General features: G+C 43.0%; 1 long non-coding RNA gene across 4 annotated transcripts; it reads left to right on the top strand.

Annotated features, from left to right (window-relative positions):
• The first annotated feature begins 29,602 nt into the window (after nucleotides 1-29,602).
• LOC142830607 (uncharacterized) lies at nucleotides 29,603-60,865 on the top strand. Of its 4 annotated transcripts, XR_016350279.1 has the most exons (7): nucleotides 29,603-30,299; nucleotides 33,157-36,865; nucleotides 37,581-37,711; nucleotides 37,902-37,992; nucleotides 39,802-40,061; nucleotides 47,474-47,641; nucleotides 57,047-60,865. It is a non-coding gene; the product is annotated as an uncharacterized LOC142830607 (long non-coding RNA). The 4 variants fall into 4 exon arrangements; XR_016350280.1 differs by having other exon boundaries at nucleotides 33,157-37,692; XR_016350277.1 differs by having other exon boundaries at nucleotides 33,157-37,711.
• The last annotated feature ends 11,224 nt before the right edge of the window (nucleotides 60,866-72,089 follow it).

Here is a 72,089-nt window from a genome sequence, read left to right as displayed (position 1 = left end):
ATATAAACACTGGATGATACAACCCATCTCCCCAGAGTCTCCCCAGAGCATTCAACTTTGAAAGGCAATTCTCTATTTTCAGTAAGATGTGGAAATGAAGAGGTGTTGCTCCATTCTATCGGGTTCCAAATTATAATGATATAATTTCACTAGTAATTGAGTTTTTCATTACACTAATTAAAAATTGAAATATAGATTAAATGAAAGGAATCAGATTCTTTAGGGACCTGTAAGTTTATTAAGTGTAACATATATAATCAAAATCATGTAAGTAGAGTCAATTAAAGTAACCAAGATGTGTATTTTTATATTTGGGCCCTCTCCCTGTTTGACTTTATATCTCAGAGGAAAAAAATGGTAATAATTATAGAGCCATTTCCAATACCAGACGCCCCAGAGGGAGTGAATAGAACAGGTAATCATCACGTGATCCCTTTCCTGTCATCCATTTACAGGCCCTGATAGACACAGTGTGGGGACACCATTCCAACCTACCCTGGCTAACAGCCATTGATGAACCTATCCTCCATAAATTAATCTAGTTCTTTTTTGAACCCTGATAAAGTCCCGGTCTTCACAACATCATGTGATTGTGCACTGTGTGAAGAAAAAACTTTCTTTCTTTCTTTCTTTCTTTCTTTCTTTCTTTTAAACCTGCTACCTATTAATTTCATTTGGCGACCTCTAGTTCTTATGTTATGGGAACAAGTAAATAACTTTTCCTTATTCACTTTTTCCACACCTGTCATGATTATTTATAGACTTCTATCTTACCCCCCTGAGGCTATGTCTATACTGCAGCCTTCTTCCACAAAAGCTTATGCAAATGAAGTGTGGAGTAGAATATCGCCACACTTCATTTGCATAATTAATTAACAGCTGTTTTTGCACAAGAGGCTTTTCCTCAAAAAGGAGCTGTGTAGACAGCTCCTTTTTGCACAAACCCCCCCTCTTGTACAAGAGCCGTTCTTCCTCATTTTTTCAGGAAGAATGGCTCTTGTGCAAGAGGGGGGTTTTTGCATTTGCATAAGTTTTTGCAGAAGAAGGCTGCAATATAGACGTAGCCTTAATCTTCTCTTTTCTAAGCTGGAAAATCCAAGTCTTTTTAATCTCTTATATGGAGCCCATTCAAATCCCTAAATGTTTTTGCAGGTATGTGGAAATATACCTATCTCATAGAACTGGAAGGGACTGTGAAAGGTTATCAAGTCCAGTCCCCCACCTTCACAGCAGGACCAAGTACCGTTTCTGACAGATTTGCCCCAGATCCCTAAATGACCCCCTAAAGGATTGAGTTCACAACTCTGGGTTTAGCAGGCTAATGCTCAAAGAACTGAACTATCCCTCCAATAACTATTTTTACTGCCCTTTTCAAAACCTTTGCCAATGACAATATATCTTTTTTTAGATGAGGTGACCACATCTGTATGCAGTATACAAGATGTGGGCATGTCATGGATTTATATAGAGGCAAAAAATGTTCTGTTTTATTTTCTATCCTTTTTTTAGTGATTCAAAACATTCTATTTGCTTTTTTTACTTCTGCTGCGCATTGAGTAGATGTTTTCAGAGAACTATCCACAATGACTTCATGGTCTCTCTCTTGAGTTAAATTAGTCCCCACCATTTCGTATGTATAGTTGGGATTATTTTTTCCAATGTGCATTACTTTGCATTTATCAAATCTAACTTTCATTTGCCATTATGTTGCCCAGTTACTTTGTTTTGTGATTTTTTTTATGCCTTTCACAGTCCACTTTGGTCTTAACAATCTTGAACAATTGAGTATCATCTGCAAATTTTGCCACCTCACTGTTTGCCCCTTTCTCCAGACCTTTTATGAATAGGTTGAATAGGATTGGTCACAGTGTGGACCTTTGGGGAAACAACTAGTTACCTCTCTCCATTCTGAAAACTTACTATGTATTCCTACCTTCTGTTTCCTGTATTTTAACCAGGTATCAATTCATCATGAGAAGACCTTCCCCTTACTTAAGAGCCTTTGGTGAGGGACCTGGTCAAAGACTTTATGGAAATCTAAGTACACTATATCCACTGCATCCTCCTTGTCCACATGCTCGTTGACCCCCTCAAAGAACTCTAGTAGATTAGTAAGAAACCATGTTGACTTTCCACCAAAAAATTATGTTCCTCTACATGCCTGACAATTTTATTCTTTACTATAGTTTCAACTATTTTGCCCAGTACTCAGATTAGATTTACATGTCTGTAATTACCAGGATCATCTCTACAGCCTTTTTTGGTTGTGTCTGCACAGCAAAATTATTTTGGAATAATGGCTGTTATTCTGAAATACCTATGCGAGCATCTACACTACAATTCTGTTATTTCAAAATAATTTTGAAATAACAGACAGTTTATTCTGACTTCTGTAAACCTCATTCTATGAAGAGTAACACCTATTCTGAAGTAGCTATTTCAAAATAAGGCATGTGTAGACACTCCGCTTCTGCTATTTCAAAATAGCCCCTCACCAGGGCCATTCTAAGTTATTTCTCCTGGGGCGCTAAATCGAGATAGCATGTTTACATTAGGGAAGCTTGCCTCGGACTATTTTTGAGGCTTCACTGAAGTTCTATTTTGAAATAAGCTATTTCAGAATAACTATTCCAAAATAGTTTATTCCAAAATAACTGTGAAGTGTAGATGTAGCTTTTAAATATTGGCAAAAGTTTAGCTATCTTCCAGTCATAGATAAGCTGAGTTTGGTGCCATCTCCATAGCAGGAAGTCAATGGGGGCAAATGCTCCCGTTGACTTCCCTTACTCCTCACAAACTGAGGAGTACCGGCATTGTCCAGGAGCACTCTTTGCATTTGATTTGATTGGTCTTTTCTAGACCCACTAATCAAACACCAGAAGATCTATCTCTCGCGTGGTAATAGTTAGAGAAGAAATAAGCAACTGAGAATCGGATGGGTTAAATAGACTACTTTATTGCTGATACATGTTTATCTCAGACCCCCAACACAATGTTCTAAGTGGCAATAATCTGGCACCAATTACACTCTTTTATCCATTTTAGTATGTTAATTTACACATCTATTACTACTTTCCCTAAATCCTTATTTAGTAAGGTTAACTCCTACACAATGAATATTAACAGGCAGGTAATGGATATTATTATACCCACTCCAATGGGCCTACCCTGCCCTTGCGTGATGGACCGGGCCGGGTCTGGGCATAGTTTTCTCAGAAAATCAGTAGTGTCACCAGTGCTGGTGGCGTAGGGTCTGAGTAGAGAGTCCACATATCCAGACAGTCCTTCAGTGAGAGTGCCAATGCCCGAGATGATGGGGCATCCAGGATTTCCAGGTTTGTGGATCTTGGGTAATAGATAGAACAACCCTGGTCGGGGCTCTAAGGGTGTGTTGATTTGTTCTTGTGCTTACAACCCATCCTGGACAATGTTCCCTCACTTTCACAGGCCTTCGGAGGAAGGCCAGTCCTCGCCCACAGACAACTCGCCAACCTGATGCATATTCTCACCAGCAACTATACAGCGCACCATAATAACTCTAACTCAGGAACCAATCCATGCAACAAACCTCGGTGCCAACTCTGCCCACATATATACACCATCACACCATCACAGGACCTAACCAGATCAGCCATACCGTCACTGGTTCATTCTCCTGCACATCTACTAACGTAATATATGCCATCATGTGCAAACAATGCCCCTCTGCTATACACATCGGCCAAACTGGACAGTCCCTACGTAAAAGAATAAATGGACACAAATCTGATATTAGGAATGGCAACATACAAAAACCTGTTGGGGAACACTTCAATCTTCTTGGACACACAATTGCTGGTAGCCATCCTGCAGCAAAAAACTTCAGGACCAGACTTCAAAGAGAAACTGCTGAGCTACAGTTCATCTTCAAGTTTGACACAATCAACTCAGGATTAAACAAAGACTGTGAATGGCTAACTACAAAAGAAGCTTCTCCTCTTTTGGTATTCACACCTCCAGATCAGCTACTAGAAGTGGGCCTCATCCTCCCTGATTGGATCCACCTCGTCATCTCTAGCCTGATTCTGGCCTGCATATTTACACCTGCCTCTGGAAATTTCCACTACATGCATCTGACGAAGTGGGTCTTTGCCCATTTAAGCATATGCTCCAATACATCTGTTAGTCTATAAGGTGCCACAGGAGTCCTCGCCACTTTTGCAAGTTCAGACTAACATGGCTACCCCTCTGATTTATGGGATCACAATTCCTGTTTCTTGAGGAGTGCATCGAGGCACTCCTCCAAATGGCAGAGCTGAGCTAGAGAGTCTTTACTATTGGATACAGTTTGTGCCAAATGGAACTCAGGGGTCATATTCTGCCTCGCATAGGTGGCAGCCCTTTCCATTACAGTGGGAAATTCATCAGAATGGAAAGATCCCACTTGGAACTCCAACCTGTTGCACAGTGAGGGACTCAGGCATAAAGCCAACTGTCTAGGAGGAACGTTTCTTGATTGTCTCCTGGGGGCATTAACAATTCATCAGCGAGGCCCCCAAACATATGAACCCATACCTGAATACAAAGAATAGCAGTGTGCAGGTGTTCCCCAGGTAACCAGACTAATTTAACCAAGTCTGCAGTTTGAGAATAGACCCCAAAAAGGACACAGGCTGTGTCCTGCATAATGTCATGGAAGAGTTTATCATGGACACTCACAGCTGTGGGCAAGGGGACCAGGTGTATCTCACAGGCCATATCTAAATCATTTCCAGTATACAGGCAGTCCCCGGGTTACGTACAAGATAGGGACTGTAGGTTTGTTCTTAAGTTGAATCTGTATGTAAGTCGGAACTGGCGTCAGCCGCTGCTGAAACTGATCAGTTTCAACCGTGGCTGAATCTGGATGCCAGTTCTGACTTACATACAGATTCAACTTAAGAAACCCAGATGTCCCCAAGTCAGCTGCTGCTGAAACTGATCAGCAGCTGATTCCAGGAAGCCTGGGGCAGAGCAACTCTGCCTCGGGCTTCCTGTAGTCAGCGCTGGTCAGTTTCAGCAGCGGCTGACTTGGGGACGCCTAGGCCAGAACAGCTAGGGTGCTGCTGGGTTGGTCCGGAGCGTCGCTGCAGGACCAACCTGGCAGCCCCCAGCTTCTCTACCCCAGGGGTAGACAAGAAAAGCCTGGTCTGCTGGGGGGGGGGTACTAGCTGTACCCCCCCCAGCAGACCAGGGAGACAGGGGTGGCAGGACCGCCCAAGTCCTCCACGGCTTTGCTCCGTCTCCCTGGTCTGCTGACCTGGGAGATGCAGAGCAAAGCCTCAGAGCACGCGGGCAGCGGGACAGCCCAGGCGCACCACGGCTGTCCCACTGCTGGTGTGCTCCGAGGCTTTGCTCCCCATCTCCCTGGTCTGCTGGTCAGACCAGGGAGACGGGGAGCAAAGCCTTGGAGCACGCCCACAGTGGGACAGCCCAAGTGCGCCTGGGCTGTCCCGCTGCGGGTGTGCTCCAAGGCTTTGCTCCCCGTCTCCCTGAAGAGCAGGGAGACGGAGAGCAAAGCCTTGGAGCACGCCCGCAGTGGGACAGCCCGGGCGCGCTTGATCTGTCCCCCTGCGGGCGTGCTCCAAGGGTTTGCTCCTGTTCCCCTGGTCTGCTGGGGGGGGGGGGTACAGCAAAGCTGCTGGACCCCCCCCCCCAGCAGACCAGGGGGACAGGAGCAAAGCCACCCAGGCGGCAGGGGTCCCGCCGCCTGGGTGGCTTTGCTCCCGGGCAAACGAGCAAAGTTTGCTCGGGTGTCCCTGGTCTGCAGGGGGGGTCCAGTGGCTTTGCTGGACACCCCCAGCAGACCAGGGAGACCGGGAGAAGCTTTTCTCACCCCAGAGGACACGGGTGGCAAGCCCCGTTCGTAAGTGCGGAAGTAAGTCAGGGACTGCCTGTATTGGTCCTGCCAACGCTGCACACTTTCCAGACACTGCATGAACGTGTTCTATGCCCGGGGTGGGGAGCCTAACTCACAATGCAAGCTCGCCCTATCCAAACCAGAGTCAGACAAAGATGTAATGGTGAACACCTGCTGAGGAGTAGGGTCCTACCCCTCAGGAGAAGTCTGAGGCACCTCAATCCAGATCAGAGCAACAGATCTACTGCCTGCTGCATAGCATTTTGATCCTCTTGTAACAGTCTAACCATGGTCCACATCATAACAGGATAGGAGGGCTGTACAGTGTGAATGTGGAACTCATAGTTGGGGGAGCAGAGGTCTGGGGAGGAACGGGTGGGTAAATAGGTGCAGGAAGAGTAGGAAGGGGGCAAGAAGCTTGCTTTAAGGCATCTACTTGACCCTTTAGGGCCAGGTTTTTAGCTTTAAGAACATTAAAATCGTCCATGTTGTTTTCAGCCATTCTGACTGCCAGCATACTCTGAAGATTAACAGGGTACTGCTCCTCAGCAATCTGCTGCAGAGTTTCTACTTTACTTCTAAGATTAGAAACTTCCTTCCACTAACCAAACAGACCCTCACACAGAGCTTGCATCTCCACAGTCTTTTTCTTATTATGCAAAATTCTGGATGCAAGAGAGGATTCTGCCCATCCCTGAATGACCAGCTAATCCTGACGTTCCCCCAAAGGACACTCAATAAGGTTCTCCCCTCCATTTTCCCACTAACTTGTTCATAAAATCCCTAACAGTTGTTGCAGTAAAGAGTCCATCAGACTTACCCATGCAATCCGTTGATCAGGCACGACTCTCCCCTGGAATCCTGTTTGTGATGGCAGATGTTAGACAAGAAACAGGTGACCCAGTAGTGGATGGGGTAAACGGACCACTTCATTGCTGACACACGTTTACCTCTGACCCCCAACACAACATTCCGAGTGGCAACAATTTGGCAGCAATTACATTCTTTTATCCATTTTAGTATGTTAATTTACACGCCTGTTACTACTTTCCCTAAATCCTTATTTAGTAAGGTTAACTCCTACACAGGAGGAGGCATTGGACACCAACGGGAATTGAGCCCAGGGTTGTTGTTGATGATGATAATGATCAGGGCTAGCTGAACCGTGGTGAGCCCTGCTCGCTAGTCGTGCTGTCTGGTGATCTGCGCATGTGCAGATCGCCTGAACCCGGCTCCTCCGGGTTGCAATCTACTCGCCACAGGCATTATTTGTCGAGCCCTGATGATGATAACGAATATTATTATACCCACCTCTAATGATTGTTTACAGAATTTCTAATTAAATCAACACTTTTGTAACTACAAACTTTCCTAATTAGCAGGTTACAAAGATTACAAGAAATGTGACCCTGAAAGTACTTTTTATAGAGCAAGTGAGAGTAAATAAAAGACACAACAAAGAAGAGCAGCTGTATGCTTACCTGTCTTTCTATGCTGCAAGAACAGTGGGAAAGAACATATTTACACATCAGAAAGGATAATACCTGCTTTGGCCCAATCCTAATCTATCTTTCCAGACTAAAACAGAGGAAGAAAAAGCATGCTCAAAGGGTTGTGGCTGAACCCCTTTACAACTGAGGTGTAGTCATTCTACACTCCTATTAATTTTTACATATAATTTTTACAGTAAGTATAGATGTGGTCTAAGGTCTGTACCTGCCTCCTTGGTCACTTGATTCTTAGCCAGATTCCTTGGCCTATTCTGTCTCATCCAGAGTTTCCACAACTATGCATCAGATTGGTTTAGTGTTTTCTCTGTGCTGTGACTGCTGTGTTGAAGATTGTAACTCACGTGGGTGCAAGAGTGCCCTCCTCAATATTTGGAGAACAATTTACAATGCTGTTGTATCATGCAAGCAAGGTACTAACAAACTTCAACAGAACTTTATTTACCAAAAGTAAATCTCTTTACAAAGCTGCTGCATCCCTCTCTAGCTCTCACTCAGCGCCGGCTAATCTCCTCCCCCCTTCTTCCTGTTTCCTGTGCTTCCAGTCTCCCAACAGCCAGTGCTCCCAGTTCTAATAATTACAAGCAGCATCTAAAATACCACAAATGCCTTGCCTCACATGATAGAAAGGTTCTCCTCTAGATATGGAAAACGGACATGCAGCTACCCTAGTTACATGTGAGAAGTAAGGTGATATCTATTTACATAAACACAAAACGTGCAAAAGAATCTGCATTTATATTTCACATGCAACTGACACAATCTACTCGACGTATGTACATACATAGTATTTTCATAAGTAATCTTTAAATATATTTCCAGCATATTCTCAAATACATTAGAAATAAAATTTTTAAAAAAATGATAGAAAACATTTTGAATTTTTTTCTTTATATTCCTCTAGCACTCATGAAAACGATTTCTGGTCCATTTTGATTGTTATCCATGTGTGTCTTCTGCAGAGAGCTGATAACTGGCAGAGATGACCTGCTAGCCTGCTAATGAGCTCTTTCCCCCTGTGGAACTTTATGTCCAATTTAGGAAAGTCATTGTGAAGCAAGTTTTAAATTAAGACTGGTAATAAATCCAGTTAAGGGCACTTGTTTGCATGATTGTGCACCTGGGGGTCAACAGCCAGGCTTCTATAGACAGTATTTTTATTCATACTTTCAACTGAAAGATTTAATTTTTTAAAAGTACGTCTTGGGGTAACAGAAGGCACTAAATTAAGGTCCTGGTGTGTGGGATGATATTTGGTGTTTTATAATGGCTCTGGTATGTGACAATGAAATCGATTGGGGGGAAGAACCATTTTTGGACTTCACTTTCAGATTCTTTTGTGTTCAGAAAGATGGACAGAATTGTGAAAGGAGGAAAGCGTTATAAAAATAAGAATACACTTTGGAACATCTATCTGTGATCAGAGTGTTGGTCAGAGAGGATTAATGGCTCAGCTGCTAGGTTGGTCTGTTGGCAGTAACAACTCCAGGGTTCTTATCTTTGTCAAAATGGAATATAAAAATCTGTCACAGGGAATAATTAGTCATTGCTAAATATGTGGTATTTTAAGTTAATGATCTCTTCTCTGTGTGGGCTATAACTGTTCCACTCATTCACTCAGAGAATGCGGGGGCTTCAGAAGCAAAGAAACAGAGCTTCCCTGCACACTCTGGGTTGGGCCTGCCAAACATAACTGATGATGCTGGAGAGGGATCACATCCCTATGCACAGGGCTGGTGTAAGTATTTTGAGGATAATTAGTCATATGATTCTTTGGGGAGTGCTATAAACTTAATGACTTATTTTATATTAAGTGTGGGGTTTAGAAGAGCCACCTCTGGCAATTGGTGTGTATTTTCAAGGTTATCCTCACAATGAAAAGGCTTTGTAATTTTATTTTCTTTAAAAGTAGCTTAGACTCTTCTTTGTAGAGTGGGCCACAGCAGCAAGTTCAGTTCAGCCCATCAGTCAGCTCTGCAACTACAGGCACCTAACAAATTCAGAATTAGCTCATTATTTATATTTCCAAGGTACATGCATGAAAGTCCAGTCAGTCAACTCCTGTTGCCATTGTTATTCGTATGATTCATTGATATTTATGACTAAATTACTATATGATGTTTCACTATGAAAGTTTATGGTACCAAAAGGTTTTCTATGGTGAATCTTTGTGGATTAAATCCCATTCTGGACTGTTGTACTCAAATTGCATTTGATTACAGCATTTTTCCCCTTTAAATGTTTTTTTTCCACTTACTGATTTCAAATTATTAAAAACTACTCTTCTATAATTCCTTAATGCTTTAGAATCCATATGGTTTTGGGACTTGAGACCAGCTTTTGACATTGCCCACAAACTGGAGACATATCTATCACTTAGGACTTCTTTACACAGTCATCAGTGCACATTATGGGGATGAGATTTTGAAGTATGTATTTATGAAACAGTACATTAAAGCACACTAAAGCATTTTTCATGCACACATGTAGGGTCTACACCAGGGCTGGCTCACGACATTTTGGCAACCTGAGGCGGGGAGCTCAAATGATGCCCCCATGCTCCCTTCCTTGGGCCAAACTTTGAAAGGTCTCAATTCTGCCTTCTTCCTGTTCTACTCCTCTCAAGGCACTCTACCATCTCTGTGCATCTAGAGCAGAGAGAATCCATATGTAACAGCAGCAGATACAATTTTCTACACTCTGGGTCCTAGTGGTGCCCCCCCACAGTCTGGCCGCCTCAGTTCACCTCATGGTAAGGCCAGCCCTGGTCTACACAGACCAATTAGCATTCAACACATTAGTTTTTGCTTTACAAATCATATCTCTGTGGTTCACTTTGCTGCTTCGTGTGGTCAAAAGTAGGTATTTGTAATACCTGATGGTTCCATTTTTAAATACATCATGCTCATGGAGCATTGACCAATGTAAGTGCTCTATATATTGGTATAAGTGCAAATTCCAGTTAGGAATTTCAATGTTATAGCAGCAAGACTGTTTAGAGGCGAGGTAGAGTTCAGTTAGTTAGAAAATTTCACTCTGCATACAATTTTATGTAGCTTATTTCTATGATTCCTTTTACATCTGCCATACTGTTATGAATACTGATTGGCCTACCCTTCTATTTCATGGCAAATGTCAGCTGCCAGTGAGTGTACAGCTTGGTTAGCGGTCATTATAAGTCAGAAAAATGGAAGATTTGATTAAGGTAAGAACCTTATGAGAGAGATTTAACACATCAAATGATTATTATGTGAGCCTGATTCTTCTTCCTCTTACACTAGTGTAAATCAGGATTAATCCTATACAAGTGAATGCATTTACACCAGTGGAAGTGAGAAGAGTATTTTTAAATGCTGCTTAAGGGTCTTAGTAAAGTGTAAAACATAAAATAGCTTAAAATAAAGCTAACTTGTTCTTTAAGTCCAAAAAAAAAAATGTTCCAATTCTAAGCAAAAGAGCAAGGTAGGTTCTAATGCATGGGTGGGCAAAAGAGTCTCCACGGGCTGGATCCGGCCTGCCAAGCGGGTGGATCCAGTCCTAGGAGGCCCTGCTGCTCTCCTGCCCCCAGGCCAATTAGTGCCCGAAGCCTCCTCCCGCACTACCAGGAGCACATGGTGCTTTGAAGAGCCATGCGCTGCTCACAGGGTGGGGGAAGGGGAGTGGAGGAGGCTTCACGCGCTCCCCAGCCCCCAGGCCAATCAGGGCCTAGGGGTGGGGGAGCTATGTGAAGCTTCCTTGCCCTACCCTGGCCCTGCAAAGAGACCATGGCACTTCAAAGTGCCATGTGCTCCTCGCAGGACAGAAAGAGGCTTCAGGCGCTCCCACACCCCAGGTCCTGATTGGCCTGGGGTGGGGTGCATGCCAACCCTCTTCCAGGGCATGGATGCCTAGTGGAAAGGGAGATGAAAGGGACTCCCCCACCCACAGACCATGGTCTCGGGGTGGGGTAGCACCACCCCTTCCCGTGTAGGCCCTGCCCCTTCCTGCTTAGGTCCACCCTTTCTGGGGTAGCCCGGAGCTACTTCACAAATTTGCCTCCGGGCAAAAATTATTGCCCACCCCTGTTCTTTAAGAGACATGTTGAAAGAACATATTTTACAGTTTCACATGCACCAATGGAGAAGTAGATCTTGTCTAAAAGGATCTATGGATAGGGCTGTCAGGTGTCCGGTATTGACCCAGACAGGCCAGTATTTTCCCCTCCTGTCTGGTAAAAAAAAATCGGAAAATACCAGATACCAAAAATGTCCAGTATCAGAGGGGTAGCTGTGTTAGTCTGAATCTGCAAAAGCGGTGAGGAGTCCTGTGGCACCTTATAGACTAACCGAAGTATTGGAGCATAAGCTTTCGTGGGCAAAGACCTATTTCGTCAGATGCATGTCTAAAATGTCCGGTATTTTCTGATTTTTTTCCCTGGCCAGGAGGCAAAAATACCGGACACCTGGCAACCCTAGTGCCCGGGCCCAGCCTCTGGCCTCCCCCTGGGCCCCGACACCCCCAGGCCTCTGCCCCCAGATTCCATGCTTTCCTGGTTCCACAGGGAAGCTAAATTCTGGCTTGAACAAGAACACAAAATGGCCACCAGCAAAAAGCCTAAAGACCAAGGGGAAACAATGCCTTCCCTGGGTCTCAGTGCTCAACCGCTCCCCAGTTCCTAGTCCTATTCTAACTCTGCACTAACTCTGAAAGGGGCCATGCTGTTTTAATGCTGATTTGCTTAATAAGTCTCAGCGTCCTTTTTTTTGCTCAACAACTTTGGTCTCCCCCCCTTTTTTTTCTTCAACAGAATATTTTCCCCAGTGTTTTTTTGGGGGGAGTGGGGTGTTTGGTATTTTTGGTTCAAGCATCTGGCAACCCTATCTATGGAAGCAGATTTCCTTATCTCAGATAAGCATGAGGGGAGAAAAATCTCTTTTTGGTGTCAGTAAGTGAACTGCATTTATTTAAGACAAGTATTGGGACACAGGTTGGAAAGTGGCAGGAAATCACTCTGAGGGTTGATTTCCCTTGTTCCTTCCAGAGATAAAATTCACAGTAAACAGTTTAATTGATTAAGTTAAAAAAATATCCTGGGGTAATTGCCTTTTTTTATTGATTAGTTTTTTGTAATTGTTTGAAACTTAATATTCTGTGTGAACATTTTACAAAGAAAAATTTAATTGCATGAATCTTTGTCAATGAACAACAACAAAGAGGCATAGATAGTTTTAGCATTTGCTCTCATGACTCTACATTCAATTTCTTGTTTGTTAAATTGTAAGAATTTTTTTTTAACATTTACCCAAATCTCATTTGTTTAGGACAAGACCAGCCATCGAGCCATTGATAACAAAATAGAATTAGAGACATGTGAGGAGTATTTTACTAATTTTGGGTATGTCTACACTACAATGTTAGTTCGAACTAACGGACGTTAGTTCGAACTAACATTCATAGCCGCTACACTAGCGCTCCGCTAGTTCGAATTTGAATCGAACTAGTGGAGCGCTTAGTTCGAACTAGGAAAACCTCATTTTACGAGGCTTAAGCCTAGTTCGAACTTACTAGTTCAAATTAAGGGGTGTGTAGCCCCTTAATTCAAACTAGTGGGACGCTAGCCCTCCCCAGGTTTCCCTGGTGGCCACTCTGGCCAACACCAGGGAAACTCTATGCCCCCCTCCCGGCCCCGGACCCCTTAAAGGGGCACGGGCTGTCTACGGTGCCCGTGCCAGGTGCAAGCCTGCCAGCACCCAGCCAGCAGACCCTGCACCTGGCACAGCACAGAGCCACCCACCCGATGTCCCCCAGCCCACCTCCTCTTCCCGGGACCAGGCTGGCGGCTCCCGGGAGCTTGCCCTGGACCGCAAGAGGTGGGCACCTTCCTGGGCTAGTGCGGACATTGTGGACCTCGTCCACAATCTCCACACTAGGCACCGGAAAGTGGCCGTCTAGGGCAGGAGAACTGCCAGCCTGGCCACCCAGGAGCAGGTGTGCATGAAAATCAAGGGGGTCCACTGAGACCCCCGACCCTGAGCCCTGAGCTTACAATGGCCGTCCTGGGTCAGACCAAAGGTCCATCTAGCCCAGTAGCTTGTCTGCCGACAGTGGCCAACCCTAGGGACCCTGGAGGGGATGGACCGAAGACAATGACCAAGCCATTTGTCTCGTGCCATCCCTCTCCAGCCTTCCACAAACCTTGGGCAGGGACACCACTCCTACCCCCTGGCTAAGATTACTCCATGGACCCAACCTCCATGACTTGATCTCACTTCCCTTTAAACTCTGTTCTAGTTGTAGCCTTCACAGCCTCCTGCAGCAAGGAGTTCCGCAGGTTAACTATTTGCTTTGTCAAGAACAACAACAACTTTCTCTTACTAGTTTCAAGCCTGCTACCCATTCCTTTTCTTTGGTGTCCTCTAGTCCTTCTTTATGGGAACTCAGGAAGAACTTTTCTGAATGCACCCTCTCCACCCAACCCCTGCTTTTAGAGACCTCTATCCTGTCCCCCCTCCGTCTCCTCTTTTCTAAGCTGAACAGTCCCAGTCTCTGTAGCCTTTCTTCATCTGGGACCTGTTCCCAACCCCTAATCATGTTAGTTGCCCTCCCCTCTCCCAGCCTTTCTCTTCCCCTCTCCCACCTCCTTTTCCCTGTCTCCCCCAGTTTTGTTCAATAAAGACAGAGTCAATGTTGGAAGAAACGTTATCTTTATTTTGTACATCAATAAGAAGGGGGGCTAGGGAAGGGTAAGTGGAAGGAGGTGAGGGAGGAATGGGGTACGAGCCCCCGATGGGGAGGACTGGGCTGGCTCTGTGGGCTTCTGGGGGTGGAAGCTCTCCTGCAGCCCCCCGATTGCCCCCTCTCCCCAGATGGCAGCCTGCGGCAAGTGCAGCCGGGCTGATGGCCGAGTGCTGTGATGTGCCCAGTGTGGGTACTCCAGGCACTCCAAGCCAGGACTGGTTTTCAAGCGGGGCACCCCTGAGAACTGTATGTCCGGGGTGGGGGTCGGGACCCTTTAAGCGCAGCCCTCGGCTAGCCTGAGACAGCATCTCCACGCTCTAAGTCCTCCTCTGATGCCCTGCCGGCACTGCTTCCGGCCATCCTTAAGCCCTGTTCAGAGTCCACTCAATGTGGACTTGCTAGTTCGAATTAGCAAAACGCTAATTCGAACTAGTTTTTAGTTCTAGATGCATTAGTTCGAATTAGCTTAGTTCGAATTAACTAATTTGAACTAAGTTAGTTCGAACTAGCGCTGTAGTGTAGACATACCCTTTGAGAATCTCTAAAGGAAGAGCACTAAGGATTAGCAAGGAACATATTCCATTAACACTTGTATGGACCATTAACTTCCTCAGGTGTGTTGTGAAGATTAATTAATTAATGTTTCTACTGTGTTTTGAAGTAATAAAGTACCATTTAATTACCAAGTGCTATAATATAATTGCTCAATTATTTTTTAAAATTGTGCTTGCCGAACATTTTTGGTAGGAAAACACAAATACAATTTAAAAAACGCCACAGATAGTAATGATCCTTCCCAAAGATTAACACATACAGAGCATTTTAAATGTTTATTTTTTTATTGTATATTGGGTGGGAGGAGTAACCTCTGAGAAATCAATGGAATAACTTTTTTGATAGCCTCAGTATGGAAGGATATACAGGGCTTGAAATGCTGAGGGGTTAAAAATTCCTAAAAAACTAATCATTTCAACCAGAAATATACATGTGGAGATAGAGACAGAGAAGAGAGAACACAAAACCAAAAGCAAAAAGAGCAAGATGTAAACCAAAAGGCAATGCCTTTCCACATCTCCAAAGAAAGAAATATTACCGGACCAATTTACATATATATTATCGTTTAATTACTGTCCAAGGCTCTGAAACTGTAAACTTGTCTGCACAAGTTGACTTCTGTGCTAGTACAAAGCCCAGTTCAAGTCAGCAGGATTTCAGAAAGATGTAGGTATGCATCCACAAGGAGCAGTTTGCAGGATCAGGGTCTCTGTATGATACTTTTGAAAGAGTATCATTTAGTATATGAATAAGTTCCTCAAGTATTTTGCTTGCTATCTAACAACCATAATTATTCTTCTGTCATTTTTTATTTGTTTAAATTTTGCTGGTAATCTATGGTAGCAATGCCATTTTTAAGGTATTTGTCTCACTTAGGTGTTTCTGGCAGGTTCATTAGTTGACATCAATATCTTTTTGCATGTTAAGATCTTTTCCCATTATTTGTTTTATTGCTTCACACTAGTTTTGGAAACATAGAATCTAACATTTTCAACGAAGTCACCTTTTTTGTGACACAGCCTGAAATGTTTAAAGTCACTTTTTTTAACTCATCATAAAAGGATTTCGGATCAAGGAGTATATATTTTTTAAAAGATTTAAAAACCAAAGTCAAAGGCAACATATTGAACAACTAATGTATTTGACACTACTTTCATGCCCCAAGATGCAGAGAATCCTCCAGCTGTGATCTGTGCCCCATGCTACAGAGGAAGGCGAAAAACCTCCACGGTCTCTGCCAATCTACCCTGGAGGAAAATTTCTTCCCGACCCCAAATATGGCGATCAGCTAAACCCTGAGCATGTGGGCAAGACTCACCAGCCAGACACCCAGAAAGTTCTCTATAGTAACTCCTATCATCCCTCCATTGACCTATTTCCCACTGATAATGAATGGTCAATTAGTAACCAAGATCATGTTATCAAACCATCCCCTTATCATACGATCATAGAACTGGAAGAGACATCAGAAGGTCATCAAGTCCAGCCCCCTGCTCTAGGCAGGACCAATCCCATCTAAATCAACCCTACCACAGCTTTGTCAAGCCGAGACTTAAACACCTCTAAGGATGGAGACTCCACTACTTCCCTAGGTAACCCATTCCAGTGCTTCACTACCCTCCTAGTGAAATAATTTTTCCTAATATCCAACCTGGACCTCTCCCACCATAACTTGAGACCATTGCTCCTTGTTCTGCCATCTGTCACTACTGAGAACAGCCTCTCTCCATCCTCTTTGGAACCTCCCTTCAGGAAGTTGAAGGCTGCTATCATATCCCCCCTCACTCTTCGCTTCTCCAGACTAAACAGATCCAACTCCCTCAGTCTCTCCTCATAGGTCATATGCTCCAGCCCCCTAATCATTTTGGTTGCCCTCCGCTGGACCCTCTCCAATGCGTCCACATCCTTTTTGTATTGGGGGGCCCAGAACTGGACACGATACTCCAGATGTGGCCTCACCAAAGCCAAATAAAGGGGAATAATGACATCTCTGGATCTGCTGGCAATGCTCCTCTTAATGCAACCTAATATGCCACTAGCCTTCTTGACTACAAGGGCACACTGTTGATTCATATCCAGCTTCTCATCCACTGTAACTCCCCGGTCCTTTTCTGCAGAACTACTACTTAGCTGGTTGGTCCCCATCTTGTAACTATGCTTGGGATTCTTCCATCCCAAGTACAGAACTCTACACCTGTCTTTGTTGAACCTCATCAGATTTCTTGTTGCCCAATCCTCCAATTTGTCTAAATCACTCTGGACCCTATCTCTGCCCTTGAGCGTATCTACCTCTCCCCCCAGCTTAGTGTCATCCGCAAACTTGCTGAGGGTGCAATCCATCCCCTCATCCAGATCATTAATAAAGATATTGAACAAAACCAGTCCTAGAACCAAACCTTGGGGCACTCCACTAGAAACTGACCGCCATCCTGACATCAAGCCATTGATCACTACCCGCTGGGCGCAGCCTTCTAGCCATCTTTCTATCCATCTTACCGTCCATTTATCCAATCCACATTCCCTTAACTCGCTGGCAAGAATATTATGGGAGACAGTATCAAAAGCCTTGCTAAAGTCAAGGTCCACTGACTTTCCCATGTCCACTGAGCCAGTTACCTCATCATAGAAGCTAATCAGATTGGTCAGGCACGACTTGCCCTTTGTGAATCCATGTTGACTATTCCTGATCACTTTCATCTCTTCCAAGTGCCTCAAAATAGATTCCTTAAGGATCCCTTCCATGATTTTCTCCAGGAACCGAGGTAAGACTGACCAGCCTATAGTTCCCTGGATCATCCTTCTTCCCTTTTTTGAAGATGGGCTCTACATTTGTCTTTTTCCAATCATCCGGGATTTCTCCCGATCTCCACGACTTTTCAAAGATAATAGCCAAAGGCTCCTCAATGACATTTGCCAACTCCCTCAGTACCCTGTCTATGTGTAAACATAGCCACTGCTTTTTTTCAAAATGAAATTTTTTGGAAAACCCCCCAGCAGTCTAGATGCGGATCTGTCGAAAAAAAAGCCTTTTTCAACAGTTACTGTATTCCTCAAAAAATGAGGTTTACAGGATCTGTCGAAAAACAATTTATTTTTGACAGATCTGCATCTAGACTGCTGCTTTTTTTTAAAAAAAAACTCTGTTAAAAAAAAGTGGCAGCCATGTTTATGCAAATGAGGAATGGGATATTTAAATCCTGGCTTCATTAGCAATTTCAATGTGCCTAATCTACATCTCTCTGTCAACAGACACACCCTGACTTCCCTTACTCCTTGTGAAATGATGGTTACAGTAGTCAGAATAGGAAGGCCTCCAGCTCAACATTATTTTGACGTTATGTCGAAATAACCGCTTGTAGTGTAGACACAGACTATGTTATTTTGAAATAATGCTGCTGTGTAGACGTACCATGTGACTGCAAAGGAAGGAGGGGACAGAATTTTATATGCAGATTTCCTACAGAGATTCCTCTTATGTCCTTTAATTAGAGTGGAAGATAATTATCTTTGGATATTAATTAAACAAACAACCAGAAAAGTAGCCAGTAGCTCACAGTGTCAAAGTATAAAGCAAAAAATGTACTAGGAAAATGTCCCAGCTCACATTCTTCAGGCACATGTATTATCCATGTTCTTCATCGCTGCACCCAAATAAGTACCAAGATGTGCACTGCTAGAGCTAATCATGTCTAAATCTCAGAGTCTGACAACATCTGTAACTTTGAAATACATCTGGTGAAGGGAAACTATTGGAAATTGATAATATACATTTTATAAGAGAAGATAAAACAGTGTGTCTGAGACTGGAGAATGCTTCCTTCTAAAGGGGAAACTGTTGAACCACCAGAATGCGAAAAATAGGCCAAAATGCACTGTGTGACTAGCTGCCGAAAAAGCCACATCTGGTTTAATAACCCAGTTGTTCCACAATGTAATGTTAGAGGATCTGATACACTTTAGGTATGCACACAGAATTTGCATAAGGAGACAAAGAAATATGGAGTGCACTGTATATATCACCTTTTCTTACTTTTGATATCAGGACAACCTGCTGAATACTAAGGGCATGTCTACACAACAGGGCTAAAGCAAAAATAAGCTACACAACTTCAGCTACATCAATTGCATAGCCTAAGTCAAAATAAGGATATGTCTACACTACCCCGCTAGTTCGAACTAGCGGGGTAATGTAGGCATACCGCACTTACAAATGAAGCGCGGGATTTGAATTTCCCGGGCTTCCTTTGCATAAGTGGGGAGCCGCCATTTTTAAAACCCCGCTGGTTCGAACCCCATGCAGCACGGCTACACGGGGCACGAACTAGGCTTCCTAGGTCGAACTACTGTTACTCCTCGTGAAATGAGGAGTAACGGTAGTTCGAACTAGGAAGCCTAGTTCGAACTACCTAGTTTGTGCCCCGTGTAGCAGTGCTGCACGGGGTTCGAACCAGCGGGGTTTTAAAAATGGTGGCTGCCCGCTTATGCAAATGAAGCCCGGGAAATTCAAATCCCGGGCTTCATTTGCAAGTGCAGTATGCCTACATTACCCTCCTAGTTCGAACTAGGAGGGTAGTGTAGACATACCCTAACTTATTTCAGCTTTTGGCACTGTCTACTATACAGCAGGAAGTCCGAGGTTCAGCACTCTTCCTCCAGCTTCCCTTATTCTTAACCCTTATGAGGGTTACAGGAGCTGGAGGAAGAAGTCCTACAGCTCACCATTATTCAACATTATCTCAAAATAACAGTTTGTAGTGTATATGGGTACGTCTACACTACAGCGCTAGTTCGAACTAACTTAGTTCGAATTAGTTAATTCGAACTAAGCTAGTTCGAACTAACGCATCTAGAACTAAAAACTAGTTCGAACTAGCGTTTTGCTAGTTCGAACTAGCAAGTCCACATTGAGTGGACTCTGAACAGGGCTTAAGGATGGCCGGAAGCAGTGCCGGCAGGGCATAAAAGGAGGACTTAGAGCATGGAGATGCTGTCTCAGGCTAGCCGAGGGCTGCGCTTAAAGGGTCCCGACCCCCACCCCGGACAGACAGTTCTAAGGGGTGCCCCGCTTGCAAAGAAGTTCTGGCTTGGATTGCCCGGAGTGCCCACACTCAGCACATCACAGCACTCGGCCATCAGCCCGGCTGCACTTGCCGCAGGCTGCCATCTGGGGAGAGGGGGCAATCGGGGGGCTGCAGGAGAGCTTCCACCCCCAGAAGCCCGCAGAGACAGCCCAGTCCTCCCCATCGGGGGCTCGTACCCCATTCCTCCCTCACCTCCTTCCACTTACCCTTCCCTAGCCCCCCTTCTTATTGATGTACAAAATAAAGATAACGTTTCTTCCAACATTGACTCTGTCTTTATTGAACAAAACTGGGGGAGACTGGGAAAAGGAGGTGGGAGAGGGGAAGAGAAAGACTGGGAGAGGGGAGGGCAACTAACATGATCAGGGGTTGGGAACAGGTCCCAGATGAAGAGAGGTTACAGAGACTGGGACTGTCCAGCTTAGAAAAGAGGAGACGGAGCGGGGACAGGATAGAGGTCTCTAAAAGCAGGGGTTGGGTGGAGAGGGTGCATTCAGAAAAGTTCTTCCTGAGTTCCCATAAAGAAGGACTAGAGGACACCAAAGGAAAGGAATGGGTAGCAGGCTTGAAACTAGTAAGAGAAAGTTGTTGTTGTTCTTGACAAAGCAAATAGTTAACCTGCGGAACTCCTTGCTGCAGGAGGCTGTGAAGGCTACAACTAGAACAGAGTTGAAAGGGAAGTGAGATCAAGTCATGGAGGTTGGGTCCATGGAGTGGTATTAGCCAGGGGGTAGGAGTGGTGTCCCTGCCCAAAGTTTGTGGAAGGCTGGAGAGGGATGGCACGAGACAAATGGCTTGGTCACTGTCTTCGGTCCATCCCCTCCAGGGTCCCTAGGGTTGGCCGCTGTCGGCAGACAGGCTACTGGGCTAGATGGACCTTTGGTCTGACCCAGGACGGCCATTGTAAGCTCAGGGCTCAGGGTCGAGGGTCTCAGTGGACCCCCTTGATTTTCATGCACACCTGGTCCTGGGTGGCCAGGCTGGCAGCTCTCCTGCCCTAGACGGTCACTTTCCTGTGCCTAGTGCGGAGATCGTGGACGAGGTCCACGATGTCCGCACTAGCCCAGGAAGGTGCCCGCCTCTTGCGGTCCAGGGCAAGCTCCCGGGAGCCGCCAGCCTGGTCCCGGCAAGAGGGGGTGGGCTGGGGGGCATCGGGTGGGTGGCTCTGTGCCGTGCCAGGTGCAGGGTCTGCTGGCTGGGTGCTGGCAGGCTTGCACCTGGCACGGGCACCGTAGCCAGCCCGTGCCCCTTTAAGGGGTCCGGGGCCGGGAGGGGGGCATAGAGTTTCCCTGGTGTTGGCCAGAGTGGCCACCAGGGAAACCTGGGGAGGGCTAGCCTCCCACTAGTTCGAACTAAAGGGCTACACAGCCCTTAGTTCGAACTAGCTAGTTCGAACTAGGCGTTAGTCCTCGTAAAATGAGGTTTACCTAGTTCGAACTAAGCGCTCCGCTAGTTCGATTCAAATTCGAACTAGCGGAGCGCTAGTGTAGCACCTATTAAAGTTAGTTCGAACTAACGTCCGTTAGTTCGAACTAACTTTGTAGTGTAGACATACCCTATGTTATTCCAGAATAACACTGCTGTGTAGATATACCCACAGGCTATGTCTACACTGTCGGTTTCTTGCACAAGAACATCTTGTGCATGGGTTCTTGTGCAAGAACTCTTGCGCAAGAACACATCCACACTGCCATGTGCTTTTGCGCAAGAGCATCCATGGCAGTGTGGATGCTCTCTTGTGCAAGAAAGCTCTGATGGCCATTTTAGCCATAAGGCTTTCTTGCATAAGAAACCCCTGCTGCACATCCACACTGCCCTCTTGCGCACAAGCTCTTGTGCAAGAGAGCTTACACTTGTTAGAAAAGAGCATAGCTCTTGCGCAAGAATCCCTCTTACCTCGCTTTACTGTAAATCTTCTTGCGCAAGAGCTGGCAGACAGTGTGGACTCTCTATGGAAGAACGGCCACTCTTGTGCAAGAACCCGCCAGTTCATACATAGCCTTAGTGTCCCTCTTTATCAAAGACAACCTGTCTGCTGGACATATTCTTGAGCCAAACTCAAAAGCTAATTTATAGGGGTATGTCAACACTTGCACCCTAGTTCAAAGTAGGGATTCAAATGCAGCCATTCGAAATAGCCAATGAAGTGGGGATTTAAATATCCAATGCTTCATTAGCATGATCTTGCCGGCACATTACTCCAATCAACAGCTGTTAAATGAGGAGTAACGTTAGTCCAAACCAAGGGGTTTGGTTCAAACTAACGCATCACGGTGCACACTTTCACTTTCAAAACAGCTGGCATTTGGAGTAACGCGCCGGTGAGATCATGCTAATGAAGCACGGGATATTTAAATCCCCGCTTCACAGACTATTTCGAATGCCTGCATTTGAATCCCTACTTCGAACTAGGGTGCAAGTGTAGATACACCCTAAGAGAGTTGAACCTTCAGTTATGTTTTCAGCCAAGTTTAAGGTCACTCAAGACAAAGGGGAAACACTCCACCTTTTTTTGGATTGCTTACTAATTGTATGCTAACTAAAATCCAATAGAAGAGCTGGAAGAAAATAATAGGAAGTGAGAATAAAGAAAATAAAATCATTTCTGTTCATCTCTAGTTCACTGGAGAAGCCTGTTGTCCTCAATTATATGTATTTTGAAGACTTTTAGCTGTGAATCATTGACTTTGTGAACTCAGAATGACTTCAGCCCCTATGAACTGCCTTAACAAGAATGCTCCAGAGCTGGGTTAGAGATGTTCTTGAAATCAGGGAGATTTTACATTTCTCATTCAGGTTGGCAAATTGCCTCTACGAATAAAGTGGTTATGGATCCCAAGAGGCCCCTGAAGCTTCTGCAGTCTGACAGTTGCTGAAGCAGTTTCATACTGAATTCAACTCTGCTGTGTGTTATTAATTTACTACATAATTACATTATAAAAGCAAATTACCCTGCTATTTCATTGCAGTTATTGTTTTTGGTTTATGAATTCATTACTTGTCTTTTCTCATTGCTGTTAATTATACAAATGCAGTTTGCTTGCCAACAAATGTGCTTATGCCTCTGACTAACTCTGACTAACTCATGGTGTCTGTTCCAAATTCTGTGATGCAGCAGAAAGCGGTGGTATTCCTGGAAATTCATCACTAGAATTCCAGTGTTTCATAGATGACACAGCACTGCATTTTTCCTAATACAGCAGATGAAAGTCCATGATGAAATGGATAAATAATGAACATCTAGTTTGTGCTACTCTAATTAACTTGATGAACAATTATGCAAGTAAGCCCATGGAAGTTAGTCAGCCCATCTATCCAGATGAGTATGCGTGAGGAGTAACAGTATAATCATACAGTCAAATGTTTGGCCTCATGTCATCACATTTGAAAGTACTACCGAAATTTTCTTCAGTTACCACATAGCAATTCAGCAATTTATTTTCCAGGAATGTGTGTATGTAATATAATCCAGTCTTATGATCCACTACTATGATTACTGTTGTATTTATCAAATTCCAGTTTAGCCTCAATATCACTGTACCTATAGTAGACATGTTCCACATCTTCCTGAAAATATTAAAAGTGAAAATGAATTTCTCTTAGAGTATGTCTACACAGCAAAGTTATTTTGAAATAACAGCAGTTATTTCAAAATAACTTTTCTAGCATCTACACAGCCAAACTGCTATTTCAAAATTAAATCAAAATAGCAGAGGGCTTATTTTGAAATTGGTAAACCTCATTCCACGAGGAATAGCACCAATTTCAAAATTGCTATTTTGAAATAAGCGCTGTGTAGATGCTTATTTCGATGTAGGGGGCCTCCAGCCCTTCCCAGGGTATCCTGCTGGCCACTCTGAGTATAATCAGGAAAACTCCTCTCCCTCTGCTCCTCACCCGAGCCCTTAAAGGAGCAGACTCTGGCCACAGTGCCTGTGCCAGCTCCAAGCCTGCCAGCCGAGAGCCAGCAGTCACTGCCCCTGACCCAGTGGCCCCAAAACATGAGCCAGCAAGCCACTGGCAGCCAGCCCTCCACTTCTCCCCAGGAGCAGTCTGCCAGCTCCCAGAAGCCTGACAGGGCCCTCCGGATGCCTTCCTGGTTCAGGGTGGAGATCATGGACCTTATACAGGTTTGGGGGGGATGCCCCCAACATCCATGATCTCCACACTAGATGGAGGATCGTGAACATCTATGGCAGGATAGCTCCCAGCCTGGACACCAAAGGTCACATGCGAACCCAGGAACAGGTTTGCATGAAAATCAAGTTGGTCCGGTGAGACCCCCAAACCTGAGCCTCAGGGTGGAAGGTCTCCCGCAGGGCATCCTGGATCCTGACAGCCCCCTCATGGACCTCCTACATGGCAGCCTGCAGAAAGTGCAGCCAGGCTCGCAGCATTGCATCCAAGAGAAGCACCAGAGTGCCCGGGGACAGCTCTGGCTCCGTATTGCAGAGTGCTGTGGTGTCTCAAGTGAGGACAACCAGAGCATACAGAGACAAAATGCTTTCCTGTCCCTCATCGAGGTAGGCAAGCAAGCAGGGAAACCTGACAACCGGCTGTCCAGGGGGGGTTCCTTTAATCACAGGCCTCAGGTAGCGACCACACAAATTAACTCCTGACTTGATGTTCTGCTGGAACTGATTCCAACCAGCCTTAAATGTGATTCAATGTCTACTCAGTGTGGATGCGCTATTTCTAAATAGCAAAACACTATTTTGAAATGCATTTTGTGTGTAGACGCGTTATTTTGAAATAAGCTATTTTGAAATAACTATTAGATAATAATTAGATATTTTGAAATAATGCTGTAGTGTAGATATACCGGCTACGTCTACACTGGCATCCCTTCTGGAAAAGGGATGCTAATGTAGCATGTTGGAATAGGCAAATCCGTGGAGGATTTAAATATCCCCCGCGGCATTTGCATTAACATGGCTGCCGAAAGTAGGAATAAGAAATCCTCCGGAAAAGGCTTTATTTTCCGGAGAATAACGTCTAGACTGGCGCTTTTCTCCGGCTTTTCCCCAAGCCAGAAAAAAGTGAAAGCCACGTTAATGCAAATGCCGCGGGGGATATTTAAATCCCCCGTGGATTTGCCTATTCCAAAGTCTACATTAGCATCCCTTTTCTGGAAAGGGGTGCCAATGTAGACACAGCCCCCCTGAGTGAATACATTATAATTGTATACTTTGAAATAACATCTCAAAACAGAGGGCTATGACTTGTATTCACATGTTCATAATTTTCTCAAAACAAATAAACTTTGGACAGAAATTTTCCAGGCTTAGTGCAAGGTCAAGGTTGATTTGATTTTGAGAGTTTGATAAGTCTCTAGACATTCAGGAGGTATGAATGAGTGAAGCTTTAAACAAATGTGATGCAGACATGGCTGGACAAATTTGACAAGTGACCAACTTAAACAATTGTAGGAAGTGTCCCTTCCCTAATTAGGGAGTATATATAGGCAACTGAAAAGCCATTTCTGAACATGCTTAGTAGATATATGCCAAACTTTACTTGAAGTTTAGTAAACAGGGCTACATGAAATTCAAAAGTGTTTTGCTTTATGGAATTTTACATGAAAACTTTTGCTCTTGTGTTTCATACAATTTTTACACTGCATGCAAATTAGAAGGATTCTGTGAACCACCTTTTTTTCTATATCTCTATTCCTTTTTAATGCTTTGGACATGCAAATGATTAAAAAAGAATGAGTTTTTTTTCCAGTGTACAGTGGATCCCTAATTTAGCTCCTATTGGAGTCAGTAAAAGTTTTAAAATTAACATTAATATGAAAATGTAGATCAACACTGGTCATTTAGAAAAATTCTAAATTCTGAAGTTTAAATTTAAACTTTTAAATAACTTTTGTTCATAATTTTCCATTACAATCTTTGGAATAACATTTTTACCTCACTTTTATCATTCTTCATGGCACATTTCTCCTGTGGATAGTTTGGCTCTTCCTTCTTTTTCTATACTACCTCTGAGATTGGTTTTGTTAATAGTCTCGTTATAATTATCAGTGTTGTCTACTCTTCAATTAGCTCAGATTATTTCTCACATCTTAAATTGTCAGAAGAAGGGCGGGAGGTCTGGTGAAATGTTCATGATAGCTGGAGAACGCAAGTTAAAAACTATGGAGTTTATTTTTCTGGATATGGAGATTCCATATATATTATATTGAGTTTTCATTTGAATCCTTAGGAAATTGGATTGGAAATCAACCTTTGGTTTTCTATTTTATTCATCATTTACACAGATTTTAGGTAGTGACAAGTATTGCACTACAACCATAGTTTAAATATATTTTGAACAGCATTAAACAGCATATTTGCCATTATTTTATTCAGTAAACAGCTTTTATAGTTGAGCAAAAATCAAATGCTAAGATTCTTTTTTAACCCAGATAGTTATTCCAAAATCCCCAAAAGTCAGGCTTTTACAAGAAAAGGCATTGGGTAATCATGTATCTGTAAGTAAATAATGGCTTTAGATTACTTGACCCTGCTACTTAGCAGATATTTGAAACACTGTACCTGGTGTTCTGTAGTTTATCACAGATTACAAAGTATAATAGTTTTTCAAAACTAAAATCTAGGACATAGCAAGATTAAAATATATAATGCCTTGCTCCACACTCTAAAAATTTATTCTTAGGTTCATGTCCGCTCTTGAATATTTATTGGAAATGAACAGATTGGGGAAGTGCTCCAACATATTCTCTGGGAATCTGAAGAGGTGTCATTGCTAGAAGTATTGCCTCATAAAAGTCACACTCCTAGGAATTATATCCTAGACTGAGATAATTATATTAAATCTCATTTTTTATCTCGTCAAAGTACATAGGAAATTTAAGTTCTACCAATCAGTAGGGAGTTTGCACAACAAGTACAGCTGAATAATGTGGTCAGAATCTGCCCTCCAAAACTCATGTTTGACTGCTGTGGGTGTCAGTGCAAGTTGTGGACTGGTGTTTGTGGAACAGAGGATTGAATCATAGAAATTATCTTTTGTTTTGTAAATGTAATACTTCTGAAAAATGCTAAATTAACAGTTTTAGAAATTGTTTACCTAAAGACGGGAATATAAAATGAGCAGCAATACTTCACATTTCCCTGTACCTAACCTAACCCCTGTACATCAAACCTGGGGTAGAGGGGACTCATTCTAGGAGTAAGAACAGTTATGCTGCTATAACACTTAGCATCAAAGAAGTCCACAAGAATGGAAGGGTTCCCCCCTTCCCCCATCTACAGAACACCATCTCTAACAACAATGGCAGCAAGCTCAGTGGAAGCTGCATCTATGCTGGTGATTAAGTCAGCATAGCTATCATGCTCCAAGTTAGGAGAACCTTCACTAGGATTTCTTTTTGTACCCATGCAAAATAGCCCATGTTCCAAATCACTTCCAGACTTTGGGGGTTCAGAATCAAGATCCCAGGTGTGGGAGTCAGGCCCATCAGCATATGCTCACATGAAATCCGAAGCATAGTTCTTCTCTGCTTTCTACTTCATAACCTTTGGCTGTGTCTACACTGGCAAGTTATTCTGGAAAATCAGCCGCTTTTCCAGAAAAACTTGCCAGTTGTCTACACTGGCCGCTTGAATTTCTGGAAAAGCACTGACGATCTAATGTAAAATCATCAGTGCTTTTCCGGAAAAACTATGCTGCTCCTGTTCGGGCAAAAGTCTTTTTCCAGAAAACTGTTCCGGAAAAGGGTCAGTGTAGACAGCACAGTAGTGTTTTCCGTAAAAAAGCCCTGATCGCGAAAATGACTATCGGGGCTTAATTGCGGAAAAGCGCATCTAGATTGGCCACAGACGCTTTTCCGGAAAAAGTGCTTTTCCGGAAAAGCGTCCCGCCAATCTAGACGCGCTTTTCCGAGAATGCTTTTAACGGAAAACTTTTCCGTTAAAAGCATTTCCGGAAAATCATGCCAGTGTAGATGTAGCCTTTGTGAATAGTCCCATATGCAAACTGGGAATCATGTGTCAAATATTTTGTTGAGCAGAAATGTAGTGGAGCTCTTTCTATTGTTCTAATCACTGATTCAGTTGATAATAGAAAAATAATGAATGCGTTGTAACTACACACTCTTCCTCTTCCTTTAAGATGTGGATGCATGTATCCCAGCAAAAGAGAGAAAATACTATTGATCAAAATTTCAGCTGGATAAAGTGCACGTTGATGGAAAATTGTAAAGAAAAGCACAAATTTCATTAGTTTAGAATCAGAAAAAAAGATACAGTCCCACTTATAATGAATCTTATTTAGTAGGCAAATAACGCATTTCTATAGTGAACTGACATGGTGTGAGAATGGGCTGCACTAATGAATCTTGAAACATTTTCCTATTTTATTGGATAGTTTACCTACAAGAAGAAGGCAAGACTTGAGAAGAGTCAACATATTTTACCCTGATTTTATGTAGTGTTATGGATAGTGATGAAGAAATAAGTGGATTACACAGAGAAGATGCCTTGCTATGAGAATTATGCTAAGGATGATATAATCAAGCTTTCAGTTACAAAATCCTCCTATTTCCTTTTCCTTCAGGTTTAGTCAACACTTTACCCAAGGGTGAAACTTGGCAGATGTAGACTCTATTTAAAGGACATTTTTACAGAATCTGGTAGAAATTACTGTAGAGCTCAGCAAAATGAATGTAACCTTTAGATTATATATATATATTTAGCACCTCGATATCATTCAACGAACATTTATTTTAGAACAAATGTTACAGACTTGATAAAATAGTCATCCTTGCTTGCTGTGACTTATGGGGATAGCCGTACCATCTCATGATAGATGGAATGCCAGTAAGGACCATAACCTGTGGATTATATGAAGGTACCTCTTATCCATAGTCCTGCAAGGATGATGTATTGTATTTACTGAGATGTGACCACAAAAATTCAGGCTTTTTTTTGCAGAATGGAGGAGACCTGTTCACACAGACATTCCTTGCTGTGCTCAGCCTGAGGGAGAGGATATGTGATGGGGTTTACTCATGCCATACAAAAATGAAAGGAGTGGAAGAATAGTATTGGGCCGAGAAGCTCCCACACTTCATCAGATGCCTAGAAGACTCCCTAAAAAAGACCTGCAGAAAAGGGAACTCGGACAAACCAGCAGTGGAGATCATGAAGGAGAGATAACTATTGTTGGGCGGCCAGGATCTCTATACTCCAGCACCCATATTGGACCTTTTAATGGCTCCTAGTGGAGCAATTTACTGCCCTCCCAGTGAAAAAGTCCAGATAAGAATTAATTACAAGCCTTTATGGACATTTATTAGGAAGGCATTATACAAGTGATAAGGAGTTATATTAAGCACATAAATTCTATGTTAGACAAAGCAACAAATTAGTGAGCCTCTGTTTCACATACATATACAAAGTAAGCTCAGATAAACTCAGCAACTCAGGTAAGTGTGTGGCCGTGTTGTGAGCTAGGGTGGTGAGTGTCCAAGTGCCTGCCTGTCTGTGGCCATTTGTTTGAATGGTGCTAGCTGCAAGTGTAACTAGTCAGACATGATCCCCTCCACCCTTCTGTTCACTGACATCTAGCTGGCTGACCATAGCCCTCTGCTTTCCCCTTTTCTTTGACCCCAGGCATAATTTATGTTAAGTCCTTTATCATTCCCTTGGTATTTTAACCCATATTATTTACATTAGGTCCATTTAGTATGTCAAGTAATCCAATTTATGGCAGCTTTCTGGTTACTCAAGGCCATGAGGCTGAATTTTACCCAGAAACCATATTGTTTAATGTAAGCTTATGAATATGTATGTGACCTGTGGAATGTGTGTGAAGTGTGAATGAGAAATACCCAGTCATAGGCAGTTTAGGATCAGTGACTTTGAAGGGTAGACAAAGACCCTGGAAAGCAGATAAATTAACTGACAATCAGCAAGGAAGATCATCTCCTTTTGGAAGAGATGTAAAAACATATGAAACCTGGGACTGAATGAGAGGCAGTAACCATCTGCGGATCAAAGGGACTCCAAGGATTTGTGGAGGCAGGAAGAGGGAATAAGGGAATTTGTGTGCAGCCATCTTGGTTTTGTTAACAAGAGAGCAAGAGTCAGGCTAAGTCTGTGGCCTGACAACACGAGATCTGTAATTAGATGCTGCCTTTGCCTCTTGCCTCCATACAGAGATAAGGATAGAATGCTGACTCTGGCAGGGACCTTGAGATAAGGAGCATCTGGGTAGAACTAAATAACTGTTAACCACTGGTGTTTGTAATGGGAAGGAGATTAATTGTTATTGTTATTATATCTAATAGTCAGTATATAAACTGCTTCATAATTGCTTGTATTCGAAGATCTGCCTCGGAGGGGAGCTCTCCCCTTCTGTCCAAACTAGTTTTTCTCTTGTTGCAGCTCATAATAAAACTGCCTCTGGCTACTTGTTGCTTAAACACAACGCAGAGTGAAGGCTTGTTTTCTTCCACAATTTGGTGCCGTGACTCGGATGGCAATGCCCGATTGAGGACAGTGACAGCAGCTGCAGACCGTCTCCCTTCATCCCCAGAGTGCCAAATGAGAGGTAAGAGACCTTTTACAATCTCTACTGAGGTGTGGAGGAGGACTGCCTGTAGGGTCGTCTGCTTCTTGTGGGCTCACGCCATCCGAACTTCTTGAATCTGCAACAAGGTCAGACGCAAAGTGGTTCCGGGGAGGTTGTTTTGTTACCCCCGAGTAGGCCTAAGTTTATGCAGTGCTGGGAACTGCTGTGGTTTTGGTGGTGCCGCCCCGGGTACGGGAAGAAAATTGTATTGTGTCCGGACATAAGGCACCTAGGTTTATGCAGTGCTGGGAACTGCTGTGGTTCTGGGGGGAAACTTGTTATTTGCTGCCCCAAATATGGACGAGGTCCATAAAGAGAGATGCATCTAAAAGTGGGAAAATTTCTGTGTGAAAAGCATGCTGAGTGTGAATGTAATGAGTGGAGTGTGAATGCTGCTGCCCAGGTTTCTGAAAAGTAAGCTGATTCCAACTGCACCAGGGCTCTCCCACGAGGGAGTTCTGAACGCAAGGGGGGTCAGCCGAACCTCGAGACTGAGCAGATATGTGAGGGAGTGACGACTCCCCTTATTTCATGAGCTGCTGATAAGGTCTGACACTCTAGACCCAGTAGACCCCTTCTTTGGAGTGTGTAGATTTAGTTTCCTATAAGCCACTGAACAGATGGGGAGTGGACAGGATACTCCCCTGAATGACTAAAATGGATGGGGATCAGTCTAAGCATACCCCCCACCGCCAAAAGGCACCCCTGTGTACTACATGTACGTGCATCATGGTCCAAGGACCTGTAAGCATTTGACAGATTGACAGAGAAAGTAATTAAAGCCCTGAGGGATGAGATTGAAGCTCAGAAAAGCAAAAATCCGCCCTGCAGTGAGAAATGTAACTTACACGCAATTGCACTGCCTCTCCCAAGCTTAGGGGGGAATTTGGCCCAACATTACCCCCTCTACTCCTCTCTATGCCCAGCCATATATGGGCCCTTACCACACATCAGTGAAGATAGAGAGAAGGCACAGAAGATAATTTAAAGGTATCAGATCTTCCCTTTGGAAGAATGGGCTCTAGTTACAAATCTGTCTGATCCAAAGCAAAACACTGAGTTTTGGAATAGACTTAACAGCTTGTGGGAAGTATTCCTCCAAATTCTCAAGGAAGGAATGCCTGCCGACCATCAAGCCTATTGGCCCTAGGCATTTTGGTTGGAAACATATAGGCTACGTCTACACTGGCCCCATAAAACGGAATAGGCATGCAAAGCAGGTAAGTCAGAATAGGGAAATCCGTGGGGGATTTAAATATCCCCCGCAGATTTAAATAAACATGTCCGCCGCTTTTTTTCCGGCTTGGGGAAAAAAGTAGGAATAAGAGATCCTCCAGAAAAGGGCTTTATTCCGGAGGATCGCGCCAGTCTAGATGCTTTTTTCCGGCTTTTCCCCAAGCCGGAAAAAAAGCGGTGGACATGTTTATTTAAATCCGTGGGGAATATTTAAATCCCCCACAGATTTCCCTATTCTGACTTACCTGCTTTGCATGGCTATTCCGTTTTATGGGGCCAGTGTAGACGTAGCCATACACAGAACACAATGTAGGAGTAGGAAAGGGCTGCCAAGCAACTTTAGGAGATTCTCAATCCCTTGTTAGCAAATAGATAACTACAGCCTCTCTGACTGGAATCGCAGGCAACCCAAGGATGTTTCACAACGCACAAGTGGGGGCCGTCCAGAAAAAAAAAAAAACAGTTAAAACCTTTCCCCTCGCACACTGTTATAATTGGCTTGAGGGCGTGAGAGGACGTAACCTAAAAGCCACCCTAAAAGCCAACTAGTGGGAATTGAATTTGAAGATGTAATCACTAGAAGCTAAATCTGTCCTAACAAGGAGACACATTCTACAACATAAATCTCCTTACAGAGCATGGTCGAGTGATCCACCCCAGAGTCAGCAGCATAGATCAACTGCTCCAGCATGGATGTTATGAAAACCCTATACTGAGAAGTTTAAAATTAGTAATAGCTGACTGCAATAATACACATTTGGATTTACCTATTGAAAAGAATTAGGAGGTGTGGGGGCTAATGGGAAAGCCCACCCTCCTTACCAAATTAATACTGGACAAACCTGTGTAATTGAAAAAAGGTCATTTAGCAGGAATCAGGATTGACCATAAGAAGGAAAAAGCATGTGAAAGTGGAAGGCAAAAGGTTTGGAGCCCTATGGGCATAGTGGAAGGAATAAGGAAAGTAGGAATACAGTCATTGGAAAGTTAAATTAATAGGAATGAGAAACGTTTTCTTTGGAAGGACGAAGCAAGTGATTTGAGGGTATGTGAAGGTGAAAAATGGACTCTGTGGGAGTGTAGAAGGAATTAAGTGATTGTTGTAATATATGAAGGGAAACCTGCTTTAAAAAGTGACTCCTTGTTTCTTGCAGCCTCTTTCAATAATCCAGGCAAAGAAACAATCAAATTTAACATTTGGCTACAGACACTTTTGTTAAATCTGCAAAAGGAAAATAAGGAATTCTATTGACACTTAACTGGTTAACTGTATAAAAGAATGAAATCTATACATTCAATCCTTAAGGTTAAATTTACTCTTTAAGAAAACAAATCATTGTTTTAAGAATCCAAGCCTTGAAACTTCACTGTGTCTCTGTTCAAGACTGAGTTGATAACACTTTTGGCTTGCTTTCAAATCCAACATTATATGTGAATACAAGCTGCCTGGCTATTTCAAAGGAATATAAAACACCTGTCCCCTCAAGTAAATTGTCCAAATACAAACAAAATATTTATAAGCACCCATTTAACAAAATTTAATGTCAATATTATTATTACTATAGTCTTAATAAGTAACACTGTATATGATTCTTTTCAGGAAAAGAAAAGCTTTTTGCTTGCTGGAACAATAACTGACCAACACCTTGTGTTAAGGAAAAGCATTATAGCTTCACACATTAAGCCTGATCTGTAGTACAAGAGGGAAACTGAGACATGCCACTGTTGGGGAGGGCTAACAACTCTAGAGGTAATTCGAGGGAGTGGAAGTTCACGAGTACCGATGAAGCGCCCTTATTCTCGTAAAGTTGTAGCTCACTCGCCCACGGAAGTGGTAAGGAACTAGCTGTAACCGGTTCCCCTAAAAGATTTTAGGCAGTATTTTAAGTTATAATGGACCACCCCGATGGGGGTAGAAATGTTTTCTTGTCTTTCAGATCATCAGAAAGCGCTGGTACCAGCTGAAGAAAAACAACAACAACAACAAAAAACCATGGTTCTGTGTCATGACAAAATAAGTTTGTGTTCCATCCAAGTTTGTCTTGTGTGTCTTAATTGTAATATGTATTGCAAATATTGTTGTGTGTAGGATATTGTTTTATTGAAAGGAGCATGAATTTAAACCAACAAAATTAATAATTGGACCCAATCAATTGACTCTAAACTTAGTCAACTGGCAACTTTAAAATTCAGTGAAAGGATAATAGTTTGGTAATTGTTTAGGCTAGGAGAATGTTAACAATGTCTCCACAGGTGAACAAAAAAGGAACTGGAAGGAAGCAAGAAGTGCATCACGTGAACAGAAGGACTGGGAGTGGGGTACCAGCTTTAATGGCCACACAAATGAAATATTTAGCTTCTGCAAATTTGCACACCAACCATAAAAGTGGTTTGGCCAGAGATAATAAGAAATCTATAAGAAACAACACGGGCAAGTGGGACAGCAGCATATTTAAGTAAAGATGCCCACAACAATGAGGAAACTAGTAACCTTACCATTGCAATAACAGCTACTTGCCCTGCTACTCATTGATGCCTGATGCCTTACAAAGCCTCAAGAAATATGGAATTGCATGGGTTCCTATTAACAATTAAACATCTGTGAACCATGATTGGTCCTATAAGAGAAACAGTGACTCTAGTCAATGTAACCTCCTTCAAGTCACATACATAGAACAAATACACACTAATAGCAACGGGGAATACACGGCCTTGGGCCGCCCCTCATTCACACAGAATTATTTTGCTTATTGTAACAACATGAACACTATGAGGACAAAGAATACACAGTACTCTGAGTTAAAGTTTGTATGGAATATTGTGGGAAAGAAGCTAAACACTAACATCAGGCCACTGAAGTTGGACCTACTGACTCCCACTGGGGCTTACCACTTAAAGCCCAAACAAAGGTAATCCCTGAGGCATGGCTGTCATTTGCTAAACAATGGCCATTGCTAACTTGCCCTCATTTGGATATTATTAACCAGATCCTTGAGGACAAAATAGAGCCTCTCAATTGAGCATCATGCCCTGAACAGACCCCTGTCCCAGAACCAGGACAACTGTCACTGGTCCTTACCTTGGTGATGTTCCACACTGGTATAGAACAGCTATGTGCTAGACTGGCTAATTGAATTGGCAAGTGCCTGATTAGGCAACGACGGGGCTTAGCAGATACCATTGCAGATTGGTTTGGGCCTGGAAACTGTCAGCAACACTTATGTCATAGCCCAGATATTGTATAGAATCCAGGCTGGTAGATGTAGTAATATCCAGTGACTGTAAAAGCCTAGACACCAGCCAAGCTAATCAAGTGATCCTAAATAGTTTGAAGGATCTGTCCAGCTCTGTGTCCACTTCACTAAACCTAACCAGATATTTGGACCAGAGACTAATTGGATTAAAAGGCCAGTATTGAAGAATAGGATACCTTTGACCACCCAGTCCTTATGGTGGTGAGTCCCCATCTCCTCCGTGCCTATCCATGAGAGTGGGGCAGTAGAGAATCCATGAGGACCCAAAGGCCCACCTGGACAGGCCATAGTATAACCATTTGTTTTCGGCCCCTCTGGGGATTCCTCACTCAGATCAGATCAGAATGGTAACCTCCCTGACTGTACCAAAGCAGGAGCATATAGATAGAGTCGAGGGCATTGCTTATTCTGAAGGTGTGGGAGCCTCCCTATACCCAGGGATTGTTGCACCCACTTCGATAAGGAAATTTTATGTACCTGCCCATTTAACATCATGACAAATCTGCCTAGGTTTGATGTGGTTGTCTCAGAGAAACAAAACATCGAGCTGGTCCAAATAAATGGTACCTACTGGTGTTTGACTACCCAGACAGATCACTCCATCCTGCCCCTCTACATATCTGTCTGTGTGCATAACAGCCCCTCGCCGGATGATCCTGACCGTTGATGCTCTATTGCACTTCAGCAGTGATAAGTAACCTAACATGAGATCCTGAGTGGCACGGCGGAAGTAAGTACTTAGAGGAGGGTTTACTGGCCCCTGCAGGCAAAGATCGAGGAGTTGGTGGCCAATGCCCAAAGATATATCGGGGCTGGCCGTCTGAGGTACACACAGATAGGAAAACACCGTGGACCATGCCAAACACCTACCTCTGCAGCACTCAACCAGGCAGTAGAGGTCAACTCTATAATCATGGGCGATGAAATATCCTAGGGTATGTCTACACTACCCCGCTAGTTCGAACTAGTGGGGTAATGTAGGCATACCGCACTTGCAAATGAAGCCCGGGATTTGAATTTCCCGGGCTTCATTTGCATAAGCAGGGCTCCGCCATTTTTAAATCCCCGCTCGTTCGAACCCTGTGCCGCGCGGCTTCACGCTGCACGAACTAGGTAGTTCGAACTAGGCTTCCTAGTTCGAACTACCGTTACTCCTCATTCCATGACATACCCTTAAAGATGGAGTTGAATAGTGTTTGTCAAATTATGTGGGAAGTTTCGATTATAACATTTATAATAATGCTAGTGCTGTACTGGTGCATTTAAGGTACATTTTAAAAACCCCTTAAATTGTTGTATTTAACTTGGTGGGTTAAGGAGAACCCCAAAGTCAAGAGAAAGGAACTATAGGAGTAAACTGAGGCAGTCTATGGTATCTTGCTGAGAACTGACAAACTCAAATCATTAGGTCAGCCTGAGAAGTAAAACAGTTCAACAGTTACTGTGACCCTGGTTCCTCTGGCAACCACATTCCAAAAGGGCCTCACTTTGATAAGGCAACAACCAAACAACCAAAAAACTGCGTGGGATTGTTTTTACAATTTGCTTTATTCCTAGGAAATAACCTTGGTTCCAAAGGAGCTAGCTGGCTTTTAGCTCGGAGAATAGAGTCTCTGATGTCCATCAGTGAAAGACTGCTCTAGAAAGACCTTTACCAAGTCTTGCTAACCACCAACACCGCTGTGATATGCCAAGAACTGACTGTTGGCCAATGCTTCTCACTGCAAAAAGATCCCTCCATCTCAAAATGATCCTACCAGATTGCTGATAAGCCTCTATCTTCTGGTCCTGCCTTTCCACCTGCTGGACACCAGAAGAACCAAAATATTACAGGGTGATGTGCTGGTAACCTCTCCCCTGCATGATGCTGAACCATGATTGTTTCAAGGAAAAAAGAGGAAAAATCCACTCCTCTGACACCGTCGAAGCCCAAAGATTTCTGACATTAAGAACTGACCCTGGTGAAAGAAGCGAAGTATTGTATATTGCCAAGGAGAAATTTGTGGGAGTGGTTTGAGTTTCTCCCTTTGATCTGGACTCTGTGCTTATGGACAGGTACCAACAGCATGTACCTGCCCTCCATAATTTGGTTAATAATTATGATATGTTGTGTTATGTTACTAAAATTATAGAACAGCCCCATCGTAGAATTATATTGGGGATATTAATGATTATATTGCTTTTGCTTATTAAAGGTTTCATATTTGACTTTTGTAAAAGATGTAGTAATAGAAATAGCTTTAATGTTTGTACTAATTATGCAATGTTTAATGAAAAAAAGGTTTAGAAAGGTAGTTGTGCTGTAAGCACAGAAGGGGGGATTGTGGAGGCAGGAAAAGGGAATAAGGGAATTTGTGTGCAGCCATCTTGGTCTTGTTAACAAGAGAGCAAGAGTCAGGTTAAGTCTGTGGCCTGACAACGTGAGATCTGTAATTAGACGCTGCCTTTGCCTCTCGCCTCCATACGGAGATAAGGATAGAATTCTGACTGTGGCAGAGACCTTGAGGTAAGGAGCATCTGGGTGGAACTAAAATAACTGTTAGCCATTGGTGTTTGTAATGGGAAAGAAACTAATTGTTATTGTTATTATATCTAATCGACAGTATATAAACTGCTTCATAATTGCTTGTATTCGAAAATCTGCCTCGGGGGGGGGGGGCTCCCCCCCTGTCCAAACCAGTTTTTCCTTTGCTGCAGCTCGTAATAAAACTGTCTCTGGCTACTTGTTGCTTAAACACAACGAAGAGTGAAGGCTTGTTTTCTTCCACAGATTGCCACAAGCCTTGTTGTCAGTCTCCAGGAAGCTGACTCCTGGCCAGCTCAAGCCACCTGTGAAATCAGAAGTTACCTTCTCCATGCCTGCAGCCTACCTTCAACTGCCAGTATGAATGTGATGTGTGTGTAAGTATAACCTTACCCTTAAGAATCTATACTAATAAATTAGCTTTAGTGCTGCTTCAGCTCGCCCTTACTCTGGGTTATTTCCTTGGCTAGTCCAGAAACTGGTAAAAGCAGGGACTGTTTGACTGTGTGTTTGTCTGTTTGAAAAGTGAGAAAGTTTGAAAAGTGAATTGTGGGTGCTTTGTTCCAGGTGGGCCTGGAGCGGCTGAAGGCAAGACTTTGAGCCAAGTGACTTCCTTGGAGCCAGCAGCCTTGTAAAAAAGGCAGCCAGAGTGAATTGAGTGAGTAGTGAACATGGCAGCAGGCAATGGGGGAGTTTGCCTGGGAGTTCAGTTGGAGGGAGCCCCACAGAGGTTGGTGTTTTTCTTTCTTTTTGTTCTCTCCTTTTCTCTCTCTCTCTTCTCCCCTTCAAACTTCAGAGTGCAATAAAAATAACATCTGACGAGTCTCTCAGAAGGAAGATAGGGTATGTCTACACTACAAAGTTAGTTCGAACTAACAGACGTTAGTTCAAACTAACTTTCATAGGCGCTACACTAGGGCCCGTTAGTTCGAATTTAATTCGAACTAACGGAGCGCTTAGTTCGAACTAGGAAAACCTCATTTTACGAGGATTAAGACTAGTTCGAACTAGCTAGTTCGAATTAAGGGGTGTGTAGCCCCTTAATTCGAACTAGTGGGAGGCTAGCCCTCCCCAGGTTTCCCTGGTGGCCACTCTGGCCAACACCAGGGAAACTCTTCTGCCCCACTCCCAGCCCCAGACCCCTTAAAGGGGCACAGGCTGGCTACGGTGCCCGTGCCTGGTGCAAGCCTGCCAGCACCCAGCCAGCAGACCCTGCACCTGACACGGATTGAGCCACCAACCCGATGCCCCCCAGCCCTCCCCCTGTTCCCGGGACCAGGCTGGTGGCTCCCGGGAGCTTGCCCGGGACCGCAAGGGGCAAGCACCCGCCTGGGCTAGTGCAGACATCGTGGACCTCGTCCACGATCTCTGCACTAGGCACAGGAAAGTGGCCGTCTAGGGCAGGAGAGCTGCCAGCCTGGCCACCCAGGAGCAGGTGTGCAAGAGAATCAAGAGGGTCCAGTGAGACCCCCGACCCTGAGCTTACAATGAAGAACAACTTTCTGTTACTAGTTTGTAGCCTGCTACCCATTCCTTTCCTTTGGTGTCCTCTAGTCCTATTTTATGGGAACTAATGAAGAACTTTTCTGTATGCACCCTCTCCACCCCACTCATGCTTTTAGAGATCTCTATCCTGTCCCCCCCCATCTCCTCTTTTCTAAGCTGAAAAGTCCCAGTCTCTTTAGCCTCTCTTCATATGGGACCTGTTCCCAACCCCTGATCATTTTAGTTGCCCTCCCCTCTCCCAGCCTCTCTCTTCCCCTCTCCCACCTCCTTTTCCCAGTCTCCCCCAGTTTTGTTCAATAAAGACAGATTCCATTTTGGAAGACACGTTATCTTTATTTTGTACATCAAGAAGAGGGGCTAGGGAAGGGTAAGTGGAAGGACGTGAGGGAGGAATGGGGCACGAGCCCCTGATGGGGAGGACTGGGCTGGCTCTGCGGGCTTCTGGGGGTGGAAGCTCTCCTGCAGCCCCCCAATTGCCCCCTCTCCCCAGATGGCAGCCTGCGGCAAGTGCAGCCAGGCTGATGGCCGAGTGGTGTGATGTTCCCAGTGTGGGTAGTCCGGGCAATCCAAGCCAGGACTGCTTTGCAAGCGGGGCACCCCTAAGAACTGTCTGTCCGGGGTGGGGGTCGGGACCTTTTAAGCACAGCCCTCGGCAAGCCTGAGACAGCATCTCCACGCTCTAAGTTCTTCTCTGATGCCCTGCCGGCACTGCTTCTGGCCATCCTTAAGCCCAGTTCAGGGTCCACTTAATGTGGACATGCTAGTTCGAATTAGCAAAACGCTAATTCAAACTAGTTTTTTAGTCTGGATCCGTTAGTTTGAATTAGCTTAGTTTGAATTAACTAATTCGAACTAAGTTAGTTCGAATTAACATTGTAGTGTAGACATACCCATAGTGTGGACAGTGAAAGAACAACTGTTGTGACCTGCACAGCATATGCCATGTTTGTCTTCCTCCCAGAAGATAGAAGTGATTTCATCTGTACGAAGTGCAAGCTGGTCTCCATATTGGAAGCTAAGGTTCAAGGACTAGAGGCCCAAATATCAATCTTACCTTCCATCAGAGAAGATGAAGACTTTCTGGAGAGAAGACAACATTTGATACTGAAGGTACATGATGCTGAAGAACATGGGAGGGCAGTACAGAACAGGGGAGAAAATTGGCAGCATGTGACCTTCAGGAGAAGAAAGACAACTCAGATATCCCCAATCCTAACAGAGGTAAGTAACTGCTTTCAGGCTCTCTGCACAGGTGCTATGGTAGAAAACCCTTTGGCAAAGACCTCTGAGGGAAGGGATTTAATGGAGACCCCATTGACCAGAAGGCATGGGATGCACAATCCTAGCAACGGGGGTTAAATGACCATCACTCTCAAAAGGAGATGGGTGTTGGTGGTCAGGGAATCCCTCCTAAGAGGAACAGAGTCATCTATCTGCCATCCCGATTGGGAATCTTTAGAAGTATGCTGCTTATGTGGAGCTAGAATTCAGGATGTCACTAGGAGTCTTCGGACCACTACCCCTTCTTCCCTCTCCATGTAGGAACTAACAATATTGCCAAAAATGACATTGAGTAGATCACTGCAGATTATATAGAGCTGGGAAGAAGGATCAAGGAGTTTGAGGCACAAGTGGTGTTCTTGTCCATCCTCCCTGTTGAAGGAAAAGGTCCAGGTAAGCGTCGTCAAATTTTGGAAGTAAATGTGTGGTTGCACAAGTGGTGTCGGAGAGGGAACTTTGGTTTTTTTGACCATGGGATGCCATTCCATGCACAATGGTTGCCAGGAATAGATGAAATCGACCTAACACAGAGAGGGAAGAACATCTTCACAGACAGACTTGCAAACCTAGTAAGATGGCTTTAAACTAGGTTCATAGGGAGATGGTGACCTAAACCCTGAGGTAAGTGGGGAAGTGTGATAACAGAAAGGAACACAAGGAGAAAGGTTCAATAAAGGAGGACCTCTGGTTTAGACAGAAAAGGTAGGGCAATCAGCTAGTTATTGAAGGTGTCTGCACACAAATGCACAAAGCCTGGGAAACAAGCAGGAAAAATTGGAAGTACTGGCATAATCAAAGAACTATGATTTGATTAGACTAACAGAAAATTGTTCAGATGACTCACATGACTGGAGAACTGCCATGGAAGGGTAGAAACTGCTCAGGAAGGACAGGCAGAGGAGAAAAGGTGGATGAGTTGCACTGTATCTAAGAGAACAGTATGATTCCTCAGAGCTCTAGTATAAAGTGGGAGAAAATCCTGTTGAGAGTTTTTGGGATGACTGTTATGGTTGGTGTTTGCTATAGACCACCAGATCAGGGGGATGAGGTAGACAAGGTTTTCTTCACTCAAATAACAGAAGTTTCCAGATCACAAGAAGAAACCATCCAATGCACAGTAAGAAAAACAAACATGTGGGCAAAAATCTTGGCATAAGCACTGAAATCCTTGGTGAGCTTACACACAAAAAGGAAGTTTAAAAGAAGTGAAAACTTGGACAGATGGCTAGAGAAAAGTAAAAATATATTATTCAAGCACGAAGGGATGTGATCAGGAAGGCCAAAGTGCAAATGGAATTGTAGTTAGCAAGGAATGTGAAGAGCAAGAAAGATTTCTACAGGCATATTAACAGTAAGAGGATGGTCAGGGATGGTGTGGGGCTCTTACTGGATGAGGGAAGTAACCTAATGACAGATGATGTGGGAAAAACTGAAGTACTCAATATTTTTTTGTCTTTGTCTTCACAGACAAGGTCAGCTCCCGGATTACTACACTAGGCAACATAGTAAGGGATAGAGGTTGGCAGCTCTCAGTGTAGAAAGAACATATTAAGAAGTATTTAGAAAAGTTGGACATACACAAATCCATGGGGCCAGATCTAATGCATCTGAGGGGCTCAGGGAGTTGGCAGATGTGATTGCAGAGTCATTATCTTTCATAGAATCATAGAATAATAGGACTGGAAGGGACCTCGAGAGGTCATCGAGTCCAGCCCCCCGCCCTCAAGGCAGGATCAAGCTCCGTCTACACCATCCCTGACAGATGTCTATCTAACCTGTTCTTAAATATCTCCAGAGAGGGAGATTCCACCACCTCCCTTGGCAATTTATTCCAATATTTGACCACCCTGACAGTTAGGAATTTTTTCCTAATGTCCAATCTAAACCTCCCCTGCTGCACTTTAAGCCCATTACTCCTTGTCCTGTCCTCAGAAACCAAGAGGAACAAATTTTCTCCTTCCTCCTTGTGACACCCTTTTAGATATTTGAAAACCGCTATCATGTCCCCCCTTAATCTTCTTTTTTCCAAACTAAACAAGCCCAGTTCATGAAGCCTGGCTTCATAGGTCATGTTCTCTAAACCTTTAATCATTCTTGTCGCTCTTCTCTGTACCCTTTCCAATTTCTCCACATCTTTCTTGAAATGTGGCGCCCAGAACTGGACACAGTACTCCAGCTGAGGCCTAACTAGTGCAGAGTAGAGCGGCAGAATGACTTCACGAGTTTTGCTTACAACACACCTGTTGATACAACCTAGAATCATATTTGCTTTTTTTGCAACAGCATCACACTGTTGGCTCATATTCAACTTGTGGTCCACTATGACCCCTAGATCCCTTTCCGCCATGCTCCTTCCTAGACAGTCGCTTCCCATCTTGTATGTATGGAACTGATTATTCCTTCCTAAGTGGAGCACTTTGCATTTCTCTTTATTAAACTTCATCCTGTTTACCTCTGACCATTTCTCTAACTTGCTAAGGTCATTTTGAATTATGTCCCTATCCTCCAAAGAAGTTGCAGCCCCACCCAGTTTGGTATCATCTGCAAACTTAATAAGCGTACTCTCTATCCCAATATCTACATCATTGATGAAGATATTGAACAGTACGGGTCCCAAAACAGACCCTTGAGGAACTCCACTTGTTATCCCTTTCCAGCAGGATTTAGAACCATTAACAACAACTCTCTGACTACGGTTATCCAGCCAATTATGCACCCACCTTATCGTGGCCCTATCTAAGTTATATTTGCCTAGTTTATCAATAAGAATATCATGCGAGACCGTATCAAATGCCTTACTAAAGTCTAGGTATATGACATCCACCGCTTCTCCCTTATCCACAAGGCTCATTATCTTATCAAAGAAAGCTATCAGATTAGTTTGGCATGACTTGTTCTTCACAAACCCATGCTGGCTATTCCCTATCACTTTATTACCTTCCAAGTGTTTGCATATGATTTCCTTAATTACCTGCTCCATTATCTTCCCTGGGACAGACGTTAAACTGACCGGTCTGTAGTTTCCTGGGTTGTTCTTATTCCCCTTTTTATAGATGGGCACAATATTTGCCCTTTTCCAGTCTTCTGGAATCTCCCCTGTCTGCCATGATTTTTCAAAGATCATAGCTAAAGGCTCAGATACCTCCTCTGTCAGCTCCTTGAGTATCCTGGGATGCATTTCATCAGGACCTGGTGACTTGCTGACATCTAACTTTCCTAAGTGATTTTTAACTTGTTCTTTGTGTATCCTATCTTCTAAACTTACCCTCTCTCTGCTTGTATTCACTACGTTAGGCACATCTCCAGACTTCTCGGTGAAGACCGAAACAAAGAAGTCATTGAGCATCTCCGCCATTTCCAAGTTTCCTGTTACTGCTTCTCCCTCCTCACTAAGCAGTGGGCCTACCCTGTCCTTGGTCTTCCTCCTGCTTTTAATGTATTTATAAAAGGTCTTCTTGTTTCCCTTTATGCCTGTAGCTAGTTTGATCTCATTTTGTGCCTTTGCCTTTCTAATCTTGCCCCTGCATTCCCGTGTTGCTTGCCTATATTCATCCTTTGTTAGTTGTCCTAGTTTCCATTTTTTATATGACTCCTTTTTTATTTTGAGATCATGCAAGATCTCCTTGTTAAGCCAAGCTGGTCTTTTGCCATATTTTCTATCTTTCCTACACAGCGGAATTGTTTGCTTTTGGGCTCTTAACAACGTCCCTTTGAAATACTTCCAACTCTCCTCAGTTGTTTTTCCCTTCAGTCTTGCTTCCCATGGGACCTTACCTACAAGTTCTCTGAGCTTATCAAAATCTGCCTTCCTGAAATCCATAACCTCAATTGTGCTGGTCTCCCTTCTACCTTTCCTTAAGATCATGAACTCTATTATTTCGTGATCACTGTCCCCTATACTGTCTTCCACTTTCAAGTTCTCAACTAGTTCCTCCCTATTTGTTAAAACCAAATCCAGAACAGCTTCTCCTCTGGTAGCTTTTTCAACCTTCTGAAACAGAAAGTTGTCTCCAATGCAGTCCAGAAACTTATTGGATAGCCTGTGCCTCGCTGTGTTAGTTTCCCAACATATGTCTGGATAGTTGAAGTCCCCCATCACCACCAAATCTTGGGCTTTGGATAGTTTTGTTAATTGTTTAAAAAAGGCCTCATCCACCTCTTCCACCTGGCTAGGTGGCCTGTAGTAGACTCCTAGCATGATATCACCCTCGTTTTTTACCCCTTTTAGCTTAACCCATAGACTCTCTACACAGCTATCTCCTACGTTCATCTCCACTTCAGTCCAAGTGTGTACATTTTTAATATCAAGGCAACCCCTCCTCCCTTTTTTCCCTGTCTGTCCTTCCTGAGCAAGCCGTACCCTTCCATACCAATATTCCAATCATGCATCCCATCCCACCAGGTTTCTGTAATACCAATGATATCATAGTTGTATTTATTGGTTAGCAATTCCAGTTCTTCCTGCTTATTACCCATACTTCTCGCATTTGTATATAGGCATCTAAGATACTGATTTGATCTTGCCTCCCTGTTGTGCCCTGACCCTCCTTTCTCCTTGCCATTATAGGCCGTAGTCCCCCCCATTTCCAACCCATCTCCCAGTCCCGCACATTCAGCACTTACCTGTGGGCTTTGCTCACCTGCCCCCGACAAACCTAGTTTAAAGCCCTCCTCACAAGGTTAGCCAGTCTGTGTCCAAACAAGGCCTTCCCGCTCCTGGAAAGGTGAACTCCATCTCCGCCAAGCAGTCCTTCCTCGAAGAGCACCCCGTGATCAAGGAAGCCGAATCCCTCCTGGAGACACCATCGTCGCAGCCAGGCATTCACCTCCAGGATGCACCTCTCTCTGCCCGGGCCCCTACCTTTGACAGGAAGGATAGAAGAAAATACCACCTGAGCTCCAAACTCCTTCACCCGTACTCCCAAAGCCCTGTAGTCACACTTGATCCACTCAGTGTCACACCTGGCAGTATCATTTGTGCCCACGTGGATGAGTAGCATGGGGTAGTAGTCAGAGGGCCGGATAATCCTCAACAATGCCTCCGTAACATCTCGGATACGGGCCCCTGGCAGACAGCATACCTCTCAAGATGAGCTGTCAGGGCGACAGATGGGTGCCTCCGTTCCCCTCAGAAGAGAGTCTCCAACCACCACTACCCTACGTTTCCTCCTTGCAGTGGTGGCAGGAGACTGCTCAACCTTGGTGGTGCAAGGCCTGGTCTCCTCCACTGTGGGGGGTGACTCCTTGTCTCCTGCTGAAAGTAAAGTGTAACGGTTATGTAACAACACAGTGGGAGGGTTAGGAGCAGGGGTGGAACACTGCCTGCTGCCGGAAGTAACCAGCTGCCAGTGCTCACCCTGTACCACTGCCTCCTCCATAAGTGGCTGGTCAACAGTCCCACATCCTAGGACAGTGACCTCCGTGGACTCCACAGGAATACTGTCCAGGAATTCCTCATGGCTTCGAATGCTCCTCAGCCTGGCCACCTCCTCCTGTAGCTCTCCCACCTGCTGCCTGAGAGATTCCACCAGCAGGCACCTTTCACAACGGTTGTCTCCCCCAGCCTGGAGATCACTCAGTGGGAATTGCAAGCCACAAATACAGCAAGACCACACCAGGACCTGGGTAGAGGCATCCATGCTAAGGTTCTCTGTCTGGATACAGGCACAGGTGGAGGAGACAGGAGAAGTACTGGCACAAGCGCTTCGGGTCTTCATCACCATCAGTCACTCCCTCTGCTCAACTCCCTCTTCAACTCCCCTGTCTGCAGTCCCCTGTCCGCTTCGCCACTTCGTCCGCTTTGAAAACATGTGGACATCAGAGGATGGCCCAGTTGACTGGAAAAAGGCAAATGCAGTGCCCATGTTCAAAAAACGGAAGAAGGACAACCCAGGGAACTGCAGTCTGGTCAGACTCACCTAGTCCTCAGAAAAATCATGGAGGGGATTTTCAAGGAATACATTTTGAAGCAGTTGGAAGGGAGGAAAATGATCAGGAATAGTCAACATGTATTCACTAAGGGCAAGTCGTGCCTGACCAACTTGATTGCCTTCTGTGACAAGGGAACTGGCTCTGTGGACATGAGGAAGGTGGTGGACATGATGTATTTTGACTTTAGCAAAGCTTTTGATAAGGTATCTCACTGTATCTTTGCAAGCAAATTAAGGTGTATGTGTGATGGGGTGCAGTCACAAGACCGCTTGGGGGAGTTTCCCAGAGTGCTGTCAAGGCCACTGCTATTTACTTTCCTGCTTTCTGGGGCTTTTCACTGCTCTGTCCTGCTGGATCAGCTCCCTGTTCTTCCCAAGGCAAAACACTAAGCTGAGATCCCTGCTGCTCCTCCCCCCTCCCCCCCCCCCCCCCCGAGAAGCAGTACAAACTGAAACTCTTCGGGTCCAAGGAAAATGCAGGTTTAGCCCAGCTTCCTGGAATACTGCTCCTCAGATGGGATAGGAACTTCCAATGAATTATTTAGGTAAGCCCCCTTTAACAATGAAAGGGGGACTGTACACACTGATTGCCTCCCCAGGTAACAATTATTTGTTACTGAGGTAAACTGAGTCTGGGACCCCAGCCTGAAGGATGATTTGTTGAGATACAAACTTACCAAAGGAATGTAGGAGTTCTAAGGTCTCGCAAAGCTGAATCTTTGAATGTGGCTTTATATTTTTCATGAGCAAATAAGGATGACCTTAACCCTCATGTGCTGTATATGGCCATTTGATAAAGTTTATGTGGTAATATAATTAAATGGATACTAATAAGAGTAATGGAATATTCCATCTGAATGAAGATTCCCTTGAACAGCAAGTAGTGCTGAAGTGCTTCCATCCGCCTCATCTGATATAAATACTGGCAATTTGCTTGCTATTGTTACATTGTTGTGTCTAGTAGATCAAATTTTCCAGAGGACAGCAAACAAGTGAGCTGTGGCTCCACTGACCTTGCTGCTGATAGGGAGTGCACCACTATGAAAATTACCATCAGTTGCAGTAAAAATGAGGTTTATGACCTGTGCTGTCTTTTGAACAAATAAAACTGACTACACTGAGAATGCTTCTGCTATTTCTGTTTAGACTGAAGACTAATCGAAAAAAGAATGTGTGCAATAGATTCTAAAGGTTGTTTTCTATTCAAAATATATATTATTAAGGATGTATTCAGACATTCAATTACCTGATCAGCTGACTCCTTGATCTATATAAATTCTTTGTAGAGATCAAGTATTCACTGAATTGTCTTTTTATGTTCTCTATTTTTTTACTGTTCATTTCTCTTTTTGATCACAATTTTAAAAAATATTTAATCGGAACATATCACCCATTAATGGACTATTCTGTATTTGTTCTTAGGTGGTGCGACCAGTCTCTTTCCACTTGAAAACACTTAAGCTCATGCATAACATTATGCAGTATGGGCAGTCCCACTGAAGTTAATGAAGCTGCTTTCTGTGGCTAAAGTGAGCACGTCTATGAGTTTGCAAGTGGAAGGTCACAGTGTTTTCTTTGTTCCTCAGTTTGGTAAGGGCTGCTTATGTTATGCCTTGCCTTGATCTAATATATTTATAGAATGTCTTCTTGTTTCCCTTTATGCTTGTCACTAGTTTTAGCTTGTTTTGTGCCTTTGCCTTTCTAATCTTGCCCCTGCATTCCTGTATTGTTTGCCTATATTCATCCTTTGTAATTTGTCCTAGTTTCCATTTTTTATATGTCTCCTTTTTTTATTTTTAGATCGTGCAAGGTCTCCTGGTTAAGCCAAGGCGGTCTTTTGCCATATTTTCTATCTTTTCTACACAGCGGAATAGCTTGCTTTTGGGCCCTTAATAATGTCCCTTTGAAAAACTGCCAACTCTCTTCAGTTGTTTTTCCTCTGTGAAGGAGTGATGGCATCACTCCTCCTTCTCTCTGCCCAGTCTGACATACTGACCGCTCGTCATCAGGCAGTATGTGGTCATCTCAGGCCTTACTGCTGCCCAGGCGATCCTAGCTCGTAGCTTAATCTCCTTTCTTACGTGGATAAACTCCTTTTATCTTGACCTGCACATGGCAGGAGGGATTAGGGGGCTCCGGATCAGCCCTCTCTCACAGGCCTCAACACAGGACCCTAAGGACAAGAACCACAAGGGTCCTGTCCAACTGGTGAGGCTTCCAGTGGTACCTAACCAGTCCGCAGACTAGCTTCAAGGAAGCCCCACTCTGGGCTACTTCCTACCCCCTTGTAGGGTCAATGAAGGATAGTTCTCCTCCTCTTCCCCTGGCTCCTCTTAATCCCTTGTCTCGGACCCTCCAGCCTTCTTCCTACTTCTTCTCCTCCCCTTTGGCCTTCCGATCTTCCTCTTTTAAACCCAGTGCCCATCCACATCGGCACCCCTCCCCCTGACATCGGGCACTCACGCTCCCCCCAACATTGGAGACGCACGCTCCCCAAGGACACGCCCCCTCCCATGAGCGTCATCCTCTCGGGCGTCCTCCTGGACGTGGTGCCTGCAGCTTGCCAGTACTCGTGCCACTCAAACAAATGGTGGCTTTAACCGCGCACTCCCTGAGCAACACAGGGTCTGGAGCGGTCCTAGTGTTGGGAAAGTTCTAAGAGCGAGAGATGTCCCATTTGGAATACAGAGTGGCTATGTCTAGACTGGCATAATTTTCCGCAAATGCTTTTAACGGAAAAGTTTTTCCGTTAAAAGCATTTGCGGAAAAGAGTGTCTAGATTGGCACAGATGCTTTTCCACAAAAGCACTTTTTGCGGAAAAGCGTCCATGCTAATCTAGATTGGTTTTGCGCAAGAAAGCTCCAATCGCCATTTTCGCCATCGGGGCTTTTTTGCGCAAAACAGTTTTCAACTGTCTACTCTGGCCCTTTTGCTCAAAAGCATTTCCTGGAGCAGCATAGTATTTGCGGAAGAGCACTGACAATCTTACATGAGATCATCAGTGTTCTTGCGCAAATTCAAGCAACCAGTGTAGACAGCTGGCAAGTTTTTCCGCAAAAGAGGCTGCATTTTCAGAAAAACTTGCCAGTCTAGACGCAGCCAGTGATTATTCTGAAAATGACAACAATAAAATGTAAAATGTCTCTTGGATTGAGTATCTTTTGTCACAGGACAGCTTGGCTTCTTGTTTGTTTTCCCACTTTGTTAAGGATTATTGAATGTTTTGTTCTTGAGAAAATTAAGTCCACAAGGAACCAAGATACCTGATTTGAAGATAAATTCCTGTTTTGTGTCCCCATAGTAGTAATACATTTACTGGGCTCTCATATCATCAGTATTGTGCCAATCTTCATTGAAGAACTCAGCTACTGCTGATACAGTGAAATTTCTCATTTTGTGTTTCATGACATCTCTTAACTGTTCAACGAAGTGATGCGCAGAATGCTTTCTAAAACTATTTAGTTGGACTTCCGACAATCATTGTAATGAATGGTGTCCTTGGAAATGCATGTAAAGTCATACAAAAATAGACAGCTAGTGCAATGAATCTGCTAATGGTATACTTACTTGTCTGTTTCATGAGCATCATTAATACTTGTACTAAATATTTTTATCTTAGGCTGTATTAGACTATCAAATCATTCCATCAACTGATAATATTTAACAATATACAATAAAGATAACATTTACACAGCTTTTATGTCTTCGGAGTGCTATACACCATTGAACTAATGTACCAAAGCCCTCACACAGCAGGGCTTGTCTTGCCAGTGATGGACAGTGATCTCTGAGAATACAGATTTATTTTGCATTTCCCCAGCCTCTTTCAGACTACATCCTCATGCAGCCTAACTAACAAGGGAAGAGAAACCCATGCTCAGATTTTGTTGTATGTATATAAATATGAGAATACACACAAGCAACCTATGTGCAGAGGAGGGGGAGGGATCAGAACATATATGCATGCATGCACATGCTCACATACAGATAAATACACACCATAGTTTCCACAATATATTCCTTTATATAGAGGTAATAAGCATGCGGGCCTTGCTGTCTACTATGTTATTGTGGTATTACTTTTAATGATTTATGCAGCTTAGTTACTGTATTCAATACATTCATCTTCAAAACCAAAAAACCTCAAAAACACTGTGTTTTCCAAAAAAATCACAACATCAACAACAAAATAGCATATATACCTTTAGCTTTGATCTGAAAAATCATTATTATCCCTGAAAGCACATCTGAATCCTGAAAACTGAGGGTCAGTAATGAAATCCACACAAGCCTAAAGGTATATGAAGATGTAATGGTGATGTGAATTGCATATTGTGGCATTCATCCTTATTTAGCTTCTAAAAGTGACAGAATTATTGGTATTTTTATTCTGGAAACAATTTCACTAAAAGTGTTAGCCTACTTATAAACATTTATCCTTGAGTATTGGCATTTCAGAGCACCCCTTTACATCTGTGCAGAGAAACCTCTGTATCTGACAGGATATTCCATATTACATTCGTGATATTCCCCTGCAAGTGCCTACTTACAACTTAATTATGAATAGTGCTGATGGGTGCAACTGATACGTGTTTTTGACAGTTGATTCTGCCTGTTTTCTTTTCATCAGAATTTCTTGGAGTCATGTCTGCGATGCACTCTCTATTGTGCATTGGACTATGAAAATTGACTTTGGTGCAAAATTTTCCCTTGTGGACAAAAGTGTTTTGAGAGCATCCTACTCTGCCAGTTAATAGTTCTGCAATTTGCCATTTGAGTTCTTTCAGAACTCTTGGGTGAATGCCATCAGGTCCCAGGGACTTGTTACTGTTAAGTTTACCAATTTGTTCCAAAACCTCCTCTGACAATACCTCAATCTGGTACAATTCCTCAGATTTGTCACCTAAAAAGAAGAACTCATGTTTGGTAATCTCCCCAATGTCCTCTGCCATGAAGACTAAAGCAAAGAATTCATTTAGCGTCTCCACAATGACTTAATCATCATTGAGTGCTCCTTAGCCTCTCAATTGTCCAAGGGCCCCACTGGTTGTTTAGCCAGCTTCCTGCTTCTGATGTACTTAAAAACATTTTGCTATTACTTTTTGAGTTTTTGGCTAGCTGTTCTTCAAACTCCTTTTTGGCGATTCTTATTATATTTTTACACTTAATTTGATGAAGTTTATGCTCCTTTCTATTTTTCTCACTAGAATTTGACTTCCACTTTTTAAAAGATGTCTTTTTTATCAGTCACTGCTTTTTTTACTTGATTGTTAAGCCACCATTGCACTTTTTTGCTTCTCTTACTATGGGTGTGTCTAGACTACTGAGTTTTGTCGACAAAGCGGACTTTTGTCGACAAAACTATACCAGCGTCTACACTACCGCTGAGTTCTGTCGACATAACGTCGACAGAACTCAGCAGTTTTGTTGACGCTGGTATACCTCATTTTACGAGGTATAACACCTTCTGTCAACAGAGTTCTGTCGACAGAAGGTGTTATTGCCTGTAGGGTTGCGTCTAGACTACAGGGTTCTGTCGACAAAGCAACTTGCTTTGTCGACAGAACTCAATGTGTCTGGACGCTCTTTGTCGACAGAAGTTTTGTCGACAGATACTGTTGACAAAACTTCTGTCGACAAAACCCGGTAGTCTAGACGTACCCTAAGTTTTATTTTGGGGTATACATTTAAGTTGTTCCTCTATTATGTTGTTTTTGAAGTTTCCATGCAGCTTGCAGAGCTTTTTCTTTTGTCACTGTACCTTTTAATTTCTGTTTAAGTAACCTCCTCATGTTTGTGTAGTTGTACTTTCCAAAATTAGATGCCACAGTGTTGGGCTGCTGAGGTGTTTTTCCTACCACAGGGATATTAAATTTTATTACATTATTGTCACTATTTCCATGCAGTGCAGTTATATTTACCTCTTGGACCAGATCCTGCACTCCACTTAAGACAAAATGAAAAATAGCCTCTCCCCTTATTGGTTCTAGAACCAGCTGCGCCAAGAAGCAGTCATTTAAGGTATCAAGAAATTTTATCTCTGTATCTCTTCCTAGGTGACCTGTACCTAGTCAATATGGGGATAGTTGAAATCCCCCGCTATTACTGGTTTTTTTCTTTTGATAGCCTCTTTAATTTCCCTTAGCTCCACATAGTTATTATCACTGTCCTAGTCAGGTGGTTGATAAAATATCCCTATAGCTATATTCGTAGTTTTGGAAAATGGAATTATTATCCATAGAGATTCTATGGAACATTTTGGCTCATTTAAGAGGACTTTAGTTTTATGTTTTGACGCTGTGCCATTTGTTTCTTTGGTATAAACTGAAATATTTTCCCATTATCCTAATATTAGCAATGTGTTTCCATGGGATTGCACTGAAATAGTTTTAGTCACATTTTGAAACTGCATTGGTTTATCTTGTCATTAAAATTTGGCATTATTAATTTTTAATAAACTTCCACTGACTGGAAGTTACATAATTTATTTTTGACATGGCAGTGTAGCCTTTCTGAGCTCAAACTGACAGGTTCAACTATCAGGATTTCACTGTGACAGTGTAGTAAATCATGAATAATTGAGCTGACAAATGTGAATATATCAAAAGCAGCCATCACTGATATTTAGTATGTATTTCTCAAATGTAAATGCCTAGTGCTTTTTTAATTGCAAAATAATCCAATAATTGATACTGTGACTAAGAACTAGATACTTCATGGACTCTATCCAAATCTCATGTCTGCAAAATAGAGCTGCAAAACTTATAAGGGATTTAAGACACCTCTTTTTTAATGGAGTTTGCCCAGTTCCAGAAATGAAAGGCAGGTGCAAGGGAAAAAATCTTGTAAATATTTCAGAATGTTAAGAAAAGGTTTGGCTGAAGTTACTTTCTAGAAATAGGTGAAGATTCTGGGGAGATGTTGCTAGCTGTTCTATTGAAATCATTGGAGTTTCATTAATTTACTCCTGCTTAGGATTTGGCCTACTTCCCTAGGGTGTGTCTAAACTACCGGGTTTTGTCGACAAAACCTGCGTCTACACTGCCTCTGAGTTCTGTTGACATAACATCAACAGAAGTCAGCAGTTTTGTCGACGGCTGTAAACCTCATTCTACGAGGAATAAAATTGCCTTTTGTCAACAGTGTTCTTTCTACAGAAGGCGTTATTGCATCTACACTGTCCTTTGTGTCTACACGGTCATGTTGACAAAGCGGTATGCTTTGTCCACAGGACTGGATGTAGTCTAGATGCTCTTTGTCAACAGAAGCTTTATCGACAGTATCTGTTAACAAAACTTCTGTCGACAAAAGCCTGTAGTCTAGACGTACCCCTAGAGTTTTTAACACTAGCAAAACAAAAGAAACAAGCAACATTTTAGTGAGATTTGTTTTAAGATCCTATTTAATACCCTACCAAATGCGCCATCATAAAAATGCATTACAGACAATGAAATCCTGTGAAATCTGGTCTTTTGTGTGTTTTACCCTAGATAATAAAGATTGCAAGGGGGAGACTGATGTTGCACAAATGTGGGATTCCTGACCCAAAAAGGAGTTGCGGGAATGGGGTTGTATACAAGGTTATTTTATGGATGGCTGTGGGGGTTGAAGAGCAACAGATGTTGGCCAGCACCTAGTTTGGAAGGTGGTGGCCCACTACCACCAGCATTCAAGTAAGTGTAGCATTACCATACCATGCCATCTTTTATTATATGCTGCTGCTTTCAGAGCTGCTGTCTGGGGGCATAGCTCTATAGGCAGCAGCCCAGAAGTAAGGATGGCTATGCCATACCATGCCATCATGATGTCTCTGCTGCTGCTGGTGAAAGTTCTGCTTCAAAGCTGGGTTCCAGCCAGCAGCCACTGCTCTCCAGCTGCCAGCAGCAGAGCAGAAGTTAAGTGAGTAGTACCGTAATCCCCCTATAGTAATATTGTGACCCTACTACAACTCCATTTTTGGTCAGGACCCATAAAAATTTTAAAACTGTTAAATGTTTACATGGCTGAAATTACAAAATTTGTGCTTTTTAAAATCCTATGACCATGACATTGAACAAAATTGACCATGCATTTGGTAAAGTCTGTGATGGATAGAAGGAGTGTTGGCCTTTTCTGAACATCCCAGCATTCAGTAACTAAAGGGTTAAACTCAGGTAGCTAAGAAGTGTTGGCAGGGAGCCAGGAAAGCCAATGGGAGAAGCTGTTGAGATTTGAATCGAAAGGGGTACTTGCCTGGTTTTGTGGAGGGCGGGGGGGGGTAAGCGAGGAGCTGGGGGAACAAGATGAATTGAACCAAGCAGAACTTCCATGCCAACAAAGAATAACTGGCCATGGAAATGGATTGGACTCACAGATCTGTGCATAGACAGGAAATAGAACGTTTATTTAGACACAAGCAGGTTATTTTCTTTGTTTTGTTGTTTGGTTAAACTTCTCTGTGCTAAGTCAATGTGCCTCCCCATACACTGTATTTTAAGCTATATCCCAGTGATGCAATTTCTGTGTTTTTAAATTGTTCTTTTCTCAGTTGCTTTAAAACACCTAGCATTCAAGTATTCTTTATCGAGTATATATTTTTGTTTTGTTAATAAAATCACCTTTTTAAGGTGATGATTTAATTCTTGTATCCTGTAAGATAATAGGAGGTCTGTGTGTGCAAGCCTAAGACTGAGAGGTGAGCTATCAGAGACTACAGTTTGTTTTTTCTTTTTTTTTTCCAAGCTCTCTCATTGTAAAAGAGCTTGGGGGAAGCCCTCTGCAAGAAGTTCGGCTTGATAAAGCCCTGGCTGGGATGATTTAGTTGGGATTGGTCCTGCCTTGGGCAGGGGCTGGACTTGATGACCTCCTAAGGTCTCTTCCAGCTCTATGATAAGTTCCAAGTGTTTTCTTTCTGGGTTCAAGAAGAAAAGGTTGATTTACCTGGTGGTCGCAGCTACCTCCCAGGGCCAGGAAATCTGTGACCTTGGGGAGCTTTTGAGCAGAAGCTTAATGAGACAAGATATTTTTAAGGTCTCTTGCACCTCCCTCCCTCCATTCTGCACGCACAGTGCCAGAGTGGCAAACAGCATTAACAAGGCTCTAATCATCATTTTACAGAGGGATCAGCATTTTTGTTCTAATACTTGGTAGACTACATATGTGTGCACATTGTGAAAGATTACATATATTACATATTTACCGGCCGATGAACTGATTTCATTTTTCTTGAGTTTTCACAACAGTGACTTTTTGTGTAATTGTGGCATTGAAAATACTTAGAAATGGCACAAAAAGGCTAAAGGCTAAAGAAAGAAGGCTAAAGAAATCTTGAGTGAACTTTTCTGAATGAATGAAACAAGTAATTGAAATTCTTTTTCTATGCTGTAACAGTAATTAGCTATACATGAGTAAGTAGACAAACAGAAAATAAGCAAGGCAGATGGCTTTGGAATGTGATAGGTAGTTAAGTTACCCTTCTCAAACTGTTTGCAATAGTCACTAGGGAAATTAGTGACATTGATGCATCTTTTACCCATCTAGAGCCTTGATCCTGCATCACATGTTGTAAGTACTTAGGTTAATTTAATATGACCAGAGATCCATGTTCCGTCTTGTAATTAGAATAGTTTTGTTTGCAAAACCTAGATTTTTTTAATATTAAAAAGTAGTCATAGAAGCATACTATAACCCTGGTTCATTTTGCAGACAGCAAAATGAAAAGCAGTATTAATCTATTTCAGAGAAGCAATGTGGTGTATCTTCTGGATGCAAGTAGAATGCCCTTCTGTGAAGGTCACCAACTATGCCATGATTGTCATTTTGTCTGGAATTTGAACATACATGTTGCCTTCATTGACACTTGCCTTGGAATAAAAAATGTACCCAGGAACTTACAACAACTTTTCACTTCCTTGGTAATTAAGGAAATAAATAGTGTCTATCTTAAAAGCCTACTTGAAATGATTTACAAATCCTTTTAATTAACTGTGGTACGCACAAGAACAAAAATATGTTTATTGTAACATAAAAAGCATATCTCATTGAAAATATTCTCAGTCCTTTTCTAGGAAGGGAAGATCTCTGAATTTTAGTTCTTTCTCAGAATTATCCTGAGATCCTGATATAAACTATTCCTATAAAATCAGATTGTTGAATTTTATGGTGCAATTTCTTGACACCAGCAGGGTAAGATATAAGTATTATATACCATCTATATAAACTCATGTACTACATTTTCTTTTTTCTTATTTTAAATCTTGTTATATTTAAGACAATCTTGTCATTTTTGGAGGTGCCAGAATCATTAGTTTTAAACATTTAGGCTTAGCAGCAATGCCATTGCATATCTTGCATTAAATCAATTTCAGAGTTTGTCACTGATCAATGTAAAATAATTTAATAAGAAGGAGTATATGGCTAGGTCTAGACTGCAGCATTTTTGCAGAAAAAGCTACTCAAAATGAGCTTGGCATTTTGCATAGCTTTTTCCTCTTTTTTGCGGGAGGAGAAGAGGCTTTTCTGCCATTTGGCCCCGTTTCGGTAGAGCCCTTATGCCTCATGAAATGAGGTATACTGGGCTACCTGAAACAGCGCATTTGCTTTTCCATGAAAAAAAGTGGGAGGGCAAATACATTCCTTGGACGTGGTGAGTTTTTTGTGGGATACTAGAGGTATCCCGCAAAAAACCCATAGTTTAGCCTACGTATCTTAGTTTAATTTGCCAGTGGTTATACCATGAAGGCTGTCAGATACTTTAAGTAGCTAAGTAAAATAATTAATTAATAAAACCCGTAATATAGAGTGGTATCATATTCCACACGTAGTTCTGCTGAGTCTGATATTAGTGGGACAAGATGCATGTTGTAGATAAGGGACTTATGCTAGTATTTCTAGCATACTATAAACAAGCTGCAGGGAAGTATTGGGAATCCTGGAAATACTAAAGAACTATTTTAAATCTTATATTATGTATGTAGTCCCCTTATTAAAGGTGCCTCTGCTTATTTTCTGGGAAGACCCTGTGTGCTGCAATCCAGCCTCAAAGATGACAATTCCCATGAGCCTTTGGGAAAAACAGGAAGGAATTGACTCTTGTGTGGGAGATCTGCGTCTCTCCACCTGCATGAGAAGAGAGGCCTAGCAGTCTGGGACTCTGCCCTTGGATTGTGGAACAGAAGAGGAGCCAGGCTGCTGAGGAGGAGTTTGATCCAGTCCAGAGGCTGCTAGAGTGCAACTATAGACTGGGACTAGATGCCTTTGGAACTGGGATCTAGCAGGCTGCTTCTGATAGGCACAGCATGAGACTGTGAGTAACTGGGCATCTTTGGGGAAATGCTGCCTGGAACAGACCTCAGAGATACAGACTAACTCTGAGTTCAAAGAGAGGCAGAGAGGCCAGTGAACCAGAGCTGCTGCATAGCTTGGACCCACATACATACTACCTTCAGAGAATCTCCATTACAGCTGCAGTTCTTCAAGCGCGCCCATGTAAGCAAGAGTCTGGGACTCTGAGTCCAGGGGTGTGCACACTGAAGTGGAATCAATATTGGTAACTAGATAAGTTTCTTTTACGTCTGTGTACTTTGTTAATTGATGTTATTCACTGTTAATTTGTTAAAGCCTGTTTCTTTAAGTTAGGTTGTTCATTCTAATGCAATCTATTAGATGTATATTGTTTATGATTTGTAAGTATTGTTCTGGAGTTAGATCCAGGTTATTGCTGGAATGAGTTTATTCCTGGAGTCAAGTATCAGAGGGGTAGCCGTGTTAGTCTGAATCTGCTTATGCTCCTACACTTCAGTTAGTCTATAAGGTGCCACAGGACTCCTCGTCGCTTTTATTCCTGGAGGCTCTCAAGACACACCAGTAAGTGTGTACAAGGCCAGCCAGGTGGAGGCACCACCCTTGTACATTTTTTATGAGCAAGGGACTGTAGCAAGGGGGTGTATAGGTTTTCCCCAACCAAACAACATCACCACTGGGGACTCAGGATCTCCTTTTATGTCATGACCATCAGGCACCCCTGCACACCTGTGAGTGTGACCTGCTCCCGAGTAACCCGAGGAGGAAAAAGGGGGTTACATGTACAATATTTACATTATTATATGTAATATGTAAATATATGGTAGGCAACTATAAAAGTCTGTGTGATTACTGTAAATATGATGTGGTTAATTTGGCAGTATACCATTCAGTGCCACCAGAAGGGCTAGGGCAGGTTTAAGAGACATTTTTACATAGTATTATTGTGCAGCAACAGAAAATAATTCAATGAAAGAAAGATGAGATATCTGTGCTATATCTATTAAGTTGTATTCAGAAATTAGAATAAGTAAAATATGTGACGGGGGAAATGCATATGTATTGGAAAGAATTCTTGATCTATGTTTCAAATGGAAAATAAAAACTAGCTTCATAGAGCAATAACCAGAACAGTCAAAGGTTCTTGAAAACAAAATCATGTATATCATAGCAAACTTCTTCACATTTCACTCAGAGGCCTTAACCTCTTAATATATGCTTTAGATAGTGATAAAAAATGTAATGAAGGGGACATACTGACAATTAAGAAAGCGGTAGTAAAATAGTTAGATCTATTCTGTGCATATACGGTATTTTGTACTACAGATATGATTGAAATTAACTGAAGAAATATACATAAAGTTTCCAATAGTGAATATATCTTATACCTGCATATAAATCTGAAAATATTCCTTGATTATCTGCATTCCTTATTGTATCTTTCCTAAAATTGAAACCAAAGATATGGAAGATTGTGGATATAAATAGGTGGAAATAAATTGGCACAAATTGTTCCCCACTCCAGCACTCTGAGTACAGAAGTCATTGGCCTTCAAAAGACCTTAAATACCTTGCCGCTATAGGCTCTACTTACAAAAGAACTTCCCAGAATCACAGATGCACTAACTCTGGAAGACAGGCTGCCACCATCATGTGATTTTTTTAAAGAACCCTGAAAAAATCTGGAAGGAACTCTTGAATTCCTTCCCCAGGGGTACCCCAAGCTCTTCTGTCACAAGAGAGTTTGAAAAAAGAACCAAAAAACCCCCAGAAAACTGACTATGTCTTTGATAGCTGACCTCCCAGGCTAGGCAGACACATACACACAGACCTCCTGTTACCTTCCAGGACACAAGGATCAAATCATCGCCTTAAAAAAGGGGATTTTATTAACAAAACAAAAAGATTTACTTGATAAAGCATAGTTGAGATCAAAACACAAGGAACAATCTCTTGGGCTGTAGTTTAAATATGGTCAATGGAGGAGGGAAAGCACCTGGTATTCACATAGGCTTTGTCTACACTGCAAGTTATTGCGGCAGGAAATAGGCTAATGAGGGACTCATTAGCATGAGACACGATGTCATTAGCATAGTTTCTGCCGATTCTTTTTGAATAAGGGTTTTTTGCGCAAAAAGAAGCAGTGTAGCTGCTTCTGTTTTGTGCAAAAAACTCCTCTTATGGCATAAGGATCTTGCACAAAAGGGTTTTTTTTTTGCGCAAAATGGAAGTGGCTAAACTGCTTCTTTTTGTGTCAAAAACCCCTTGCGCAAAAAATATCAGCAGAAACTATGCTAACGACATTATGACTCATGCTAATGAGTCCGTCATTAGCATATTTTCTGCTGTAAAAATTTGCAGTGGAGACAAAGCCATAGAGAAGTTTAACCAAACAACCAAAACAAAGAAAAATACCCTGATTGTGACTAAATACACCTTTTCCCCATATTTACTCATGATCCCTTCACGGTTCCGTCCACTTCCATGTCCCAAATTCCTTAGAGGCATGGTAGTCCTGATTATTGCATATTGTTCCCTCTAGTCCCTAACTTAAAACTTAAACATAGAGAAACAGAAGCAGGTATGTATATACAATCCAAATTTCAGCAGTTAATTCTTCTGGCCCCCTACCAACACACTTAGCTACCTGAGTTTAACCCTTTTGTCACTGGGTGCTGGCCAGCACTTATCCTATCTGTTGTTTAACGCCTTTGCCCAATACAGTATAATGTAAATGTAAGTTTCAGTATAATGTGACTATACGTTTTGTAACTTTTGGAGTGCTATAACCTTCCATTATGTGAGAAAGAGATCAGAAGGATTCTTGCGATTCAGCATGATCACACTGTGGCTCTTAGAAGTAATTAGAATATAGATTGTTTTTTAAAGAAAATATGATCAATGATTAAAAGTTTGTACTAACAGAAGCTTTGTCTTGACATAGATTGATACTTTTTATATGGAAAATTGTGTCCCTTTTCCCATGTGTGAAATGATTGTGTAGTTCCTGGGGAGGGGGCTTGAATCTGTTTGTAATGTGAGAATTTAGAGATGAGAACTCAGGGGCATCAAGGTACCATAAATTGAGGCCCAAAGCAAAGTAGAACAATTCAGGACATTATTGATGGCCTTGGAGTGTGAAGGGCAAGCATTCCATTACAAACAAGAAAGCCTTGAAATAATACTGGGAAGGAAGCACGGACATACTGGTATAAGAGTACAAAATAACTCCCAGGTAAACAGATGTGAAACAGAACAGATGGTGATTGATTAAGAAGTAATGTACAGACCTGAATGTGAGAAACATCTTATAAAAGATGGGAAATCTTGCATGAATCTCCGGGTCTTGTCTTGTCAAGATCCGAGTGTCGGTTCAGACTGAGAGAAACTCCTAACCCTCCCCTTCCCATTTATCTTTCCTAGCCAGTGAGTTAATGTGAGCAACAGACTGATAACTTTAAGCAAAAGCAAGATGGGTTTGTTTGTTTGTTTGTTTGTATATGAGCATATGGATGTATGTGTGTGATCAGATTCAATCCCTTTTCCAATTAATTCAACAGTAACATTTAATAAAAGCAATACAAGTGTAATCATGGGTTGGTCATTAGTGAAAATAAGCTAACACTATCCATCACAAGGAGGTTCCCAAAAGTTGTTTGATTTTCTATTGTCACACTAGTAATATCTCAGTTTCATATTGCTTGGGCGTTCATTTGGGATTTTAAGTAATATACATAATTTTAAATTGTGTGATTTGAGAAGGATTACATTTATTTTCAAAGGAACCAATCAAGCCTGCAAATATATATTCCCTTTTGTCTTCTGTCATCTTTCATAGTACAAAGGTATATTGTGCCCTAAACAATATTTTTGCATATTATTTTTGGCCTGCATCTAGATTGGCATGATTTTCCGGAAATGCTTTTAACGGAAAAGTTTTCTGTTAAAAGCATTTTCGGAACAGAGTGTCTAGATTGGCACGGATGCTTTTCCACAAAAGCACTTTTTGCGGAAAAGCGTCCGTGCCAATCTAGACGCGCTTTTCCACAAAAAAGCCCCGATCGCCATTTTCGCAATCGGGGCTTTTTTGCGGAAAACAAATCTGAGCTGTCTACACTGGCCCTTTTGCACAAAAGCTTTGCACAAAAGGGACTTTTGCCTGAACGGGAGCAGAATAGTATTTCCGCAAGAAGCACTGATTTCTTACAGTAGGAAGACAGTGCTTTTGCGGAAATTCAAGCGGCCAGTGTAGACAGCTGGCAAGTTTTTCCAGAAAAGCGGCTGATTTTCCGGAAAAACTGGCCAGTCTAGACAAAGCCTTGATGTATATTAGATCAGAGAAGGAAAGTGGGAAATAAAATTGTGTATGATGTACACAGTTAAAATAGTTTTAGCAGTATCCCTTTCTCTTAACTATCTTTAGTCCATTTTATTTTTTTAAAGCAATAGGTAAAAATGAAAAATGTCTTGAAATCATGAACACTGCCTATAAAGTGTGATGACAGTAAACAAGAGCTGTGAGTCTCTCCTTTTGGATTCTTTTCTTGCTGTTGAACTTAGCACCAGCTGACGACCCCAGGATCAGCACATTGCTAATATGTGTCCCTGAAACAGGCTGTAATCAGAGATAAAGGCAAGGCTGATTTTGACACATCAAAATGAAGAAAAGTTGTATACAAATTAATTGCATGGGTCTTGGAAAAGATATACACTCTAGCTAAATAAGAGAACTTTCTAAGAAGTACAAGATGAAGGAGAGATGGAAAGATAGGGAAGAAATAAGAGAAGATTAAACAGTGCATTCGACATGTCAACAGATGGCAGCATATTAGACAAGGGTGTATATTATATCCCACCATGTCTTGAGACAGAACTATCGAGTGCCTCAATAATCAGAATAGTTATGGTTATGTAGAATGTGTTTTCCTTAACAAGACATGGAGCACAGAATAACATTTGCTTGCTTTGCTACACTGCCTGTCTTTAAACTCCTCTAGGTCCTTATGACATCTTCCATTACCAATTAGCTAAAGTCTAAACTTCAATACCACATGATTTTAAATGCTGATGGCACAAGACAGTTAGGTTTGAATCTCTGGAGCTGAACCGTACCCTATAATCTGGTTGTATTTCAGGTATAAAACTAGAGGGTGACCTACTCTTTGACATTAGTTTGAATGTTATGAGAATGGCTTTTGACTCCATTTATTGTAAATCTGAAATGCAAAGCAAATCACATGAAGCCTTCCACATGTAAAACTACTGGGATTATTTGGGGCCAAAATCTCTCAAGATTTCAGAAGTGTTAGGTTTCCACCCAGAATTTATCTTTCCTTTGCTAATTTGGTCGAGCTAAAACTAATCTTGGAGTAAACCTGATCTGTATCAGGATTCAAGCACTACCCAGCTGAAGCCCTTCCTTATCTTTTCACTTTAGCCCTGGTCTACACTAGGACTTTATTTCAAAATAACACCCCCAGGTCGAATTTATAAGTGGAGTGTCCACACTACCAAGCCCATTATTTCATAATAATGGGCCACAGAATTTGAAATCTGTACTTCTGCTTTTCATCAGGAATAACACTAATTCTGAAATACCGTAAAATCTCGAGTATAATGTGCACTTTTTTCCGGGTTATTTAGCATCAAAGTCGGGGTGCACATTATACACAGGAGTTATATTTTAAAGCTTTATTTTGGCAGAAGCCGACGAACCTGTAAGTAGCCCGCACTGCAGCATGGCGTGGCCCACCAGGCTCCTAGACAAGGCAAGGAACCTGCGGCACCACCAGGCTGCAGCGCCCTAGCTTGCTTCCTGCCTGGTACTCCTTCAGGCTGTGCCCAGAGGTCCCCATGGCAGGCGCAAGCTCGGCACGGCGTGCGGGCAGCTGTCCGGGGGGCAGGGGGCAGGTTTCAAACTCTGCCACCAGCTCCCCAGGCTGCATGCACGTTTCCCGGATGAGCCTGCAGGTGAGAGCGGTGTGTCTCTCCCTCGCTTTCCTGCAGCCTAGGTCCGCCTCCGGGAAGAGGGCGAGACTGGGCTTGGTGCTGGCGGGTTGGCTCCTGGTCTTTTTAAAGAAAAATGTCTGAGGTAAGCTCGATGTACAATGGGGTGCGCATTATATCTAGGAGTTCAGTTTTTTTCATTATGCTAAGATTCAAAAGTCAGGGTGTGCATTATACATCGATGTGCATTATACTTGAGATTTTATTATTATTATTTTAAAATAAAGGTAGTATGGACGCTCTGGTGCCACGATTTGGGAATAATTATTCTTTAGACTTTTCTGTGGCTCTAAGTCCAAGATAGCACATCCACATTAATGGAGCCTTCCTTGGAATAATTTCACGGATTCCCTTTAGTGTGGACACACAAGTTTGAATTTGTTAAATCTGAAGTTAAGTCGAATTTAGGAATTTTGAAATAATTTCCAGGTGTAGACATGGCTTGTCTGATAAACACACAGATTTGTCTTCCTCCTCTATGGTCAATATTAACACAGAAAACAGGAAAAGAAAAATAACTTGATGCTATTTGAGACCATTAATTGAATGCCTTTTCTCCACAAACAATGGACGTAGTGTCATGTTTTCAAACTGATGATCCTCCTGAGGTCCTTACCCCTTGAGTACTCAACAGTTTAGCCAGATGCAAAACCATGAGATGCCTTTGTGTTGATCAGTTGAGTGTCTGTGTTGAACTCTGCACTTAGAGGTTTTTGGGGGATCATTTCAAATGAATAATTTCTTTAGACACATAAGGTGGGAGGGATTTAAGGCCTGCTAGTGCCTTCCCATTGAAATTGCTACAGACATGTTGATGGTCACAATGATCTTTGATTTTTTTCTATTTTCCAGTAAGAAAAGTAGAAAATAAAATAGAATGCTTCCTGCCACAGAGCAATGGGGAACATTAGTTCTTGACTCCATATTTTCTGCTTGATCTTAAAGCTCGCTGAAATTAATAGGAGTCTGCCCAATGTAAATAGACATTGTAGTCTCTTTAATCCTTTATGCATGTGAACCAGGACTTCACATTAGTTATTAGAAAAATTTTTAGCTGTGAAATCATGGAATAAAGTATAGTCACTTGAAAATGGAGTAGTGTAGTTATCTGAAAAAAATTACATTAAAAATTGTACATCCACTCATTCATTTTATTAATTAGGCTGATGCTTATTTTTAATACGCATTATCGTTTGCTATAGAATCATTATGTTGTTTGCTAATGAAAACTATTTAAACTGACATGTAACTGAGGGTAAAATCCCAAGGAAATAAATAAGTCAACAGTTTTGATCAGGGCCCAAGTTCAACAAAGGATCTAGCTAAGCACATAAGAACATGCGTAAGTTTAAGCAAGTGCATAAGTGCTTTGAATAGGGATGGATTAAAGCATGGGCTCAAATACATTTCTGGATTCAGGGTCAAGAGTCTGATTCTGAAAGGGAATGAGCTCTCGCAGTTCTATTCCTAGTTCTCTATCCATATGCTACCTGATCTTAGTTAAATCACTTCATTCTGTCTGCTGTTTTCCTTTTCTGCTATTTATCTGATATGTTTATTTTGATTTTAAGAAATTAGGGCAAGGGAATCTTTTTTACTATGTGCTTATCTAACACAGTGAGCCCACAACATATGTTAGGCCTGGGCAAAATATGGCCCACGGGCTGGATTTGGCCTGCCAAGCTACCAGATCCGATCCATGGATGCAGTGGGGAACCCCAGGCAGGCTTCCTCCTTGCCCAGCACCCCCTATACCACTTAGAAAAGCAATTGCCAGGCCATTTCTCTCAAAACTATAAGTCGGGGTTGTGAGGGGGTGGGAAAGCTTCAGATGCTGCCCCTGCTCCCAGCACAACCCTATTGGCTGGTTTCTGGCCAGAAAACTGCCAATGGGAGCTGCCTGTTTGAATAACAGGCAGCACACGAAGCACAATGCTCCTCTCCCCTACAACTTGTAGTTATTTACACATACACATGACCCTACAGCCTACGCAGGGACGGGGCAGGCAGGCTGAGAAACATGTTGGGCTGCTGACCAGGAATCACCCAGGTAAGTCTCCTGGCCAGAGCCTGCCTCTGGCATCCCAGCCCCTCCTTTCTCCAACCTCACTCCTGCTTCCCTTCCCTACTCCATATACCAAAGCCCTCTGTCCACCTCCTGCACCCAGATCCAGCACTCTAATCTCCAGCCCCAGATCACAATCCCCTGCCCTAGATCACAACCCAAACCCCTGCACCTCAGTCCAGTGTCTCAGGTCACAACTGCCTCCTTCACCCAAACTCCCTCCCAGCTCCCACTCTCCCTCCTGCATCCCAGTCCCTTACCCCAAACTCACTTCTGCACCCAACCTCCATCCCAGACCTCACATCTCCTCCATTAATATATTGGAAGAGCAGCCCTCGACCACTTTCCAAATTTTTGGAGTGGCCCCCTAGCAAAAATTATTGCCCACACCTGCTAGATTATGGGAGTATAAATAATAAAAATAATTTTCACTGTAAGAAATTCCATCATTTTTTCCCACAAACTGTATAAAAGGAAAGGCAGGACTGGGGAAGGAAGAGTCTCAGAATTTCTCTGCTGTTTTGTTTCCAGCATTTGCAATTGTAAGAACTGTAAAAATATGAGCAAAATCAGCTCCTTGCCAAATATGCTCTCGTGACATTTTTCTAAAAAATGAAATGTTTTCTGTTCCTAGTATTTAATTCAGCAAATAAATATTTTGTAACTTTAATGTTCTTTTCTGGGTGTCTCATTTTCCAACTTCTCTTGCTGTTTTGTCTCTCGCTTCCATTATTTTTAGTTGTTGTTATCTAAGTTTTTCTTTCTCCAAGCTTCTGTCCCTTTAGATTTCTCTCCATATGTGTGGGAACATTCAATTTTTTCCCCCTTACTTGGTATTCAATAGTAACAAACTAGACAGCTGTATATACCTCAAAATAAATTCTACAAAGTTTCATGAATATTAATGCAAAAATATTGAAACAAACACAGAGTCAGACCAAGCTCACTAATGTTTGAGAAGCATTGAGTGAACCTGAGGCCAGTTTGTGCCTTTGTATTAAACTCATGTGAAATTCAAGGTCTCAAGTGTGAAATTCGATGAAACACAAAGATTTAGGCTGAGTTTGTACTTTGAGAGGTTGGATTCATTTGACCTGAAACTCAAAGCAAAAATAAAATCAAACTGCAGCACAGAATCAAAGAAAATATTTTAATATCACAGCTCTAGTGCTAGTACACAGTTGCATTTAGTTTGCTGAAAAGCATTCTGTTCTCCAACATGTCATCATACACTTTTAACAGCTGCTGTGTTGTCTGTCCATTACATATATCATACAGCTTAACTTTGTAAATAGTATCAAAGCATGCTAACTGGCGTTAATTTTTGGCAACGAGTGGCAACTCATCATTTCTGGCTATAAAGACATTGCAGATGGTGGGGGGAGGGCAGCTGTTTGTTTGTTTTATCCTCCTGATGTAGCAAATATTGAACCAGATAAAGCATGAAACGATAGTGTTATCTTTTCTTTTCACTGTTGGCAATGGAATAGCACATCATGCAAGACAATGATTTTGGCACTTTGCACCATCGTACCAGATTTCTTTAAACTAGCAGCGGCTATTTTACACTTTCTAATTTCAGGTCAGCAATTTTCCAAGGAACTGTTTATGGTCTTAATCCTGAAGTCAGAAAATGAAATAATGCAATAGGTAAGAAAATCAACTAAGAACCCACTAAATATCAGATGTGTTAATATATTTTTTTTACTAGAAAATGTGTACCAATCTACATTCCTCAAGGAACTTATTTTGAACCAGTAGGAGGAGAGGAAAGTGATCAGAAGTAGTCAACATGGAATCACCAAGGGTAAGTCATGCCTAACCAACCTGATTGCCTTCTGTAACAAGGTAACTGGCTCTGTGGACATGAAGAAAAGGGCGGATGTGATATACCTTGACTTTAGCAAAGCTTTTGCTACAGTCTCCCACATAATTATTGCCAGCAAGTTAAGGAAGTATGGACTGCATGAGGTGCATAGAAAGCTGGCTTTATTGTTGGGCTCAATGGGTAGTGATGAACGGCTCGATGTCTGGTTGGCAGTCAGTTTCATGCAGAGTGCCCCAAGGACTGGTTCTAGGGCTGGTTTTGTTCAACATCTTTATTAATGACCTGGATGAGGGGATGGGTTGCACCCTCAGCAAGTTTGCAGATTGAGTAGAGGTACATATGTTGGAGGATACGGATAGGATCCAGAGTACCTAGACAAATTGGAGAATTGGGCCAAAAGAAATCTGATGAGGTTCAACAAGGACAAGTTCAGGGTCCTGCACTTGGGATGGAAGAATTTCAAGCATTGTTACAGGCTGGGGATTGACTGGCTAAGCAGCAGTTTGGCAGAAAAGAACCTTGAGATTACAGTGGATAAGAAGCTGGATATCAGTCAACAGTGTGCCCTTACAGCCAAGAAGGTTAATGGCATATTAGGGTGCATTAAGAGGAGTATTGAAAAGTTATTATTCCCCTTTATGTGGCGTTTGTGAGGCCACATCTGGAATATTGTGTCCAATTCTGGGGGCCTTATTACAGAAAGGATGTGGACGCATTGGAGAAAGTCCAGCGGAGGACAACAAAAGTAATTAAGGGTCTGGAACACATGACTGGCAAGGAGAGGCTGAGGGATTTGGGTTTGTTTAGTCTACAAAAGAGAAGAGTGAGGGAGGATTTGATAGCAGCCTTCAACTACCTGAAGTGCAGGAGGGCTTCCAAAGAGGATGGAGAGAGGCTGTTCTCAGTAGTGACAGATGGCAGAACAAGGAGCAATAGTCTCAAGTTACAGTGCAGGAGGTCTAGGTTTGATATTAGGAAAAACTATTTCCCTAGGAGGGTGATAAAGCACTTAACTGGGTTACCTAGGGAGGTGGTAGAATCTCCATCATAAGAGGGTTTTAAGTTCCAGCTTGACAAAGCTCTGGCAGAGTTGATTTAGTTGGGATTGGTCCTGCTTAGGGCAGGGGGCTGGACTTGATGATTCCTGGCATCTCTTCCAGCCCTAGGATTCTATGATTGTATTATTCTTCCAGTTAAATATTTTATCATTGAATTATATTGTTTCACCCCATGATACATTGTCAACATAACATGATGGGATGGGATGCCACCTGCATGACAAATGAAATGGCAAAATCTGAGGCTCGACTCAATAACTTGTTTTCTAAAATGCCTGATGAGACTCCATAAAATTGACCTACATGAGGAACAGATAAATCCCTGTATGTATTTGTGACAGGTTCGGTCACCGAAAGGTCCTTGAGAATGATAGGTGATGAGCTCAATATACCATTGAACCTACCTATGTACCCTCTATGGTGCCCCACCACCCTGTCCTGCTGAGCCAGATCCTCTGGTCTCCCCCATCAAAGGCACAGAGTAAGGGTCATAGCCCACAGTGGAGCAACACAGACACTGAGATCCATTCAGCTCTGGGAAGGAGCAGTCAGAGGGACTTGACAGAGCCCCAGGATGTTCAGCTGCAATGGGACAGAAATCCCATATATATCCCTTTCACTATTCATAAAGTACTCAGAGAGTAGTTATTAATGGTTCTCAATCCTGCTGGAAAGGTATAACAAGTGGGGTTCCACAGTGGTCTGTTTTGGGACCGGTTCTGTCCAATATTTTCATCAACAATTTAGATATTGGCATAGAAAGTACACTTACTAAGTTTGAAGATGATACCAAACTGGGAGGGGTTGCAACTGCATTGGAGCATAGGGTCATAATTCAAAATGATCTGAACAAATTGTAGAAATGGTCTGAAGTAAACAGGATGAAGTTTAATAAACACAAATGCAAAGTGCTCCACCTAGGAAGGAAGAGTCAGTTTCACACTAAGGGTAAGTCTACACTAGCCCCCTAGATCGATCTAGGGAGGCTAATGAGGGCGACCGAAATTGCAAATGATTCCGAAATAAAGCCCTAACTCGAATTAGCTGGTAAACCTCACTGCAGGAGGAATACCAGCTAATTCAAGTTAGGGCTTTATTTCGGAATCCCGTTTCTCTGCCGTGTGTAGACGCAGGCAGTTACTTCAGACTAGTCAATTTCTAAAATGGCAACTGGCCGGAAACATGCAAATCGAGCACAGGATATTTAAATCCTGTGCTTCATTTGCAATTTTGTTAGCCCTCATTAGCCTCCCTAGATCAATGTAGGTGGCTAGTATAGACATACCCATACAAAATGGGAAGCAACTGTCTAGGAAGGAGTACGGCAGAAAGGGATCTAGGGGTTATAGTGGACCACAAGCTACATATGAGTCAACAGTGTGATGCTGTTGTAAAAAAAGCAAACATGATTCTGGGATGCATTAACAGGAGTGTTGTGAGCAAGACACAAGAAGTCATTCTTCTGCTCTACTCTGTGCTGGTTAGGCCTCAGTTGAAGTATTGTGTCTAGTTCTGGGCACCACATTTCAAGAAAGATGTGGAGAAATTGGAGAGGGTCCAGAGAAGAGCAACAAGAATGATTAAAGGTCTAGAGAACATGACCTATGAAGGAAGGCTGAAAGAATTGGGTTTGTTTAGAAAAGAGAAGATTGAGGGGGGACATGATAGCAGTTTTCAGGTATCTAAAAGGGTGTCATGAGGAGGAGGGAGAAAACTTGTTCATCGTGTCCTCTGAGGATAGAATGGGCTTAAACTGCAGCAAGGGAGGTTTAGGTTGGACATTAGGAAAAAGTTTCTAACTGTCAGGGTGGTCAAAGACTGAAATAAATTTCCCAGGAAGGTTGTGGAATCCCCATCTCTGGAGATATTTAAGAGTAGGTTAGATAAATGTCTATCAGGGATGGTCTAGTCAGTACTGGGTCCTGCTCTGAGGGCAGGGGACTGGACTGGATGACCTCTCGAGGTCCCTTCCTGTCCTAGTATTCTATGGTTCTATGGAAGTTTATACAGAATGAGCTCATATGTTGTTCAGCCCCTTTATCAATTAAAAAAGAGATATGCACATCTACTGTCCCCACTGGATAACAATTATTTATGCTGGGATTCCAGCATCATGTAACATGGACACATATCTTCATTGCTGACAACAGCTCTGCTTCCCCACCACCACTACTACAGAAGGGTCAGTGCAATGGGCAAAAGGGGAAGGGCTAAGGCTGCTAGCTTTCAGTGTTGCCCAGACTATGCCGCCTCTCCTCCAGCCACCCTCAGCACTGCCTGGACTGCACTGCTCAGGATGCCAGCTTCAATGTAAAGGGCCCAGAGCCCCTTCTCCCACATCCTTTTGCTCCCCAGTTTGCTGCTTGCCTTTCTAGAATGTCTGATTCTCTCCACTTGATTGTCTCTTGTTAATGGTCTATTAGGTCTGCATCTGTCCTCTTCATTGTTGTTCTTGATGGGCAGGAAATAGGATTTTTTCAACATGTATGTATCTGAGGTGTGGGGTTGGGGGGCAAATTTATGGTCAATATTCTTTATTCCAAACACAGAGATAGTACATGCACACAAATAGAATATAAACAATCAGTGGATTGCAAGCTTTCCAGTGATAGGTTATGTGCAATATGTTGCATAATACATATTCGAGTTAGGAATATTCATATTCCTAAGCATATTTCCATAAAGAATATATATAAACACCAGCTCTGTGAGCTTATCGACTTCTCCAAGGCTGTGTCTAGACTGCAGGCTTCTTTCGAAAGAGCCTCTTTCGAAAGCATCTTTCGAAACAGGCTCTTTCGAAAGAGCGCGTCTAGACTACAATGCGCGGATCGAAAGATCGATCCGCTATTTCGAAAAAGAGCGTCCAGACTGCCGGACGCTCTTTCGAAATTGAAAGCCACCCGGAACTGCTTCTGCCAGGGCATGGGGGCAGCATTTCCTTCCGGGTGCTGCCTGCCTGCCCTTTGCAGAGACGCGTGGTGAGAGGGACACTCCTGAACACCCGTTGCTCTGCTCCTGCAGCTGCCTTTGCTGTCCCTCGAGGAATTTTGCAAGGCACTGCAGTGCTGCTTTGGAGTGCTCAGCTTCCTGGGACACCCCAGCAGCTTTTTTCTTTTGAGGTTTTTCTGCTTGCAGACCCTTATTTGTGGCATGGAGCCAGAGCTGCCCCTGGGCAGGCGAGGGCCCCACACCACCATACTGCAGCTGTTGCTGCATCTTCATGAGACAATCATGAGGCTCCTTCCCGAGCTGGACCCAGACCAGAGGGATGAGGGGTTCCCCCGTCCGGCAGCCACACTGCCCTTGCCTCCGAACTTTTTCGTGGACAGGCGTGTTTGGAGGTTTGACACCAGCTCTGACTGGTGGGACCGGCTCGTGATGGAGATCTGGGATGACCAAGACTGGCTACGGAACTTCCGCATGAGAAAGACCACTTTCCAGGAGCTCTGTACCTGGCTCGCCCCTGCTCTGCAACGGCAAGACACCCACCTGCGGCCCGCCATCCCCCTGGAAAAGAGGGTCGCCATTGCCCTCTGGAAGCTGGCAACCCCCGACAGCTACCGCTCCGTGGGACACCAATTTGGAGTGGGGAGATCTACTGTCGGGGCCGTCTTGATGGAGGTAAGTCATTGTCTGGGGACAGTCACAGTTTGGGGTGGGGGGAAGGGAGACTGTCAGGAAGGGCCAAGTGGAGTGGGAGTGGGAGTGGAAGGGAGCTCCTCCACTCACCCTGAATTGTGGGGAGGGAGGGGGTTCTGAGGAGGGGATTCCCGGGCTGTTTGTTTGAGAGGGAAGGT

The sequence above is a fragment of the Pelodiscus sinensis genome, chromosome 9 (assembly GCF_052426305.1).
Source record: "Pelodiscus sinensis isolate ZL-2025 chromosome 9, ASM5242630v1, whole genome shotgun sequence".
Lineage (NCBI taxonomy): Eukaryota > Metazoa > Chordata > Testudines > Trionychidae > Pelodiscus > Pelodiscus sinensis.
The sequence above is the reverse complement of the archived record's forward strand: the minus strand, read 5'-3'. Positions and strand labels throughout refer to the sequence as shown.